The following is a 69,904-nucleotide window of genomic DNA, read 5'->3' on the forward strand; positions in this document are numbered from 1 at the left end:
GGCGGGCTTAACTTGGGTCATAGATGCACTGGGGGTACCTTCATGTTATGGTGCCGTTGGAGGTCACAGGATAAGGTCAAAGGTCATTTGAGGTCATACGTTAAAGTTTACTTGCAAGACTCTCTTATCACACGTTACTCAGCACATGTTACTACAATGGCAATCAAACTTGGGTGATGGTAGATGTCTCTTGGGAAGTTGAAGGTAACCACAAGGTCAAAGGTTACAGACAGGGGTCAACGAACTTTTAGGGCCCAATGTTCAGTTTTTAGGGCGCATTTCATTTATGGCTCATAACTTTTGATCCCTTTGTCCGTTTGTGACCAAACTTGGATGGAAGATGTCCCTTGGGGAGGTGAAGGTCGTTACAAGGTCAAAGGTCACAGACAGGGGTCAACAAACTTTTAGGGCCCAATGTTATGTTTTTAGGGCGCGTTTTGATTGTGGCTCATAACTTTTGATCCCTATGTCCGTTTGTGTCCAAACTTGGACGGTAGATGTCCTTTGGGGAGTTAAAGGTCATCAGAAGGTCAAAGGTCACAGAAAGGGGTCAACAAATTTTTAGGGCCCAATGTTAAGTTTTTATGGCGCGTTTCGATTATGGCTCATTACTTATGATCCCTTTGTCCGTTTGTGACCAAACTTGGATGGTAAATGTCCCTTAGGGTGTTGAAGGTCAACACAAGGTCAAAGGTCATAAGCAGGTCAATTAAATTCTGGGAGTTATAAAAAATATTAATTCCTCGTACGCGAATGGGCGAGACACAATTTGGCGATTGCCTTGTGTTATCAAGTAATCCATGGTGATGAGAAGGTTCTTTTGGTTTGTTTTATACGAGTAGAGTATCATCTGTAGGGATCAGTGGTTATGTTTTTATATCATTCTTTTAAATTTTGTCCCTTTTCCCCATGTGTGCATTGTAGATGTGATATGAGATCGCCAAATCAAGACATTTTACAGAATATTTGCTTCATATGAAAAAGAGGTATTACCATCGTAAGGTTTTGCAAACATTTGCCCTTACCAAAAAATCTTTGATTGGTCTCCTTCCCCACCCCATACCCTCTTGGAACTCCCCACCTCATGCAAACAGGAACATGATGTTTGGAAAGGTCAACCACTTGGGTCAGTTCGTGCCAGAGTACGAGCCCGACCCCGAGTCCCTGCAGAAGAGGAACTCATCCACAAAGTTTTCTCTCAAGAAGCTGGTTACCAAAGATGAAGACAAGGTGTGTAATCATAATGGTGCTATTAGAGGTGCATTACAAGTTGTAAAGATAAAGAGCCCTCTCCAATATCTTACTCTCTCTTCATGAATTATATGCATCTCTGTGTACCAAGTTGTCTATCTCTCAACTACCTTTCTATCTATCAATCTATTCATATGATTATGTAACTGCCAATCTGTCAGACAGTCTTTCTTTCATTCTTTCTCTTACCATACTTCTATCTTTCTATCATTCTTTCTCTCTCCATATTTCTATTCTTTTCTCTATCCTCTATCTCTCTCAAATACTCTCCTGTGTAGCTTTGTTGTAGATATGAATGATTTCCTTTTGTCTGAAGGAATGCATCATGCAAGTACTTTCATACACCAATTTATTTGTTCAGCAGTTGTAGTTTACACTGTAAAATAACATCATCATGGGGTCCCACATATAGACCAGGACCCCGTTTCATAAAAAGTTGATATGATAGCAACTCTTGCTAGAATGGCAATTGTCATGGTAACAATGAGAATCCAGCTTCCTGATTGGCTGTTGCTATTGGAAGTTGCCATTCCAGCGAGAGTTGCCATCCTAACATCTCTATATGAAACGGGGCCCAGATACTATGGCTGTATGCTTCTCTTCCCAGAAGAGCTGCACTGGGTTTGCAAAATGTATGAGATCTCATAACTTTGCCAATTATCAAACGATTCATGGGACATGGATGTCCCACCATATTGCAATGTCCCGCTGTATTGCACCATCTTTTTGCACACTCCTATCAAACATGTACGTAGATGGATCTCGTTGTCTTTGAAAAATATCTTCTCAAGGCAGCGGGTGTTTATTAATGTCACAGTATGATACACCAGATTTTTAAATGCAAGTATGCAACAATAAACTGTATCATAAATCATTATATCTGAATAACATTTTTATCTTGCATTGCACCATTCTTTTGCACACTCTTAATATGTTTGTTTATGGGGCTCTCTAGAAGAACATTTCCTCATCGCAGCGGTACTGATTAATGTCGCAGTGTGATATGCACAATGTTAAACTCTATCATAAATGATTGCATCTCTGATGAATGAACATTTTCATCTCACACTAATTTTATGGTAGAGCAAGGAAGAGATGGCTCTGAAGATAGCTCAGATGATCATCAACGATGTCAACATGCAGACCCAGGGTCTGGCCGGAAGCGACATCCCATCCCCAACCACAGCCCGGCCAGGAAAGCTCACAGGATCGTAGCACAGGTCAGGACTCGTGGCCGAGCGTAGCCCCATGCAGGTACCTGCCAGTCCTGATGCTAGACTCAAAACAAGCCCGCCTGTCGCATCTCAGGTTGCGGAGCAGTCACTATTAATTACCTGAATGAAGGCGGGCAAACCTGCAGATTGAGGTCATGATGTGGAGTTCTATGCTTTGTTGTAGCATGGATTGTGTGGAATGCGTTATTTTTGTCCATTTTCCACGTCTCAAGGAGAAGACGCCGTGACTGCCGATTGGAAGCGTAATCAAACCTCCTTTTTAGTGATCCATTGTTGCAATGTTATTCAGAGCATCTCCAATGCTTGCCTGCAATTTGTGATATGCTCACAACAATTAATTCATGTAGAGTGAATATCAGCGACAGAATACAATACATAAGAAGCGTAATGAAGATATAGCATTTTACAACAGATTTTTTTGTTGTTCCCAGAAACATTATCATTTATTGTGTTTTGTCATGTGCAGTGATGTATTAGAAGAAGAGATGATTTTATTTTAGCCTTCAGGGTTGTCTCTTAATTCTAGCAGTCATGTAGTTTCTACTTTGTAAAGTCATAAGTTGAAAGTCATCTCAGTATTGTGAAACCTATCCCTGTCCTTCCCCGCCCCACTTTACCCCCTGGCAAAAAAAAAAAAAAAAAAAAAAAAACAGACAGAGAAAAGCAAAATGCAAAACAAATGCAGACAACAAATGGAAATTGGGAATTAACGGACAATATTTCACTCATATGATGTATTCCTCATACAATAACCGATTCCCTTTCACTTGCTAACACTTTAGCTTGGAGAAGAATCGTATGAAACGCTTGTGAAGGCAATCAAAGTTCATTACTATACATATGTCACAGCATGGAACATGAAATGTGTGCTCAGGTGTATGATTCGTGTGATCGTAGCATTTTAGTATGTAACATACAAAAGTAGCAACCAACACATGTTTCTTATTGCGGAGGTACTCCAAGTCTGAGGACAGCTTGAAAAACTAGATGTTAAGTTGTTGAAAGAATATGAGGTGCATATCACTAGAAATGTGTGGTAATGTTTTCCCCTCTAATAGCTCATGTTTAAAATGTAGGAGTCTGTGATCTCCTTGTGATCTCTGATTGGCTTTGTGTCTTGATCCTGTTGTGCTTGCTGTTGCAAAGATATTCTGTAATATTGGAAATTTCCGCAGTGTTGAAATTTTCACGCATTTTGCGCAACCAGAAACTAGAGCGAAAAAAAAAAGGCATGCAAATATTTTTGCTTGCCATATGTTCCAGTAGTTGATATCTTGATTCCACGAAACTCTTCTTACCGGCCGAGCCCAAAAAATTAGTCACGGGAAAATATCTGCTTTTACAGTACAAGAAAAAAGAAACATAGAGTGGCCTATTGGTATACATATACATATAAAACACTAACTTTGCAGGGCTTGTCCAATTACGATGATTTATAATTACATTTTTTTTTTTTAGTAGGACTAACAAACAGTGAAATAGTAGCAAGCATATATATAAAAAATAAAAATGAATAAATAAATAAATGAAAAAAATAATGAAACTGCAGTGGTAGGTCAATGCATAGTGTCAATGTTCTTTCAACAAGGTTCCATTTTGATTGAAAAGCAATATCAGTGTCAGTGTGCCATGGATATGTGTAAAATACAGATGTTTATTTTGATATCATAGCACGCAGTGGCAATGCTGAATCGGCAGTTTCATTATTATAATCAGGCTTTTGCAAGTTGCTTGCCCTGCTTGACTGATAAATGAAGTGGTTCACTGTCTGTCAAATTGATATGTTTTTGTAGCATACATTAGCCCCTTGAAGAAGGGAGTTGATAAAGAAGTTGCAATATAGTATGTGTTGTGTTGTTCTGACTATTCCACGAAAATAAAATATATCTGGTGCTGTTTCCTAGGTGATTGTCGATAAAAAGATCCAAGTAAACACACTATCAATATGTTAACTTGCTAGTATTCAGCTATTGTCCTCCATTGCTAATGAAAAGCTCCTCATGTGTAACAGATTTCTTCTCATGTCGTGCATTAGAATTTGAGCATAGTACCTTTAAGAGCATAGACATTTGGGTACTTTTGGTGTGACTGAACACCCCAGCTTTGGTAAGTCTTAGAGCTGAATAGAGAATATCAGAGTGAGCAGCTGAGTTATTTATGGTAGTTCCATAGAGCCCCGAAAGTGATGCTGTCTGGACAATGTGCTACTTCTGCAGTTTAAGACTCGCAGATAGACTTTACAGACATTTTCGTAATTGCAAAGTTGTCTGGCTCTGGAGAGCTTTCAGTCTGTGATTATACCAGGCCATAAACACAGTGTGCCACATATGTGTGCTGTTTCAGTGCGTGGAATACACTCAGAGCTGCTGAATAGGAAAGAAGCTGGGCTGAAAAGTGCCACGTCTTTGAAAGCAACTCGATTGCCACCAACCCCATTCAGTCTTGCTGTTCTCTTCTGTGTATATATATATATGGTAATCATGAATCTGAACTGAAGAATAGAGGATTAAATGTCTCAACATTTGGAATTCACACAGAGTTTACATGCTGAGTCTAGAATTGTAGAGTAACTGGAGATTGTTTCAGTGTAAGCTTGGAGCTCATATCAGGAGATAGGGGTGACTTTAAGAATGTGGAATGAACATTTACAGGAAATGACTGACTTGAAGCAGGTATAACCAGCAAGCCATCCTTGATGTAAGGTGATCTTGAGGGCTTGGATTACAGTGCTTTTGCAGGCTTTCAATATATTGGGGGAAAACCCCCTCTGAGAAACAGGCCTCACATAAATGTTGATTGTTTAGTCATGAATGCATTGTATGAAAGGGATCTGCAATTTCCATGTTGATGACTCTCAGTCATTTCCATGCCTGCTGGCAATCAAGATGTCCGCAATGCATCTTGAGCCACTGATTGGGAGAAGAAAGACATTTTTTAAAATTCTTTTATGAGTAAAAATCTAAATTGCTTGAAGTGTTGCATAGTTATTTTCATATTTTACTTGTGAAAGTCAAAAATATAACTTATATAAACCAAAGAGGGACAGAGAAATGAATTTAGCCATCTTATATTTCTATGAATCTTCACATTATCTATTTTGTTTTTTGCATTGTATCAGCATTGGTTTTGATTTATTACCTCCTTTCAAACAGTATGATGTCTCATGTTTATGCTGCGTCATAACTGCAATAATTGCCTTAATGACACTTATAATATAAAAATTCTGCTCCCCCCCCCCCCCCCCCCCCTCAATCCACAACCCAAGTTCAAGGCATTGTTCTGTACGGGAGGAGTAGGAGTCACAAGTCGACTATGTGTAGTCGCATAATTCTTGCTCAGTTTGGAATGTTTAGAATTTATCTTGTGTTGCAGGCTTACTTCTTTTGAAGTGAGATTTGATATTTATTAATAATTTTTTCATTGTTTTTCTTGTAACAAAGATGATGTAAAATTGTAGTAGATGGCTGTTAGAGCTTTACAACCATAATTCTGCCCTGGGCAGTTTCATATTTTTGTTAGGTTTCTTTATCCATGAAAGGTTATACCCTGCTCTCAAGGGGAAAAAAATGGAATACAACAAAAAATATGAAGCTGTAGAACAATCATATCATTGCCCTAGAACCAGAAAGGCATTAGTGCAATTTTTTATTATTATTATTATTATTATTATTTATTTATTATTTTTTTTTGGGGGGGGGGGGATATTGAGTTACTGGTATCAAGTAGAGCTTGATCTCCTCTACATTATGGGGTATTTGACCTGATATTAGGAACTATGCCTATAAATTTACCCACTTTTTATAAAGTAAAGTTTTTATTTCATAAAAATTGATTGTTTCATTTTTATCTATGCTCAAATCTTAGAATGCTATAGTGCCCTTCTGCTTCTCAGCTGACGATATAGTGAAATCAGTGGTAGCACCTGCAATGGGGATGAATGGATGGAAGTAATATCATTGGAATGATAATAATAATAATAATAATTAAAAAAAACCCAGCCATCAACTATGCGCACAAAAATTTCCTTGTGACTACAGTATCATATGTAATCTACAGATAAGTATCTACATAATGATTCGGTATTCATTGTACTGTAGTAGTGTATCTCTACCTGTAAGTTTATTCTTCAAGATTTTATTATTTCTTTTTTAGACCTTCAATCAACACCATTTCTTATTCCCACATGCATTGTCTCTTCCAAGATTGGATGTCTTATGAGTACTTGTAGAAAAGGAAATTGAACAGCAGCAACCAATCTTAACAGCAAATAGTTGAAAGCAGTGAGGTTGCTTATCAATACACTGTAGAAACAGTTTAATGTTAGCACCATTTCTTTTATATTCACAAAAGAAAAGTTTATTAATCAAATTGGGAATTGATTGGTAGAATGCCCTGGATAATTGCCCTTTGCTTTCAATATCCTCTGTGTGTACATCTGAAATAGTCTGATTTCCAATATGTTAGTCTCGCTTTAATTGATACATTGTGTGTATCTGTGTAATGTACATCGTATGCAATTCAGGGATAGTTAAAATACAGTTGAATATTTTTTGGTGTTAGAATTATGATTGTGCTTCAAACTTTAGAGATATGCCATTTGCATATTCATTACATGATTAGCCATGATGATTATAAAGAGGTATATATTCAGCATGTGCATGTACAAGAGCTGTAGGTAATTTTTTATTTTATTTTATTTATTTTTTTGAGATGCTAGTTCATTTCATTGAATGCACATGCATGCAAACGTTGATGGGATCAGGTTGTATGCTGGATAATTGTGTTACAGTAAACCTTCTTTGAATTATCTGATGTATATATATCTGCTTGCTTGGTGTTGATGTTCCATCCACTAGGTGAAAGCTGTGTTACTTCAACCACTTTTAATATTGTGGATAAAATCCTTTATTTTTTACATGCTTGAGTCATGAAAAATTGCAAACTTCAAAAAACATCAGAATGCAGAGCATCCACTTCCAAGTGTTTCAGAGGTTTAATGTGAAGATGGCAAATAAGTTTGATTTCCTGATGAAAAAAGCAGGATACAAAGTTCAACAATGCATGTGTCAGAATTTTAAATTGATTTTTTTAATATAGATTTTAGTTGCAAATTGAAGGGTAAAACTTGAATGTATGTTGTGCTCTGCAAGGCGTAGTATGAAATGTTGTATTCCTCAATTGTTGAATGGTTCTCCGCTGCATAATAGACTGACATTGGACAAGAAGCTGGGGTGGAGCCGGTAGGGGAAGGGGGATGGGAGCAGGGAAAGGGTCTGTAATGGGGGTGGATTGGGGGCTTGGATGTGCCTCCCTCTAGATGTAGCTTCAATGAATGAATATTTAAAACATACAATGTTTTCAATAGCACACTTGTTCGATTTTTTTTTTCTACCCCTGCATAAGCAATAAGACTATCTGCATTATTTCTTATTTTTGCTTTGCCTTTTTTCCCTCTTAGATCGATATGCATGCTGATATACTTGCATGGCATTGTAAGTGTTGAGCAAATGTCATTGGCATGTTTACTTGTATACTGGTAGCAATGAACTTCTGTCTTTTCATCATTGATGTACATGCAAAGATGTGAAGTTGTGCATATGTTTTTTAAAACATCTGTCTATCAGTAATGGCATCTTGATGTCGTAACTTGCAGAACTATTTCTATTTCCTATGTTTAGTATGAATTCATTGTTTGTTGGCATCGAACTTGTTTAGGGGATGAGAATTTCCTTCCCAGCATCGCACAGGAATGAGACATTTATCATTCTCAAAGAGAAAATAGAATTTTATTTAGCTGTATTGATATGTCATATACGAGGTATCTCAAATCTAATGAATGTGTTATATTTTATATCAGTGCTACAGTGGAAATTGATGATATCGGTGGTGTGGTACAATTGCCAACTTTGTTTCCGATTCCATGCATTAGTATGTGATATGTATGTGAAATGTGATATCCAAATGTACACAATTTGTAAGGTTTTTCCACACGTCCAAAGCCGGTGTGATTTTTATGTCATGACTTTTTCTATGTAATGCTGATGAATGTGATTGTGACATTGATTACCTTACTAGCAGGTACATGTATTGCCAACTTACAGATCCAAGCTGTGTCAGAAAAATTTATGTGATATGTATTATGTATTAATTACAAGAGAAAAAAAATACATTTTGAGTATATTCAAGACATTGTCTCTGTGACTTTTTCGTGGGTAACAATGTGATAGATCTAGCTTTTTAACGACATTGACATATCACCTGTACCATAAACAGACTTGTAGGAGTCTTATCTTAATTGCGAAACCATGGCAACATTTCTCTACCCAATATGAGAACTTTAGGAGGATACACACTTTTTTAAACACTCAACCTTCCTTTTTAACGTCACGAAACAATCTTTAAGACTTTCAAAGCACCAGAAAAATACTGTATACGCCAAATATTTCGCGGTTTTTATTTTTGCGAATTTTGCGAGTCAGCTGCAATTCGCAAAATTAAAGACACGCGAAAACTTTGTGATCCCGATATGAATGGGATCTACGCGTACACATTTCTGCATTCAGTAAAGGACTCCACGGTCGCGAATTTAACCACTCACGAAATCGTCGGGAAGTCTCGAATCGCGAAAATTTAGACTCACGAAATATATGGCGTATACAGTAACTGATGGAAAATAGAAGCAAGTCTGTGGATTGCCTTCCTTGGTGCCTTTACCAGAGACTATAACAGGTAGTTTGAGTGAGAGTTTATATGACACATTTAGATTACTGTTGTGGGAAAGAACATACAGAATGATCCAGTCTGAAGGGTTTCAAATGCTATATAGAGGGAGGCTATAAATCTGAAGATGAGGTCAAGGGGCTTATATCCACTTGAAATAGCATATTGAACCCTGAGGTTAGAATATTCAGGATATTCCTTACAGCAACAGTCATCATTTGTTCAATTATGTTGGGTAGTCAAAGTACTTTGAGAGCAATGCAAACATTTAACTTGAATTTTCAATGAATATGAGATTGATAACCAACAAACCCTCAGCTGGCCAACTATGCACAAATTGAACAACACCAAACTTCAGTTTGTACCTCACAAATGCAATACATGTACCCAAACTGTATGTGCCAATTGCATTATGATTTACTTTCCTTCTTTGCCATTAGTTTACATAAAAATGTTCTGAGGGAAAACAGTACAAGTTCAATCCATTTTCATGACATGGTCAGCCAGTCACCTATTACTGATAATTAATATGTGATTTAACCGGGACGATACAATATTCAAATATAAACTTGTGTGGAACTCCGGGGAATACTTCTGAGTAGCTGGGCTGTCTGTTGCAAGTCATTTGCTGAAACTCTGGTGACACTGTTCCTGGCTATGGGTAAACATACTTCACACTCATTGCTAAGCCATCTTCAGAGATCCTCGTCACCGATGTCATCACCATTACATCACCACCACCAATTCATCATCACCAGCATTACCACCAACAACTCATCATCACCACCATTACCACCAGTGCATCATCACTACCATTACCACCACCAACTCATCACCAGCACTTATTCATCATCATCACCAGCACTTATTCATCATCATCACCACCACTGCTACCAATTCATCATCACCACCATTATCACCACAGACTAGTTCATCACCACCAAAGCCTCATTGGTTCATCATCATTATCATCATATCCATCTCTGTCTGCATACTTCACATCTCAATCATTACCATGCATACAAGCAAAGATACATCCATAAATCAACATGATAGACAAAACTGGATCAACATTTGTAGACACTGACAACAACCAAGCATTTTTCTGCACTTTTAGTACATTTATTGAGGACATTACATCAGGCTAAATGTCGTTGTTGCATTCAACAGAAGTACAGATTCAAGCAAAACACAAAAAAATATAAATCTATATTTCTATGTACAAAAAATATGTTCAAAGCTTTGCTTTGCACTTAAAATATTTGTAATTAACTTCAACTCATAGTCTAAACAATAAGGTATTGAAATTGTACCTTCTTGGTACACAAGGTTTCATTTTGTCAATTGTGTGCATAATATAAACAGCAGTAGCCATGAGATAATGATTACCAGTTATTAATACTAATGTATTATTATGCATGAGAAGCTATATTCCTTGTGGATAATTTACCCATGATTTATCAATGAACCGGTTGTAAGTAAGCATGTTTGGTGGGCAGTAAGAAGATCGAAAGGAGGCAGTTTGAAGAGAAATAGCGACACACTTTAGAAGAGGATACAAAAATTCAGTAAACAAAAAGAGAGAAACCATGTCAAGGGTAGCAAGAAGAAAAGCCTTGGCCTGTGCGATAATAGGTGTTTTCATGTCACTGACGAAGTCTGCTGGTTAAACTTTAGCTAATGGTTATAAAGAAAGCTTTATACCACTGAAACAAAGAGTTTGTAGTAGCTCAACATTTGTCTGCTAGTATGATAACGCATAAAGAGGATATGCAGTGCATTTTTGTTGTAGTTGTAATCAGTGTGATATGCAGTGTGCATATATACACTGCTGGAGGTTTTTTTTTTTTTTTTAACACACGCATACACAATTACAAGTGTACCTTTGGTACATGGCTTTTCATCATCTACTGTAGATGACTGCTTACTGTAAAACATGATATATTCGCGGTATGAAATTTTCGCGAATTGGAGCAGGCAGCCTTTTTCGTGACATAAAATTTTCGCGAATTGCTACTGGCATTCAATGCATGTAGTGTAGACAAAAGCTTTCGCGTGCATCTTAATTTCGCAAATTTTGGCGTTCGCGAAATTCGCGAAATTAGAATGCACGCGAAAATTCCTCGTTTTACAGTATTTGTGTGTATACATTGTACAGGCATTGCAAGCTAGACGTACGGTACCCTGGATGCCCAGGTCACTTTCTGTCTGCAATGTCATGTGATGTCTGGTTTTTATGCAAATGAGGTGATAATGAATAATTATTTTTATGACAACCAATCATTTTAAGTTATGTAATATATTCACTACCGTATTCTTTAGCCAATCAAAATAGTTTTTGCCTTTGTGGCCATTGAGAGCTTGCTGTGTTAGTTTGCAGGCCCCAAAATTTAGTCAGTCCTGCTGCAACTTTCAAAGAGTGATCACCAGTGTGTCTTTGTTCTGCTTAGATCTGGCACCTGCTTGTGTTTCAGGCACACGATACTGTCAGTGATAAGTTTTCGACTTTGAGATTATAGCTACTTCACTGCAGGTTTCCTACTCGGTCTACGTACACCCCAGTTGTGTTCTGCACAGTTGCCTATATACTGATTCTGATGTAGTGGGATTGGGTTCCTACTCTCAAGTGACTGACTGTACATGACCCGGACTGCCACTTTAACCGGACTGGGTGGTCACATGACAGACTCCCCCGACCTTGTCAGGTGACCATTGACCCCCCACGACCCAGACTCGACACTGAACGGACTAATGGTTTACGAAGGAACATACCCCACTGATGTTATCTGGGAAATCCGCCGAAATCTGGTCCATCTGTCAGCTGGCGTAGTCGGTAAGTGTTTATTATCTCAAAGTGGATATAACACTCGCACTTTATTGGCGCAGGTCGGCAGGATTTCTGGCCTTTTTGCGCGTTTTTTCGTAGAAAGTAATTTGTCAACAAACATGGTTGATGGGTCGTAGGGCGAAGGCCACGTATAGTGCGTGTATTGTATACACGCATTGTTCGCACATAAAATATGTATTGTATACATATTGCTGGCACAGACAATCGCTGCGGTAGTTTGCCTGTCGAGTCGCACACCGAGGGGCAACGCTGATCGCAGGGAGACGGGGCTGTCTTAGGGCGATAGCGTTGTGGGAGGTGAGTGACCGGCAGGGTGTTGAATGCTGAGCGACGGTTGGTTGTGAGCTACGTGCGGACTTATTGTCTAATGTAAACGTTTAAGATTATAAAATAGGGATAGCGGTAATTCGTTTTTACGTAGAGTTTTTAGTGTAAAGGCCACCGCACACTACACGATCAGACTGGTCTTAAAGTCTTAAGCCAAGCTGGGTCTTAAGACCAGTCGTACGACCGGACACCGCACACTATACGACCCGACTGTAAAGCGCGCGCAGTGCGCACTGCGTGCGCTTGCATTTTACTGCATTGTGAATGGCTGAAAGCTCACGACTGGTCATAGAAATTCAACATGTCAAATCTCTACGACTGGCGCTAAGACCCAGTCGTACGACTAGAAAATGGCTAGACTGTGACGTCACACTTCTAGTCTTAAGGTCTTAAGACCAGTGAATCGGGGCAAAATCGTGTAGTGTGCGGCGGGCTTAAGTTGAGGTGCAGTTTTTAGATTTCCTCTTGGACATCTGAACTGCGTATTTTTTATATGAAGTAAATCTAAAGTTTTGATAGGTTATAAAATACGGGAATTTAGTAGTTTTGAGTATTGCTGTGTATGCGTGGTGTTTTATTTTTGGTAGAACACTCGCTGCTTCAGTTTGATTGTAAACGGGGAGCAGGATTAATTAACGTTAAAGGACAAGTTCACCTTCATAAACATAAGGATTGAGGGAATGTAGCAATATTAGTAGAACACATCATTGAAAGTTTGAGGAAAATCAGACAATCCGTTCAAAAGTTATGAATTTTTGAAGTTTTTGTGCAGTACCCGCTGGATGAGAAGACTACTGCAGTGTATGAATAACTTAGATGTCACATGCGTACAACAATATAAGGAAAATATAAAGAGAATTTCACAAAATTTCATCTTTTGAAAAAAGTACACATTCCCCTGACTCGTTACCGACAAATGTTATGGGTAATATTATTCCCCCTGCCTTTAGAAAGAGGCAAGTCAAGTGCTCTTTTATCATGCGAAAAAAAGTGAAAATATGTTGAATTTTCTTTTATATTTTCTTTATACTGTTGTACGTATATGACTCACAAGCTGTAGTAGTCTCTTCATCCAGCGGTTCCAACACAAAAATTTAAAAAATTCATAACTTTTGCATCGATTGTCCAATTTTCCTCAAACTTTCACTGATGTGTTCTACTGATATTGTTGCATTTTCTCAATCCTTATGTTTATGAAGGTGAACTTGTCCTTTAAGAGTTTTATAATTTTGGTAATTTTATTACGGGAGGTTTAATGTGTTAGGGTGGAAGGTTTAATTCATTAGAAGTTCTGTTTTATCGGGAGCTATAAGGCTGTGTTGTTGCAGAGTGCGTGTGGCTCTATTGTGCTTGTGTCGTGTGACACGCCCACCCAGCTCACGTCTGGGGAGCCACTCAGGGACGAAGAAAAGAACGGAAATGAAAAGAAAAAATAATAATAGAAAATACTTTGCCCAAGTGAGTCAGGTTGTATTTGCGGCGTTCAGTGGTGTCGTGTTGTGCAGTGTGTTTGTGGGTGTCTTTGTTAATTATTAGATCAGATTAGGACGTAAGTTTATTATATTTGTACTTAAGTGCAGTAAGACCAGGACCTCCGCTAGGGTGGTCTCTGCACTGCACTTGCACTGTGTATGTAATTTAGTGCAGTGAACTGGTACGGTACGTGCATTAATTTGCAAGCTGTGCGGCACAGATTGGCCGTCTGCCGTTTCACCGCTGCACACTCTATTTACAGCGCTGCCTGCGCGCCGCATTTGGCCCTTACGCACAGTACGTGTGATATATTAGTTATAGCAGGACCACGCATTGATTTAACACCGCGTGTACACTGTGTTATTATAGTGTCGCGTTGCGAGGTGTTTCGTACATCATATACTAGTAACACAGTACATATCCATTTACATGCACGGTGTTTCGGGCTGCGCTACATGGTTGTAGACATCGAGCAGGGCCATTTACGACCACAGATCTGTGTGTTCTGTGTTTATGATACGCTGCGCCGTGTCGGTGGATCTGCGACATACCCAGCAGCGTATGGAACACCACTGTGGGTGGAAAGGGGCAGTGGTAAGTACGTGAGTAGTGTGTTTTTGTAATCACATTGTTTTTGTTTCAGAGGTTTACAAATAGCTTATTTTGTGGGGAAGTTGGGTAGAGGAATTCAATTTACATGTGCATTTGGTGCAGGTTGAATTTGTCAGTAGATGATTAGAATTGTTTCTGTTTTGGAGGGGTTAGTATAGTGAATTTTGTTGGTAAGTTTTTCTTCACAAGATAAGTGATTAGTGGTATTATTTTTCCTTTGTTTATAATAAGTGTTAGAGGGAACTAGGGAAGCATATTAGGGAGTGGAAGAGTGGGACAGTTGCATAGTAAGGTACCTGTGTGAGCATTCAGGCAGTTGTGCATAGGTAGGTTAACTGTTGGAGTAGATTATCTCATTTTTCCGGTTTGATCCTAGTGTATACTCCCCCAGTCCTCCTTTCCTCAATAGTAGGGGATTGTATTGTGCCTTGCAACCCGTACAGTAGAGGTCTGGGAATAGATATTTAGTTAGCATTAGTATTTATTTTAAAGGAGATGAACTTCACCTTGGGGAATGCGCTGGCACACATGCGGTGGTACAAGGGGTGGATGGGGAGCTTCAGTTGCTTTTCAACGAAGCCCCTACAAACTCCTTGGTCAGTCTGTTAGTTCCAAATGACCCTCCCAGTACCGATCAGTCAGAACAGGAGAGGTTCAAGGGAGAACAGGAGAATGACAAGGGATTTAAAGCTTTGCCCGAGTGGATGTCCACTGGCGCCGAGCCAAGTGATGCCACCAAGATGCTGTGGGACCCAGAGGAGAAGTACCTCTGGATAAATCGGGACCTTTCCAGCTTGATCGACGGCCTGATCCACTGGAAGGTGGGCGATCAAAAGGTCTTATTGGTCCCTAGAGCAATTAGGGAGGAGCTCATCAGCATGAATCATGACTTACCGTCTGTGGGACACCTAGGACGCGAGCGGTCCATTGCCAAGATCCATGGTAAGTACTTTTGGTATGGCATGAAGCGGGATATCAAAGAGTATATCCGCACTTGTTCTGTGTGTAATCGAAACAAGAAGACCACTAGGTACGGGAGAAGCCCCATGATCAATTATCGTGCGGGAACACCCATGGAACGAGTTCATTTGGACTTTATGGGCCCACTACCCAAAACCCCCCCGTGGCAATGTCCACATCTTAATGATGGTGGATCAGTTCACGAAGTGGGTGGAATGTGTACCCCTTCCCTCACAGACAGCTAAGGAGACTGCCCGTGCGGAAGTGGGGGAGTTTTTTAGCAGATTTGGGTACCCGTTCCAAGTCTTTACTGACCAAGGGCGGAACTTCGAGAGTCGCTTGTTCACCGGCTTATGTAAGCTGTTGGAGATCCATAAGGCTAAGACTACACCTTATAGGCCATCAGCTAACGGCCAGGTGGAGCGCTTTTATCGAACTCTTATGGATACAGTACGCTGCTTCATTGGGAAACACCAGAATGAGTGGGACCTTTACCTGCCGCAGATAGCAGGTGCTCTGCGGTCCACGGTCAATCGCAGTACGGGATTCACCCCTAATCGACTGATGCTAGGGCATGAGGTCAACCAACCTGCTGATTTATTGTACCCTCTCCCCACTTCGACTCGGGCAGTGGACGAAGAGGAGTACTGCTCCGATCTGCGGAAGACTCTCGAGCAAGCGCACCATGCAGCCCGGTCTACGCTACAGTCCACCCAAAAACGTCTCAGCTGAGACTATGACCTTAAGAACTACCAACGGGAGTTTAAGGAGGGTGACCTAGTGTATATGCTGGACCTTGCCAAGAAAAAGGGTAAGTGCAAGAAGCTCAGTCCTCCATGGAAGGGGCCTGCACTTATCCTCGAGAAGTTGTCTCCGTACCAATATAGGGTCCAGTGTCGTCACGCAGTCTTTACTGTGAGAATACTGCCATGGACAGATATTATTGCCCTCGCTGTAAAGCTAACCACTGATTTTGTCTTCCCTCTGTTCACTCCAGGTCGTAAGAAGGGGTCAAGACAGTTAACCCTTTCACTAGACGGACATGACCGACCCGGACAGACTGAGAGAATTTATCAGGGGGGCAATCTGGGACAGACAATTGTGTTTTCCCGGATTACTTTGCCAGGGACAGGAGGTCCTCCTGCGTAGGGAGTTTACCAATCTTGCGAGGGAGCAATATGCACTCACAATGAGAAGGGGGATGGAGAGTGGATTCGCTGCCTCCATAGCTATCTCTGGTTCCACACCGACTTGTCACAGGAGTGGTTGCATCTATATGTGCCACACCCGGAGTCAAACTGGGATGCATCCCTGGGGGGTGGGCTAGGGTGGGGACCTGGCAGTGGCGGGTCGGAGTCCCTTTTTTGGGACCCCTCTATGGGGGTGCGGACCCCTTTTCCGCCCCCTTGGAGGGGAATTCCTGAGCCCGCTACAGCCTCCGGATGGAGGTCTCCTCTGACAGGCCCAGGTAACCATGCCACTCTACTGGGCACCGCCAAAGAGGGGCATGAGCGGGTGAGGACCTCAAGGGATATTAGTGGGTGGGAGGAATTCCCACCTCGAGAAGCCTTGGGTGTGAGGCAAGACATGGGGGGAAGGGATGCTCGCGAAGCGTTGGAGACCCAGTACTTCACCCGGTCCCGGGGTGGCAACAATTGCCCCCAAGGGAAAAAGGCCGCTTCAACGAAATGAGCGTCCCGTGCCCGTAAGCGGCACTGATCACAGGGCGATGACGGCCATCCGCCAAAGACCAGGAAAAAGTTGTGTCCTGTGGCGGGCTGTACGCAGCGGAGCGGGAGGGTGAAGTGGCATGTTTATTCCCACATGCCCCTCTGTTTCCGCCGCTTCCCAGAAGAACAATATCGGCCAGAATGTACTCTCCCGAGGATGGCCTGCCTCAGGTTTCTGGCACAGACTTTGGTGGGCACTCCTGATTTAGACGCACTTGTGCAGTTTGTGAATCAGGAGTGGTAGGGCCCCATCAAAGGTAGTGTCCACGGATGGGTTGGAGGATATCTCCGCCCTAGACCGGGAGATGGGATGGCCTTGCCCCCAGCCCATACTGCTAAGGCCATTGGGATCATGGGCGGCATTAGCCCATTGGCGAGTACTGGCATTCCTGTACTCGTGACTCACATCCATGGAGTGCCAGGAATTTCACCACCTTGGTGATGCGAAGGTAGGACAGGAGGGTGAGCCTGCCACAGGTTCCGGGAGGAAAACAGTCCCTCCAGCCACCGTGTCCAGTCCTCCTTCGCTGAGCGTGGACCCAGCAGGGGTAGGGCATCCCTCAGTAGCTCCAGCTGAAGCCCCCTCAACAGCCCCTGTCCGCGAAGTGCCTGCACCTCAGGGAACACCACCTCCCCGTGCAGAGGCAAGCGCAGATGGGGTAGTTGAGATGCAAGGAGTGGTTGAGGGGATGGAAACCGCAACCAACCCCCAATCCACAGAAGCCTGGGGGAACTCGGGCGTTGAGTCCCACCCGGCTGGTCCCTCCACACCCCTGCCACCGGTGGGCCCTGAAGGGGGGTCCTGGGGAAGGAAGGGGTCCCCGATGCGGTTGGAGTTGCTGGGCTTCCAGCAAAGTCCCTGCCAGCATCCATTAGGACTCCCACCTACACCGCTACTCTGCAGGCTCCACCAGCGCCTCCGAAGGCCCCTGGAAATCCAGCAGTCCAGGGCGGGCCGGCTGTTCAGCCGCCGGGTCCAGGTGGAACAGTCAAACAGCTGCCTCAGGCTTTCAACAGCCATTTCCACCTGGACCAACTGGAATCGTGGTCTGGCCGCAAGGGCATCGGAGCGATCCTTGCGTCAATGGGTAGGCCTACCCGAGTGCCAGTGAAGGTTGTAGGGGGTGTCCTCAATTATTGTGACCCCCAGCAATTCAACAAGATCTTCTTCCCAGTAAAATCCATGTGGAATACACCCCAAGCAGGCCCCTAATGCTTCGGCATCGACTCTTGATCGTCTCCAGGCACTCATCTGCGACCCTCGGGTGAGTGCAATTTCGGAGCTGGGGTTGGATTTTTCATGTCCGCCCAAGACCTTCAAGAGTCAGGAAGGACTCCTGGATAGGATCCTTCGTATGGGGGTGTCTGGCCGGTACTACACGTGCGGGGGGATACGGATTTGGACCCGGCGGGAACTCAACCCAGCCAGCTGGTACGGGCAGCAATCAAGAAGCATTGCTTCTGTCACCAGCGGGTCCATATCCATTGCTGCCAGCTGACCGCGACTGAAGCAGTAGCGTGGAGGAAGGCTTTTCCCCATGCATACAGTACTTCAGTTACAATGCCTCGGTCTCCCGTTTGGGAACCGATCAACGTAAGGCTCTAGTGGGCGTCCCTTTGAATCGGCTCCTATTGGAGACTGATTCGCCCAACCTCAGCCCTGACCGTGAGGTGCCCATCAACACCCTGGCATTCATAGGGGAAGTTGCAGCACGGGTGGCGGAGGTGAGGCAGGAGGCGGTGGCACTGGTCATTTGTGCCACCAAGGACAATGCCCTCCGGCTGTATGGACACCGCTAGTCTGGCAGCAGGAGCCTGGTGGCATACGCTCTAGGGGAGAATAATTGTGGGTTCCAGAGGTGTTTATGTTTTACTCTTATTCTACTTCCTATTGGTGGTTAATTTGGGGAAATGTCTTTTATTGCAATTATTCAAAGGAGTAAACATGAGATTGGGAATCCAGTTCATGATACTAGGGACATTTGTCTTTAGGTACATTTGGTATAATGGGGTAATTTAACCACCTCTGGATGCCCAAGGGATTTGCACTACCCTATATACGCAGGGGGGTATACCGTTGGGAGGGGATTTAAGCACAGTCCAGGGCAACCATTTCAATCACTCGCGATGTTAATATTTTTTCGACTGTTTGGTGTTTGGGCCGCGCTTTGCCCTAGTTAGTTTCACATATTATTTGTGGATGTGTTGGTCCACATGTTTTAGAGTTGTTGGAATTTTGAAGTTTTATGGTTGTCCATTGTGGACGTGATTTTCCCCTATTGATAGGATAGTGTTCTAGGTATTTGTCGGTAAGGATGATTTAATTAGGATAATCAGGGTGGTCAATCGCAGGCTGGGGTCTCCTCCTTTAAATAAAATTGGGGGGGGGGGGGGAATGTAGTGGGATTGAGTTCCTACTCTCAAATGACTGACTGTACATGACCCGGACTGCCACTTTAACCGGACTGGGGGGTCACATGACAGACTCCCCCGACCTTGTCAGGTGGCTGTTGACCCCCACGACCCAGACTCGACGCTGAACGGACTAATGGTTTTCAAAGGAACATACCCCACTGAAGTTATCTGGGAAATCCGCCGAAATCTGGTGCATCTGTCAGCTGGCGTAGTCGGTAAGTGTTTATTATCTCAAAGTGGATAACACTCCCACTTTACTGATGATGAGTTCATATTTGGACTGAGTATTATTTTTGGATAATTCCAACCCCGGAGTAGCAGGCACTGCTGTGACGCTAGATTACTGCTAGAATCTACCAAGGTTTTTTCTTCATCGGTCATGCCATCGCCCTAGCCTAGGCGCTGCATAGTACTTCTGATTGGACATTGACAGCAGCTGTGTATCACATCAGGCTAGGCTATCTCCGTGGCGTGGGGAGCTACCTCGCATTGGTCCCTACAGTGACGTCTGAACCTGCCATCATTGCACTTCTGAACATAGGCCTACTCGATGATGGATCAGTCCACAAATGAAATCCTTGCATCTGCTCTGGTTCAGGTGACAGAAACCACCTGCTCTGTTGCCATAAAGAAGCTAGGTTTTGAGAGGTGCATGGAAATCCTCGATATAGCACACATGAAACCGACGCTCATTGCGACGGATCGGCATGTTGGCATTAGGGCCCTCATGAAAAAGAAGTATCCGGAAATCCAGCATCAATTCGATGTCTGGCAAGTGGTAAAGGCCGTGAAAAAAAAACTTGTAGAGGCAAGCAAGAAGAAGAACTGCAGGCCATAGGTGTATGAACACAGTCTATCTCCAACCATCTATGGTGGTGTGCAGATGCATGCCAAGGGGATGCAGATCCGATAATTGAGATGCGGACCTCCCTCTACCACACCATTGACCAGCATGCATGAGACTCTGGCAAAAAGGTTCCATCGTTGTGCACATGAAGAGATGTCACCCGAAGATCATGCAGCCAAGGCCTGACTGAACCAGAAAGTGCTGCACGTGAAGCCATCAACAATGTCATCTTTCAGAAGAGACTGTTGGATGACATAAGATACTTAACACAATCCTGCCACACAGGAGAGCCGGAGGTGTTCCATGGGGCACTACTGAAATATTGTCCCAAGCGACAGGCATTTGATTATGCACAAATGTGTGCCAGGACGGAACTGGCAATACTTTATCATAATATCAATCAGGAACAAAAACAACTCATCATCAACAAGAGACCCGGGGGTCTCGTGCTAACCTGAGTATCACAAATTCACCTTTCACGCAGTCACTAATCTAAATTACACACAGCTCTACTAAAATTTGACCAGGCATTCTCAAGCAGAAGATGGAAATGTACAATTAGGGCCCAAATTTGGACCCCCCCCCCATAGTATAAAGTTTAGCTCTCTCACTTCTGGTTCTAGAGAAGACATATTTACCTCTGCCAGAGATGCCATCATATACTACTAACAATAACATGTGGGGATATCATACAGGGAATGTCACAGTCCCATGGACCAAAATGTGTATCTAGAACTCTGCTTAGTGCTAAAATTTATTTATAGTAAATGGTAAGTGACAACATAATCATGAACTGGTCACACGTGAAACCAATGCATGTTGGCATTAGGGCCCTCATGAAAAAGAAGTATCCGGAAATCCAGCATCAATTCGATGTCCGGCACGTGGCAAAGGCCGTGAAAAAAAAACTTGTAGAGGCAAACAAGAAGAACTGCGAGGTCATAGGTGCGCGGATACAGTTTATCTCCAACCATCTATGGTGGTGTGCAGATGCCTGCCAAGGGGATGCAGATCTGATAATTGAGATGTGGACCTCCCTCTCATACCACATCACTAATCAGCATGCATGGGACTCTGGCAAAAAGGTTCCATCGTTGTGCACATGAAGAGATGTCACCCGAAGATCATGCAGCCACGGCCTGGACAGAACCAGAAAGTGCTGCACATGAAGCCATCAACGATGTCATTTTTCAGAAGAGACTGTTGGATGCACATAACATTGTGTGCAGAGGTGGCCGATGCAATTCACCGATTATAACGCAAAGTTCTGAACATACTCGATGATGGATCAGTCCACAAATGCCATCCTTGCATCTGCTCTGGTTCAGGTGACAGAAACCACCTGCTCTGTTGCCATAAAGAAGCTAGGTTTTGAGAGGTGCATGGAAATCCTCGATATAGCACATGTGAAACCGACGCTCATTGCGACGGATCGGCATGTTGGCATTAGGGCCCTCATGAAAAAGAAGCATCCGGAAATCCAGCATCAATTCGATGTCTGGCAAATGGTAAAGGCCGTGAAAAAAAAAAAACTTGTAGAGGCAAGCAAGAAGAAGAACTGCAGGCCATAGGTGTATGAACACAGTCTATCTCCAACCATCTATGGTGGTGTGCAGATGCATGCCAAGGGGATGCAGATCCGATAATTGAGATGTGGAGCTCCCTCTATCACACCATTGACCAGCATGCATGAGACTCTGGCAAAAAGGTTCCGTCGTTGTGCACATGAAGAGATGTCACCCGAAGATCATGCAGCCAAGGCCTGACTGAACCAGAAAGTGCTGCACGTGAAGCCATCAACAATGTCATCTTTCAGAAGAGACTGTTGGATGACATAAGATACTTAACACAATCCTGCCACACAGGAGAGCCGGAGGTGTTCCATGGGGCACTACTGAAATATTGTCCCAAGCGACAGGCATTTGATTATGCACAAATGTGTGCCAGGACGGAACTGGCAATACTTTATCATAACATCAATCAGGAACAAAAACAACCCATCATCAACAAGAGACCCAGGGGTCTCGTGCTATTAACCATGAGTATCACAAATTCACCTTTCACGCAGTCACTTATCTAAATTACACACAGCTCTACTAAAATGTGACCAGGCATTCTCAAGCAGAAGATGGAAATGTACAATTAGGGCCCAAATTTGGACCCCCCCCCCTAGTATCAAGTTTAGCTCGAGCTCTCACTTCTGGTTCTAGAGAAGACATATTCACCTCTGCCATAGATGCCATCATATACTAGTAACAATAACATGTGGGGATACCATACAGGGAATGTCACAGTCCCATGGACCAAAATGTGTGTCTAGAACTCTGCTTAGTGCTAAAATTTATTTATAGTAAATGGTAAGTGACAACATAATCATGAACTAGTCATCCCAGCCCACCATTAACCAAACAACACATCAGGGACTTTACCTCCTATCTTGGATTGCATATTATATTCAAAAGTCAACATTCTTATCTGATTTTCGGTCAAATTTTCTGGTCCCCCTCATGCACGACTTTTACTAGAATCAACAGGCAGAAATGCTGCAGAGAAAGCTAAACATGGATGCACATACCACTGTGTGCAGAGGTGGCCGATGCAATCACCTGATTACAAGGCAAAGTTCTGAATATAGGCCTACTCGATGATGGATCAGTCGACAAATGCCATCCTGCATCTGCTCAGGTCCAGGTGACAGAAACCACCTGCTCTGTTGCCATGGAGAAGCTAGGTTTTGAGAGGCGCACGGAAATCCTCCATACAGCACACGTGAAACCAACGCTCATTGCGACAGATCGGCATGTTGGCACTAGGGCCCTCATGAAAAAGAAGTATGCGGAAATCCAGCATCAATTCGATGTCTGGCACGGGGCAAAGGCCGTGAAAAAAAAAAAACTTGTAGAGGCAAGCAAGAAGAAGAACTGCGAGGCCATAGGTGCGTGGATACAGTCTATCTCCAACCATCTATGGTGGTGTGCAAATGCCTGCCAAGGGGATGCAGATCTGATCATTGAGATGTGGAGCTCCCTCTCATACCACATCACTTACCAGCATGCCTGGGACTCTGGCAAAAAGGTTCCATCGATGTGCACATGAAGAGATGTCACCCGAAGATCATGCAGCCACGGCCTGGACAGAACCAGAAAGTGCTGCACATGAAGCCATCAACGATGTCATTTTTCAGAAGAGACTGTTGGATGCACATAACATTGTGTGCAGAGGTGGCCGATGCAATTCACCGATTATAACGCAAAGTTCTGAACATACTCGATGATGGATCAGTCCACAAATGCCATCCTTGCATCTGCTCTGGTTCAGGTGACAGAAACCACCTGCTCTGTTGCCATGGAGAAGCTAGGTTTTGAGAGGTGCATGGAAATCCTTGATACAGCACACGTGAAACCAACGCTCATTGCAACAGATCGGCATGTTGGCATTAGGGCCCTCATGAAAAAGAAGTATCCGGAAATCCAGCATCAATTCGATGTCTGGCACGTGGCAAAGGCCGTGAAAAAAAAACAAAAAAAAAAACTTGTAGAGGCAAGCAAGAAGAACTGCGAGGCCATAGGTGCATGGATACAGTCTATCTCCAACCATCTATGGTGGTGTGCAGATGTATGCCAAGGGGTTGCAGATCTGATAATTGAGATGTGGACCTCCCTCTCATACCACATCACTGACCAGCATGCATGAGACTCTGGCAAAAAGGTTCCATCGTTGTGCACATGAAGAGATGTCACACGAAGATCATGCAGCCAAGGCCTGGACTGAACCAGAAAGCACTGCACATGAGGCGATCAATGTAGAGACTGGCAACCTAGGTTCTAGGTCTATGTGGAAATTCTTTTCTTTTTCTTCAGCAATTGTAATATTTTCAATCAATGTTTATGTCAACTCAAGAGACAAACTGATAATTCCAATTTCAGTTTTTCAGGTCGTAATTTTTTGTTACAATTAAAGTCTACTGTAATGATACTACATTTTAGTATCATCTAGTATCATCATTTCATTTTTACTTCATTTATACTCATTGATTTACATACATCTATTTCTTGTATGGGTATATTACTAGTGTATTATTATTGGTGGGGGGAGGGGGGAGGATTGCAAGTACTGGCCAAATGCATGATAATTTTGGCAAACTTGTCATATATTGCAAACCATGCCTCAAAGACATAATTTCTTGTGTACAGGTCACACAAGAGGGCTAGCTATACACACTTTCTTCAACCTTGCAAAAACAGCAGATGGGAACTCAGGAAAGAGGTCATATGTAATATAAGGAAAGTGTTCCTAAAAATGGTTATTTTGAATCCAAAAAGTTACTTTTGTCACACATTTTTTCAGGGAGTGATCAATAATCTTCATCTCCTCCCCCCTTTCTGTGTTTTATTCAGGTGCTCATGCAGTGGAGGATGTGTTGCCATGCCGACGGTCAAGAAGTCTGTGTGCTGCAAAGAAATAGCACGCATGGTGGAAAAGATGGACTCTTTTGCTGGCGATGACTTGGATTGCATTACCATGCACCCAGGGTTCAGGACTGTTTGCTTTGATGAATACGTATTAAATTAGAGACTGCGTACTATCAATACGTGCAAAAGTATGAAGAAGATGCCATAGATGATGCCACAGACAACGAGTAAGTGTTTTTTTGTTTTTGTTATTTTTTGTGTGTTTTATAAGAATTTTAGGTATAGCTTAGATTTGAAATATGCTTGCATATACCAAAGTTTGTTTGTTTTTTTCTGCCAAACTTTTAGCCCAAGAAAGTGAAAACCCATTCAAGAGAAATATGGTATACATGTTTGTGCAAGTACAAAGTGCAGCCCTCTGACTGACATTTTCATGGATATCACATCTTGCATTGGTGTCTTGCTTAACATGTGAACAATTGAAAAATTATAGAATTTTGTAATTCCGTGAAATTGGGGCACAAAGTGTTACATTTTAGCATAACTCAATACTAATTATGCTATACATATATTGTTTATAGGCTTTACATTTGTATTGAGACCATACATTTTCCTGGAAATTTTGTGCCATTCAGACTCAATTTTGATGAAGTTATTAAAACAATATGTAACGGTGTCCTGTAGCATCGTGACGTGTCCATGTCGCATCGTGATAATAGCATTGTGATACATGTTGTAATTTTCTTTTAAAATCAGAACTGTGTACAGGAAATTTGAGATATTTAGCTATCTCATTCATATCTTGTAAATGCATATTGCATCAAATTTTGGTCAAGCTAATTGCCATAATTTGTGTCTTAGGACCAAATTTTAAAATATCACGATGCTACATGGACACGTCACGATGCTACAGGACACTGTTACATATTGTTTAATAACTTCATCAAAATTGAGTCTGAATGGCACAAAATTTCCAGGAAAATGTGTGGCCTCAATGCAAATGTAAAGCCTACAAACAATAAATGTATAGCATAATTAATATTGAGTTATGCTGAAATGTATTTTTTAAATATCACGATGCTACATGGACACTGCCCCAACTTCATGGAATTACCCAATTACGGAGAAATTGTTGGCCATTATCTTTTCAGCGTACATTCACTACTGAGTATGTGGATTAAATGTAGAACATATGGGTATATAATGAGTAATTTGCACTGGCATAGTGATAATTACCCTTTTGGATCAGGTTTACGTTTGAAAATAACTAAATATTTTCCATTACAAAAAAGACAATGAGATGTGCAGACAGCCGCTTTACTGCTGACTGCTCTGGATTCGCCCATTTCTGGCTGTGACTGCATTTCCAGTGAGTCAGAGTCGGGTTTCGAGCGCGATGATGAAGGCGATTCCGAAGATCAAGCAGCGCCCTTCGTCAGCCCCAGCCCCAACCCTAATATTCGGTTCACTCCCATACCTATATGAACCCGACGCTTCAATCAATTCATCTGGACTTACTGTTTAGTGCCGAGGACGGTTTCACGTCCGATTCTGGACGCTTCATAATCTCGTCTGATTTGATGGCGGGAAGGCGTCATTGCCAATCGTCGCAGACGCACTACCGACGTTATTGTTCAAAGTCAGTTGCCAAGGAATTCTCCGGATCACAGAGCTGTACACCCGGGAGAGGTTGTGTCGCAGTCCCCTACCCTTGTTAAGGGAGGGGTTTTCGGAGTCAGTTTGTTTATAACATGCTTAAATTCTGCAAAGTTGTGCAGTATAGGTCAGATTGTTATGAGTAGCAGACAGTGTGCTACCATGGTAAGAGTACTGTATGGTGCAAAATCAACAAGGTCTTGCAACTTGATATTTGTCTCCAGCTAGTAGACAATTCCGACGAAATATGTTTCATGTGATTATTTTGAAAATAAGATGTGTAAGACTTATTTTGACAAGCCAAAAGCATGTAAACAGTAACATGATTTCAGTTACTGTTTTTTCCAATGTACTATGCAAAAGTATGAGAGCAAGAATGGTTTGTCAACATGGGCCACAAAACATTAAGAGTGGCACAAGTGCATCACCAGTCAAGAAGTAGGAAAAAACATGCAAATTGAAATTCTCCATATTTGACCAGTTGATGTCAAATTTGGTACTTTCAAGCAAAGTTGTGCACCAGGACTTCCAAAAGAAATATAAGAGTGCTGTCATGGTAGTTGATGATCATAATGGTTACTACAGTTCGAATATACCATTTAAAAACTTTCTTCAAAGTGTGGTTTCAGTATATTGTAAATGTTTGTATGTATCATGCTGATTTTGTACAAAGTTGTGCAGGTCAGCTTCGTATTATGGTGCAAAATCAACAAGGTCTTGCAACTTGATATTTGTCTCCAGTTAGTCTCGTGTGATTATTGTGAAATTAGGTTGTGTAAGACTTCTTTATGACGAGCCAAAGACATGTACCCACTAACATGATTTCATTCACTGTACTATGCAAAAGTATGAGAGCAAGAATGGTTTGTCAACATGGACTACAAAGCATTGACAGTGGCACAAGTGCATCACCAGCCAAAAAAATAGGGAAAAAACAAGCAAATTGAAATTCTTCTCCATTTTTAACCACCTAATGTCAAATTTGGTACTTTCATGCAAAGTGGTGCACCAGGATTTTCCAAAAGAAGCAAAAATGCATTGTCATGGTAGTTGGACATTTTGCTCACAACATCTAGAATGAGCCTGTTGTGTCAATGTGGCCCACAAAGCATTAAAGTAGTAGACAATTCAGAGGAATTTTGGTACTTTCATGCAAAGTGGTGCACCAGGATTTTTCAAAAGAAGGAAAAATGCATTGTCATGGTAGTTGGACATTTTGCTCACAACATCTAGAATGAGCCTGTTCTGTCAATGTGGCCCACAAAGCATTAAGGTAGTAGACAATAAAGAGGAAGTATGTTTCATGTGATTGTTGTGAAGTAAAGTTATGTGAGACATTTTTATTAGACAAGCCAAAGACATGTACCCAGTAACATAATCTCATACAGACCACAAATGCTATGAACAAGGGTGGGGGACTGCGACACAACCATTACCGGGTGTACAGCTCTGCGATCCGGAGAATTCCTCGGCGACTGACTTCGAAAAATAACGTCGGTAGTGCGTCTGCGTCGATTGGCAATGACGCCTTCCCGCCATCAAATCAGACGAGCTGATGAAGCGTCCAGGATCTGACGTGAAACCCTCCTTGGAACTATAAACAATAAGTCCAGATGAATTGATTGAATGTTGTACCTTTATTGATGACTCACAAACTTAAAAAGACCCGAGGGCCAACTAGCAAGATAGCTTGAGGTTGTATTGGGATAAGACTTGGAGATTGATCATAGGGCTGGTCGGAGCCATGCAAATGCGATATGCATTTTCAAGATGACCCTGCACACAATATGGCAGAGCTTCTGAGTGTGGACTTGATACTACCACAAACTCAACTCAGTCAAACTTAATATTCAGCTTTTGGATAATGATAATACAATTGAGATGAGGAAGGTTCAACTAGATGATCTGAGTCTAAGGCCAGCCATACAGGCTTTAGAATATGGAACTAAGTCAACAAAGGAGGAATTGTCTCCTCTCTCGTATAAAACTGATGTGTTGTTAGGTCACTGGGGACAGTTGCATCATGTGCAAAGGAGTTCTTTTCTGGAAATGGGAATCGGAAGATGGTACATGTAGGACTTCTGGGGATAGAATAATTGTGCAGAAATCTGAGGTATGTGAAGTTTGAGAGGAACTTCACTCCGGAACTTTTGATGGACATCTGGGGTCTACCAAAACGTGTAAAAGAAAGTTCACATTTCTTATTTATACTCGGTTGGGATGAAAGCTGATATTAGATAATTCATTTGATAGTGTACTGTGTGAAGTAGACAGAAAGCACACTGGAAGAAACGAAAAGCATCCTTGCAACTGAGAAAATCTAGCTGTCTAACGGAACAGATCGCCATAGATATTTTAGGTCACCTCCCGATGACTTATGGTGGCAATATGTATATGTTGGTGACGGAAGCAGATTACTACAATAAGTTTGTTGAGGCCTATGCCATTCCTGACGAGCAAGCGCATACGGTTGCAAAGAAGTTAGTTGAGGAGTTTGTCTGCCAGAATGGTGTACCGAGGGAAATACATACTGATCAAGGTCATATTTGAGCAGAACTTATTTGAAGAAGTCTGTAACCTGATAAGTGCAAAGAAAACTCAAACCACTCCTTACAATCCCAAGTCAGATGGGATGACAGAACGTTTCAATAGGACACTGTTAGGAATGTGCATGATCAACCCTCTTGAACACTATCAAGATTGGGATTGCTGCCTTTAGAGAAGCTGCACAAGGAACGATTCAAGAAACTCCAAGTATGAGGATGTTTGGCCGCGAGTTACCCACCATTTAGATCTGTTAGCACACCACTCTGTTCCAGAATTACATTCAGATTATGCTGCCAATCTTAGAAACCGAATGGAAGGCATCTATACTCCGGTAACCAAAGAGAATCAAACATGACAGAAGAGAAATTACTATCGACAAATTTAAATGAAACTTACAATGTCAGACACTTTGTTTGGCTTGGGACAACTTTCGTCAGAAAGGGTTAAGACCTAAACTTACTAATTGATGGGAAGGTTCATTCAGAGTTATCACTTAACTCTCTGATATTATGAACCGAATCCAACTCTTCTCCAGAAGCTAAATGAAGATCGCACACTTCAACTGACTCAAACCATACATAGGAACAAAACTAGCCCCATGACAGGAGAAGCTAGAGACACACTTGATTGAAGGGCTTAGGTCAGACAACTCAGGTAACGACGACGAAGTTATGAGTAGCCTACATTCTGAAGGAAAGGAAGCAATATCCTTTGACACATTGCAAATCAGGAACAATTACATGAGGGCTAGAAGACCACCTGACAATTTCTATTGAATTTTATGCCACGTTCTTTGATACGATTGTTCTTTTCAGTTTAACTTTGCATACATGTTTGGTTATTTATCTATCTATCAAGTACTATTCTGTGTTGTTCTCTCTCTATGTATATACTGTATTTGTAGATGCTTTGTCATTTATATGTAAAAATCATGCAAGTAATTTCCTCTAATGTTTTTTATTGGACGATCAAAATGAATTGAATTGAATTGAATCGTCAAAATCAAGATAATTCTACATTTTAATCAAGTTGTTATTTTCATTTCAATTATTTTGGAAAAGCCATGGAATTGGCTCGAATGATCGAGCAAAGTATGTACAGGTCGATCATTCTCCCTTTAATCAATGAGATGCCTCACATCCAAGCAAACATGGTTCGTTTGTGTATGTGTCTCTTTTTCTCTCTTACATGAGTACTAGGCCTATGTCTGTAATTTGAAACATTTCTTTTTTCGTTATCGTAATCATTATATTATTCCTTTTTCTTTCCTCAAGATGGGGGACTATAAAGACGTCGAACGTAATATGAATTTTACGAGCAGCACATCATGACGATGAGCTCTTACATTAAAGAGCATCGCCAAGAGATATTTGGCAAGGCAGGGCACTGCAGCCAAACAGTATATTGACAGTTTATATGGACTTTATGGACACAATATGGACTTTACAGAGCAGCACATCGTGACGATGAGTTTGTACATTAAAGAGCATCGCCAAGAGATATTTGGCAAGGCAGGGCACTGCAGCCAAAGAGCATATTGACAGTAGTGTTAAATCTCATGCAATTTCTGTTATGGCTACACAGATACTTAGAGCAACAATTAAGTGGAACATGCCTAGGTGATAAATGAATACAGACAATTGCTCTTTTTTTAGGGCTACAATACAATTAATTGTCATTCATTGGAAGTGATTTTGATACACCCCTATTATGTTTGAATCATTTTCATTAAAAGAAATACATGTGCCTCAATATAAAACTAGAAATGTCGCTACGGCGACTGATGCCTCCGCCATAATGCATGATTCTCCCAATAGGTGTATAGTACAATGTCTTCACAATGTGTGATGACAGTTTCACATAACTGGCAAAATATCGAAATAACAGGTTTATCAGAAATATCTTGAATGTTCACTTTCCACGAACTGGGTTTGCTATAATTGTCTATTTAAGAGTACAGGTACACATATTTGGGGAATTGAAAATTTTTACTTGACTTCTGACCGACCTTATTATAAGTTTATGCATTGAGTATAATTTTCAAGGTATGAAGAAAGAGTGTAATTACAGTACAAAATATATCTTTTTTTTCATTTAAACCTAACCTGTGACCCTTAACCTTTGACCTTTGACCTTCTGGCTGGAAACTTCCAAGAGAATCTCCATTAAGTAATACATGTACATATATTAAATTTTAAAACTAATAATGCAATTATTGCATATATGAGGGAAATAGTAACATTTTGAGGAGTTGACCTTGACCTTTGACCCCTGACTATTGACCCATGACCCCTAAATTCCCTAGATAATCCCTGCCAGTCAGTACATGCATATGTACCAAGTTCCATGAAGATACATTGAACCATTTGTGAGAAATGTGATATTGCAACATTTTCACCTAACCTTTGACCTTTTGACCTTTGACCTTATGACATGAAACTCTCTCTGGAGAATCTTTATGCAGTAGTACATGTCTACACTAAGTTTCAAGAAAATAACTGCGGGCATTGCATAGATATGGGGGAAATAGCAACATTTTTAGCATTTGACCTTGACCTTTTGACCTTTGACCTCTTGTCAATGTCACTAAAATCTACTCAACTAATTGTCCCATCATACATCATCCTTGGACCAAGTTTGGTGAAAGCTGCTTCATCCAGTTTTGAGTTATCACGTAAACAGATAAATTTTACGATTTGACCTTGATCTTTGACCTTTGACCTCTGTCCGATTTCACTGAAAAACTAACCAAGTAATTGTCCTATCATACATCATCCTCCAAGAAAGTTTGGTGAAATTTGCTCCATACAGTCTTGAGTTATCGCGTAAACGGATAAATTTCATGATTTGACCTTGACCTTTGACCTTTGACCTTTTGCCGATTTAACCTAAAATCTAATCAAATCATTGCCCCATCATACTTCATACTTGGACCAAGTTTGGTAAAATTCCAGTAAATATTACTCAAGTTATCGCGTAAACGAAAGCGGACGGACGTACGTACGGACGTACGTACGGACGTACGACGTACGTACGGACGTACGGACGTACAGACGTACGGACGTACGGACGGACGGACGGACAACCCGAAAACATAATGCCTCCGGCACCACTACGTGGCGGAGGCATAAAAAAAGGTGCAAAGGCCTACAGTGTAGCAACAGCAACTTAAAGCAGTCAAGAGGATTTAAACATTCTCGTAAAATCCCCTCCCTCCTTCACCCCCTATTGAACAGCATTAAATATGACACACGTGGGGGGGGGGGGGGTCTCAGCACACTATGATACCACATGATACCACCAACAATAGAGCTTCGCATCAACATCTCCGAATAATAACTCATGGTTTGCCTCTGCAAGCAACTTATATGTCTGAAATTTCCTTTATCTTCTGCTATGGAGAGTGAGAGGTGTAGCAATGAACGACAAACATTTACCAACATTTTACATAACACCAGACGAAGCAGAACAATGCCATACCTTCAAGTATAATATTTCCTTCAATAGTACTATAGATAGGGGTGCACTGCAGCGCTCGGTTTACTTCGCCAGAAGGCGGCCAGCAGATTTGCGGCCGAAACGTCGTTAATAATTCTTGTGTTTACCTCGCTTTGTGAGACAACAGATTAACCTTATCGTTTTATAGCACATCTCCTCGCTAAATATTCCTCTTAGAAAGAATCACTAAATTTTCCTCTTAGAACGAATCTACGTTCTGGTACCGACCCTTTTTTACTTTCCTGTCCTTAACCTGTAGTAAAGCTTGGGATAGTATTTTCACTGTACCAGCCAGCATTAAGGGAATGGAACAAACTTCTATTTTACATCAAATCTGCACATTTAGTAACCATATAAAATGTTGAAAACTTATCTTTTTCCTCAGCTGTAAAGATTTGATAAATTCCATTTGTAGGTATGTTTCTTCATACGAGAACATAATTTGACACAACGAATTATAAATCGTCAAGTACATGGGTTGTTAATGTTGGAATTCTACAAGGTTTTGTTTTAGGCCAACTGTTTTTTTTTTTTAATTGTACATTTATGTTAATGTTTTACAATTTGTACATTTAGCAATTCATATATATTTTTTTCATCAGTTTGTGAAACAACATATATCATATTTTTAAAAAGACATCGCAGTGTTATTGCCAACTTCTACTATCGCAAATACAAACTGAAATGCAACAAAAAACAAACAATTGTATTAGACAACGTGCAAAAGCTCCCTGAGTAATTACAATCAAATGGCCACTCAAAAAGATTTGAAATGTGTAAGAAAGATCTCATGTCTTTTCAACGTTAGCATCTCCCTCTCAAACACAAACACACACATATAAGCAAAAGGTCATATATGCTGATAGTTGCCGAGAACCTGCTCCAGACTAGCAAAGCAGTCAATAAACTTCTCTTCCGGCATTCCGTGCCTCACGTACCAGTGGACGTAGGCCCTCATGGCAAACATGTCCCAGGCCTTCCTGACGATGGCATCCAGATGCCCGACGGACGCCCTACCGTTGCTCACCAGACAGGCCGACTTCTCGTAGCTGGCAAACTGCCTTGGTTGGTGGGCAGAGGAGAAGGCAGACTCGGACGGCATCCAGCTCGAATAGATGGTCGGGTTGGTGAATGGGGATAATGAGTCGACGACCTCCGGACCCTCTTTACCCCTAAGGATCAAGTGGTTGTTGATGCACCTATTGGTGTGTGGGGAGTTAGGCTTGGCTCTCCAGTTCAGACCTGGCATGAAACAGGTTAAACAAAAGTCATGATATGGGGGCTTCAACTCAGTGATTGCCCAGTGGTAGGCGCAGGGCAGCCCAAAATGAGTGTTCGGCAACCTAACATTCGCATGTCAAACAGCACATATAACATTTGCAATTCAATCATTTTTTGCTTGTTTCCTCTCGACTAAATATTGGTTTTGGAATTGGATACTGTTTCAACTTACATTCTCATTTGTCCAAATGATTATCCAGGATAAGAGTTACTTTTTACTTCATGAGTATAGACAAGCACACAATTTTGAAAATTTAAATTCCTGAATGTATGATTGATGTCAAAGGAAGAGAGCTCATGGAAGCATGATAGCGCTTCCAGAGCTCTCTTAAATCAACATTTATTAACCTTATACAATTCAAGAAATATTATATAATCATCCCCTCCCCCCCCCCCCAAAAAAAAATAATAATAATAATAAAATTAAAAAAAAAATAAAGAAAATACAATATGTGGGTGATTTGCATGCTGGAAAACAGTATGATGAAAAGGCAGTCAATGACAACAGTCATATTCTTCACAAAGTTTTGGCTGGCACAGTAAAGATACAGTGCACTCCCGTTATAACGAACACGGTTATAACGAAATTCCGGTTACAACGAAATAAAATTTAGGGCCGCAACATTATCAACTGTATGTATTTTTATTGTTTATTCATTCTGTTATAACGAAATTTCGTTATAACGAAAGAAAACTGCCGGTCCCGAGGACTTCGTTATAACGGGAGTCCACTGTACAAATGGAATTACCTAATATAAAAGAACAATTCTTTGATATGAAAGCAAACTGTACTTCAGTGTAATTCTTGGAGAAGAAGAGTACAATTTTATTCTTCAAAAACAAACAAAAAAAAAACCAAACACAACAACAATTAAACAGTGACTAGATAAAACAAATACATGTTCACACACCTTCTTCAACAACTGATGAAGTTATCAGCATCTGATGCAGACGTTTCAAAAGCCCTGGCCATGCAAAAGTGCTGAAAGGCAGAGAGGCTTCCGATGTTTGGGGAACGCAGTACATAGTCAGGAGTTTGTAGTCTGGATGTGACACCATGTTCTCGAGAAGATCCCCTAGAGTTGGGAGTCTGCCGGAAGTCCTCTGGCAAGGCTGCAAAAGCATTGCCATGTGCTCCGCTATGAGTTTGTTCATGTCCTTGAAGGACACGCCTCCCGGAGCGCTGCCACTGCTGCTGCCGAGGAAGTTGGAGCAGATGGTTCTCATGTCATCGTTGTGGATGATGTTGATGGCATCAGTGCACTCATAGAGGTGTGCCAGCGAGAGGATGGCATTGTAGTTCTGCAGGATGACTTCCCCGCTGCTGTGTGGCCAGACCAGTTGGTTGAGGAGCAGCGCCTGCGGGTAGCGATCCTTCAGACACTGGGTGATGTGGGTGCCAACGCCCGACCCGGTGCCTCCGGCGACACTCATGAGGCTCAAGAAGCCACCGAACCTCTCGCACTTCTCAACTTCCCGCTGCACCATCTCCATCACTTTCTCCTCTGCCTCCGCCCCATGACCGTAAAAGCCATCTGCCCAGTTGTTACCCGCACCCCGCTTCCTACAGAACTGTTGCCTGGTGGGATATCGCCATTTACCCGATTGCTTGGCTGTAGTGACAGTATTCTGAATGACCTTTGACTCCATGTCTACCATGACTGCTCTGGCTGTTGGTGTAGCCAAGTCTGGTTTCAGCTCAGACTGGACAAAAAATCTTTCGAGGCTCTCACTCTGGTATTCATTGTTGTCTTTCTTCCTACTAGCCGAGCCATCACGACTGATGTCTGACATAAGAGTTTGAAAGAATGAGAGCCCAATCTGGTTGCCACATTGTCCAAGCTGAACAGTAACGATCGACATGGCAGGACTCAAACGCTTCTCTGTCAACACACATTAGAGGATACCTCCGCTGAAACAAGACATAACAGTAAGTAGATTTAGTAAATCCTTAGAATCAAAATGAGAAAATGCAATTGTAGTGGAGCTGGGAAGCCTAATCAAAAGTCTTAAAAGATGGATATCAAACAAGTCAGTAGTCAGTATTTTACATTCATATAGTTTCCATGGTCCATGTTTGATGAGCACTATTAATCTCTTCAATGCTGTTGAGTCTCTCAGTCTGTTATGTGTTGTGTTTAAGCCTAAGGAATATTTACTTTACTTACAATGTAAGTGATACACTGCATATATTATTAATATTGTTAGATGGCTAACTTCAGTTTCACTTTAGTTTCAGATTGTGCAGGCAGCATACATCACATTTCTCATGAAGAGTGAGTTGTTTTGAGTAACAAATAACCCCAAGCACTGTTGTTACCGTATCAAGTGCGCTCATACACGGTGCCCATTGTTCACTACTTATTAGTATTAACATTTGGTTTGCTTTACAGAGCTACCAAGTCTCACGCATTGTGAGTGAGACTCAAGCATTCAGGGTCTGTCTCACGATCTCACGCATGACACCCATTTTTCTCACGCATTGGGAGTATAGCTTAAAGGATTAAAGTGAGAGTTGTGCAATTGAAGGCATGTTTCCCTTTTGTCTTTCAAAATAAGTAAAAAATAGTCACTTAAGTATGCACCAGCTTGCACCATTAAGAGCTAAAAATTGAAAAAGCTCCCTACCGTGGGAGGGCGAACACCCCCCTCCCACACCCTCCCCTCGCTCAGTCGCTTCGCTCCCTCGCTCATGCACATGCCAGTGCGCGGAGATGCCGAGTCGTGAAAATCTCACTCATAAAAATCTTTTGAACTTGGCATCTATATGGCTTTATCATAACAGATAATTATGCATGAGCGTACACACTAACCCTCCAATGGCAATGCGTAAACCGTAATACGCTGGGCAATGTCCAGACTCTCTCATATACAGCACTGCTGTTGTTACTGCCATGATTATGATACACTGTCACTGGTTACAACTTACCCAGGCCGGGCGCGGGGCGGAGTTACCTACAGTGTAACTACACGCAGCCGCTGTCGCGAAGCGACGCGGCTGCACCTCTATTCCCTCGCAGACGTTGTCATTTTTCAGTGTGGTTGAGCGACTCCTTCATGAATATCTTTATTAATCGTGGAAAACTAAAATACAAGGAATTATCGTAATCTATGATAATCATTCAATAATCGGTACGCGATTTTTTGTTTAATTATGTCAAAAACTCACCGAAATCTGTGGCTGAAATCAGGTCTGTAAACGTCCTTATTGCTTCACTCCTCATCTGCGTGTTATTTGAATGGCATTCACTCTCGTATACTACAACGTACAACGTAGGTAGTCGGAGAGCTAGAGGGCGCCTCTCCGACTACCTACGTTGTACGTTGTAGTATACGAGAGTGAATGCCATTCAAATAACACGCAGATGAGGAGTGAAGCAATAAGGACGTTTACAGACCTGATTTCAGCCACAGATTTCGGTGAGTTTTTGACGTAATTAAACAAAAAATCGCATACCGATTATTGAATGATTATCATAGATTACGATAATTCCTTGTATTTTAGTTTTCCACGATTAATAAAGATATTCATGAAGGAGTCGCACAACCACACTGAAAAATGACAACGTCTGCGAAGGAATGGAGGTGCAGCCGCTGTCCCTACAGCGGCTGCGTGTAGCTACCTACAGTGGTACTGACTACTGTAAACACGGCTTACCTTACAATACCATCCAGCCACACGCATGTAAATTCATGTAGTAAACACACACACACCAACATTACCATCCATCATCATCACCATCCGCAACCACGCCCAGCAACCACACATCACTACCACCACCGAGTGCACCACCACAAACCAAACGTGATTTTACGGTACCGTGGCCGTACTCCAACCATGCCAACCGCTGACCTTCCCCCGGCCGGCCCCCCGATATCATATTAGTAATCTTTGAATACATACTCAACAACTGAGTTGACAATTTGACATTTTCGAAGATTGGCTGGGCCTGAGTAGTTATCACTCGTCATTTCGTCGTGTCCAGCCGTAGTGGTGGCGCACATTATGACCGTATAAATGCATTGTTGATGATGCACGGAATTTAGAGCGGCGAAACTATTCGATGCATAAACATGGTCAAACATCAATGCATACAGCTAGCTACAGGCATCATGGCAGGGCATCGAATTCACATTTGGCGCGCCAGCTATTGGCCAGTGTTTGTGCAATGGGCCAGGGCACTGGGCCAGGGGTGGCAGGCAGCGTGGCGGGCATAGGATCAGAAGCGGATCTAGAGGGGGCCGGGTTGGGGGGGGGGGGTTGCAACCCCCCAACCCCCCCCCCCCCCCAACCCCCCCCCCCCCCCCCAAAAAAAAAAAAAAAAAATCCGGGGACCACTTTTTAAAATCTTACCTTTTTTTTAAAACTTGTAATTTTAGTGGTGTTTTAGATGCAAGAAAACGCCATTTTCACACACAGATTTTCAAAAATTCTCCCTACTGTGGGAGGGGGGACACCCCCTCCCACACCCTCCCCCTTTATAAAAAGCTAGATCCGCCCCTGAGGATGGGGGGGGGGGGCGGTGGGGGGGGGGGGGCGGTGGGGGGGGGGGGGAGATGGCGGAGGGATCGTGACGCGTCTGAAAGTTGGTCAGCAACCCATGATATTTATAAATCGAACTTAAACAAACAAAATTCCAACTGATATTACCAAATAGGCAATCACACATTAACCATGGGGGGGGGGGGGGGGAATAAAGAATGAAATACACATTGTAGTAGTAGACCTATTGGTGAAGAGAAAAAAACACAGAAAATATACAGAAATCAATATATAAAATATGGAGAAAAAAAGAAGGAAATATGACGAGAGAGAGAGAGAGTAAAAATGGAGGGGAAGAATGAGAGGGACGGACAAAACTGGTTCCAAAGAACTTATACTAATTAACAATAATAAAAGAAATAATGAATGACACATAATTGAGAAAAAGAAAAAAAGAAAGCAACATAGAGTTAGCTTAATAGATTGTATACAAATCAGTTTCATTATGTGAAATCTGAGGTGATTGCCAATGTGTGAGATTGGGATATTCATTTTGAGAACTGTGCATAGAACGTGGTCTGCAATTTTGCAAATCTCTATCATTACAGGTCACGAAGAGGAGATGGTAGCTAGATCTAACAGTATAGGATTATTCCTCTCCCCTTTAATTGAACTGTGTATAATGTCACTTTTTTCTGAAAAGTCAATGGCACATCAACCATTACTTGTAAAGATGTAACATAAACACAGGCTTACACATTGTGATTTTTTTTCTTCAAGTTTCCTTCTATCTCTTGTCACAATCTCAACAATGAATGGGTGAACCCAATGCATAAATAACATTATTTGGTTTTGATGCTCGGCCCTCTCAACTCCTCTTAACTTTGCCTGTTTTTTATGTACTTTTCAGTCTCTTCACTTTTACAAGATTCTGAAACGATGGTGCAGGACAGGGCCTCTTCATATATATCAGAGTTGAGTTAGTGTTTTAATTATTTTTTCCCCGCAAGGGAGTTGCCTAGCGTGTGTGTGTGTGTGTGTGTGTTTTTTGTCTTTGTTTCTTTTTTAAATAAAAAAAAAATGCAATTTGCCTGGTTTTGTTAGTTCAGCAATTTCTTGAATTATTGTTTATGAGGAGACTGCATATATTATTACAATTGCTTTTTAATAGTCCTCCGATCCATTTCCAACAATTTTGTTTCGGTATAGGCGCCCATTTGTCATAAATGTTTCAACATATACTGTATTTCAGTTCAGGGTATTTTCCTTGATAAAGCAATGATGTATTGATTTTGTGTAATCATTGTATTCATATCATTTTGCAATTTTGTATTTTTGTTGGATAAATGAAATAAATGATATATGACCGAATGAATGAATTGTTCTCGCTATACAGGCAATGGTTCACTCTTTTAGGTGGCGTTATTATTGATATTATTATCATTATTGCTATCATTGTTATTATTGGGAGGTAATAGAACAGCACATTGTAGCCGGAGATGGAACTGGGATTTTTGTATCTGGTGCAAGGGGAGGAAATTAGAGGGGGGCGCAGGGGTCGCACTTAACTTTTTTTTTTTTTTTCAACTAGCCAGGCGGACTATTTAGAATCAATTTTGACACTGAAGCAATATTTTGGTTAGCCAGACGGACTAGTAACTTCAGAATTTTTCGATTTTTAGCTAGTCCGACGTGATTTTGTGTGGCCAATGGCCAGCGGACCACCATCGCCAATTTCGAACCCGGGGGGGGGGGGGGGGGGGGGGGGGTACGTTGGGGGACCAACTCATTGCATTACACGTCATGCAATGGTGACATCTGTCGCAGCTGTACGTACATGTCCTCAAAGTTTCCCACGAGCTTCTACGATTACGATGAATGAACTTTCGGACTCAGACGAGCAGTTCAACGAAAACAATGATATGTAAGTTTTCATTGAAGCAAATTCATAGACTATAGAAGTCTGCTCTCTTCTAATAACTTGATAACGTAAACTCATCGGAGTGACGACGATATTTCGGATTTCTTCCACTAATTTGGCAGAGTCGATGGGCAAGTCCCACATGTGAAAATTCGTGTTGGAATCTAGATCCTATAACGTTAGGTGAAAGGGCAGAACTGCTGCCAGAGTAAATTTAACTATACACAGCCCAGTCGCTGTACGTAGGTACGTAACGAGCTGTAACCAACTATGCACAGCCCAGTCGCTGTAAGTAGTATTCGCACAGCGTAGTGACAGCGTCTGGTCGGGCTAGCTGCCAGAGGTATACGGTCTACTATACTACTAGCCCACCCAGACGCTGTTAGTACGCTGTGCGAATACTACTAAATTACTTTACTACAGTGACTGGGCTGTGCTGTGTATAGTTGGTTACAGCTCGTTGACGTTATTCCGAAGGTTCATTATTCCCAAGGCTCTTCAGTCCGAAGATTCGTTATTCCGAAGGTTCGTTTTTCCGAATGTCATTTTCTGATTAACGAACCTTCGGAATTAAACGTCACAAATGTTCGGATTAACGAACCCTTTTTCATTTTCGGATTAACAAACCTCGAGGTATAGGGAATTTGTGTGTTTCGGATTAACGAACCTTCGGAATAATGAACCTTTGGAATAACGAACTTTCGGAATATCGAACCTTCGGAATAACGAACAGCACCTGTATAGTTAATGGTCTACTAACAATAGCAACGTTAGAACCACCACGGCACTGACAGTATGGTTGGGTGTCCAACACATCGACACCCCAATGTTTTTTCTATCAAAAGATGCTTAAGATATCCCACAAAAATTGGAATAGTTTAGTTTACCAAGAAACTTAATATGCACCCAGTGCAGTGTCTTCAGTTTTGAAGTTGGTTTGGATAAATTCTGCATTTCTGGGACAATGAACCCATCAAATTTAAGTTTGCTGCCACTCCACCTACCCATGACCCAACTCATTTCAATGATCAAACCTGCATCTGAATATAAAAGCTCAGCCTGCATTCAGAATCATATAGAAATTTACTCACATAGGTATCCGTGATAGGTAATTTGCCTGAAATTTTATCAACATGTCAAGAAAATACTCTGATGAGTCTGAAATCATAAGGGCGCATTAAAAATGCAATTTGTGGTACACGCTCCAAGAAAACTGCTTCGAACGGGTGGGTTGTCATTTTGACGCACTCACTTGTGCCGTAATTCTGAAACTAACACCCCTACCCTCTATTGACAATATGAATTTTAATGTGTGAAATGCATTTAATGCATTTCCAATGTGCATTTAAAATCTAAGGTATCATTGTTTTGCTGTTGATCTTGTTTGTTATAGTTTTTCAGTAATATTTGGACATCATCATTTCCCCAGCAAAGAAAGCAAATCTAGTCTGCATAGTCTCATGCGTGAAAGTTCGTTCTTTACGCGCAGTGCTATAAATAGAGGGATGTCGGTTTCAATGTGCAGTGTTGATGTGTTGGACACCTACTATGCTACTCCTACATGTAGAGTCGTAGTCTCAACTGGCTTTGTTTTGGCTAAGGGGATTCACTTGATCACTGCTTCGACTTTGCAAATTTGCGAGTCCAGCAACATCCAGAGACAGAAACAAAAATTAATCTAATCACTGCCTACAGGAGAAAAACGTTGACAGAAATTAGTGCATAGAGTACTAAATTAAAAACTAGAAATTTTTGTGTGCATAGAGACTTTTGCAAATTTTTTGAGGAGCCAAGATTTGTGAAAGTAAAAATAAATGCATGCTAATAAGGTGCTTGTCATCTACACAATGCACAGAATGCTACCTGCAATGTATCAGTTTGTTCATGCTATGAAAAAGGCCATTACCGTTGGCTCCAATTTGCGAAAGTTTCTTGCTGCAATTATTTATTTTTTATTTTATTTTTTTAACAGTAGCTCTATGCTTTTTCAGTATAATAGTATCTTCTTAGATCTGGTCAGAAATATGCCTTCTTCCCTGTGATTAGGGAGCATAATTTATAAGAAATTGTGATTCATTTGTGAGTGTTTAAACTGGTCTGGCTGGGGGTCAACCAATCACTCTTTTTCACATATTTGTCATTTTTTTAATTTTGTCATGAACCAGACTTGCTACTGAAGTGGAAGTACTTCAAGCAATATATGAGGAGCCTATAGAACTTCACAAGGAAGATGGGTAAGCTCTCTCCTCTCTCTCTCTCTCTCTCTCTTTGTTTTTGTTTGTGTTTTTCAGTCAGATGTTGAATGAGTTGATGGCACATTTCTCCTCACTCAATGTTGTATAAAGTGGAGTGCTTGAGATGTGAATTGTATCAATGTTGATTAGTGGTTCACCAAAAAAAAAAAAAAGAAATCAAACTGCATTTATGCAGGGTCATCTTGAATACATGTCTTAATTCCCTTTACTCAGAGGCAAATGTCCACTGTGTGTGGAACACTTCTCATGCTCTGAATATGGAATATTGTGTGATGTGGAAATTCCCACACATTATGTAATGCACATTGAGAATCAACTACTAGGGCAAAAGTAAGGAAAAAGTGCAAATATCTATTTTACTACCCTCTATTCTTATGTACTTAAAGGACAAGTTCACCTTCATAAACATAAGGATTGAGAAAAAGCAACAATATTAGTAGAACACATCAGTGAAAGTTTGAGGAAAATTGGACAATCGATGCAGAAGTTATGAATTTTTTAAATTTTTGTGTTGGAACCGCTGGATGAGGAGACTACTACAGCTTGTGAGTCATATGCGTACAACAGTATAAAGAAAATGTAAAAGAAAATTCAACATATTTTCACTTTTTTCGCATAATAAAAGAGCACTTGACTTGCCTCTTTCTAAAGGCAGGGGGAATAATATTACCCATAACATTTGTCGGTAACGAGTCAGGGGAATGTGTACTTTTTTCAAAAGATGGAATTTTGTGAAATTCTCTTTATATTTTCCTTATATTGTTGTACGCATGAGACATCTAAGTTATTCATACACTGCAGTAGTCTTCTCATCCAGCGGGTACTGCACAAAAACTTCAAAAATTCATAACTTTTGAACGGATTGTCTGATTTTCCTTAAACTTTCAATGATGTGTTCTACTAATATTGCTACATTCTCTCAATCCTTATGTTTATGAAGGTGAACTTGTCCTTTAACCTGTAATATTGCTTTTAACATGTTGAAAATCAATGGAGATTAGAATACTCATGCGTAACATTTATTTCACTTGACTAACTGCATAGCATGATTCACAGTAATCATATTTAAATTCTTACCCTGGCAGTATTAACGGAAAATCATTCCGTCTTTTGAGCTTTACTCTTACTTACAGATTTCTTATGGATCCATTTACAGTTTGCAGTTTCTATCAACACTATTTCAGATCCAGCCAATCAGAGCTATCCATTCTTCTGCATCCTGCGACAGCAGGGAACAAAGATGCTCAATATGTATGTCTCACATTAATCATCCAAGTGCCAAACCGGGTGAGTTAAAACCCTGACTTTAATATCCTTTTCTCCATCAACTTTATCTCTTTCATTGAAATTTTTGGGCTTATCATTTTGACAAATTGTGTGAATGTGTTTACATTTTCAGCAATTATATTTTTATCCCGCAAATATCTTTTTTTTTTTTGGATTCCCTTTGCAGTTTATGAAAAGTTAGTGTTTTCAGCAAGTGCCTTTATTTGCAGGGAATACCAATCTCATAAATTGTATGGGGTCTTTAATATTATTTTGAGTATGGAGAGTTAATGATTGATTTGAAAGTACCACAGAGCAAGTGTCACTGTTTTGAAGTGAATGTATGTATTCCTCACTTCATTCTTGGAACTGATTTGTCCTCAGAACATTTACATGTACCAGTATACATGTATCAAAGGTAAAGAAGCATGCAGTATTCAATGATACATAATGACTTTATACGTTACATCTATCTGTTAGATGGATGTGAGGTTACAGATATGCCTGGCTGTGTCTCTTAAAGGTAGGGGATACCTTTTACAGACCTCCCAAAATGCAGCAAAACATTAAATATGAACCTCAGGGGACTTGCTTAGGCCACTGCTTAGAAATTTGGAAGTCAACAGTTATCTAAAATTTGAATAATGCACAAAACTCAACTACTCAGTAGTTCTGTGTGTCAGCCACACTTCAGCCTTTTTGTTGCATTCTTCTGTATTTGTGATCTATAAACACAAATCTAAAAGTACAAGAGCTGATGTAATAACATATAGAGTGTGTGGTAAGAATGTATATAGAAATGTTTGTAAGTGTTGATGAACTTTCTTCACAAAATATACATGATGGACACACATGCAGTACATGGGTCTGCGAAGGTAGCCTAGTAATGTACTGGAATTTACGGTGAGCCCCGAAAACAATTCAATTCAAAATCTAACCGTCAAAAAAATGTACTAATTGTTACCTTCCACTTTCAATACTTTATGGGAGTTTCTAAAATGATATTCTCTTCAACATACCACTGTATTTATACAACTCTTCATTTAAGGCGTGCAAATGGGATTCCCTACCTTTAATGTGATATGTGAAGAGAAAAAAAAAATGTATATACACGTACATGTAAATCATTATGATCCCATTTGTGCATCTGTGCATTGTTTGAAAAAGTCATTATGCACACCAAGAAAGACTGGGCTTCTTCAATCTTTTTGTCTCTTCAGGTTGCCTAGGATTATATTGATACTTATATGTCACACTGAAATATCAGGCATTATATGGGTCATTCCATGGGGTTGGGTCTTCTCTAGGTTTTCATGTTGTGTAGGGAATAAAAGTCATATTCTGAAAAATTTATCAAATAAATGTCTGTGGTTTGCAGTTATTCTTGGAGAGAAATGTGTGAAGAATTATTTGATGAAAAAAAAAACAAGCCTGTGTACAAATGTATTTTGTCTATGACTGTTTCACTAATGATGTCCCATGGTTTTTTGTGGTTTATGTTGTGACATAAATATATGCCATTTTCATGGCAATGTAAAACAGGAATATACAACCTTTCAGCATTATGCCTATCATAATTAAGAGAGGCAAGGTGACTTCTACAAAGACTATAAGGCACATAAACATTTGTAACAAAATAAGAACACCAGAGCATCTTCAAGCAACCTCATACCTATGTTACAAACGATGTCCATGGCAATTTTTGTTGTAACATAGGTATAGCATGGTTTTACATACACTTCCAATCATAATATGATTAGAAACTTTATTTCTATAATGAGATTTATATTTCAGGAGTATTCTTATTCAAAAATTAGCATCAAAATCCTCCAAATAAACGAGAAAATACGGAACATATCACTGTACTTCAGTGCGATGTCCGGCCTCTTCGTGTAACGTAGGTAAGGAAAGACGCGTCTCGCGATAAAAAGAAGAGCTACTAACTTCAGCAATCATATTCATGTCACTGGCAGTCCTCCCCCAATGGCAGAAAAACTACTCACAGCCAATATACACCTACCTGGACAGCGCAAGATCTGTTTTTCTGCCGTTGTCCATGTAACGTAGGTACAGGAGTTTTAATGTTTCTGATGTCAATTGGTAAGCTTTTACGCTATTTTACGAAAATAATAACATTTGTCATATTCTGTAATTCTATTAGAGGAAAAAAACGACATCTAAACCTCTGAACTGGCCAAAAATACGGTGGACGATGATACTGTAGTCCCACATACTGAGATATTTGTTACAGGTTCATGTTCATAATTTTGATTGCCAAATTTTCTGTCCATGCTGGTCTCTGCAAAAGGAGCATATATTCCTCTCTTAGAAAACCATACAAAAGTATATCAGTGTATCTTCACTGCAATATAAAATTGTTTTACCTCCCGATTATTGTGAATTTTTGGACCCTTTTGCAGAGACTCCAACTCTCCCGTTTTCGACGGGAGATCTCCCGCCGAAAGCCCATTTTTGCAAAATCTCCCGTTCTCCCGCTTGAGATTTGATTTCTCCCGCCCTGGCTCTGTGTCTCCCGGTGGAAAGGATTTCTTACTTCTTGCTATTGTATGTTGAAAAAATAAGCCTTAGATAGCACCAGAGAACATCTAGAACCCTAGGAACTTCGCGCTTCGCACACATCAACTTTGGAGTGTCCCGTTTGCTAGGGGTTTCGGGCGGGAGAATCTCCAGATCAGCAGGTGCTTGGGGTTGGAATCTCTGCTTTTGTCATTAGGTATCTACCAAGGTAGACGTGCTAAAGTTAGTATTAATCACTATATACTAGTTGGAAAACGTAGATGTCCAGACTGCATCTGAACTAGAGAAATAGAGTTTGCCTTATTTTGCTGGTGATATTGAGGGAACTAGGAGCTGTGAAATTCTTTCTCTTTAACAGATTTACTTCGAAAATGTCAATGTTTTCCTTCCAAGATTTCACTGACCTGTTAGATGCTCTGATGAAGTTGTTAACATTTCACAAGGATTCACCATTTCCATTCCATGTTCACCCACTGTGAAGTCTCAAAGCTAAAATGCCAGTGTCCTTTTCAGTTTGGGTGGGTAGTGGGTAGGAAAGGCTTCAATAAAATTATGAACCCCAATCAAAATTGGACTATTATTGCTCTACACTATCATTCAAAAAGAGGGCGACAATTTCGATGGGGGATGAATATAAAATAGGGCCTAGTGTTATTTTGGGAGTCTATTAAGGACCATAACCGTAAGCGTAACCCTGACCCTAGCCCTAACCTTAGCTAGGACACTGGGGGCAGCGACCTGCCCTTCCTAGCTTACATCTGAAAACAAGTTTTTAGCATAGAGTATGAAAATGATATTTTCCTATGTTTTACATGCTATATTATTATTATTGATATTTACATCATTTTAAGCATAACCCATTTTTTTTTCAATTTTGGTGGGAGGTACACATGGAACTCTAGCTAATGGGTATGCCAAGAGGTAGAAATGTAAGCAAAATTGTTAAAATTATTTAATTCCATTCATAAACACACAGATACATCCACAGGAATATATAGTCAACCCCGACAAAAATTTTCTTTTAATTTTTTTATTCTATTTCTCTTTACACCTTTTGTTAAGTTTGTTGATGAATCTGCCATGGCTCCTTCTCTGCCACCGCTACGTGTTAAACTACATGAAAGAGTGAAAAGGACACATCCACAGCACTCCCCAAACAGAGAGGAAGCCAACAAAGCAACACCCAAGAAGAGCATATGTAACAAACTAGACGAAAAGAAAACTGCACAGAGGGAAAATGGACAGAAGAAAAACAAAAATCGAGGGCTAAATGGACATTGGACAAAAGAGCAGAAATTAATTTCAAACAAAGAACATGGAGAAGACAAGAAGACTTGTCTGATTTCTCTTTATTAGTTTTCTTAATTAGTTGACAACTAGTTGATGATGTTGTTAGTGTATATTAGGTCAAATTGTGTAAAGCTTCACTTTCTTCTTCTTCTTCTGATTAAGTCTGCCTTCTTTCATACCAGAGTTACAAAGAATTGAAGTCTGTGTAACATAGGTATTGTTCCACAGGTGTGCAGTAGATATAATTCCAAAGAACTGTTACAATAGTGTTATTTGTGGGAACATACATAAAGTCTATATGTGTAGGTTTTAACATCTCACACCACAATAAAGGAAATCAGTTGATATGTCGTAGTGTACCTATGTTACAAAGACATACTGTCTGTGTAACATAGGTAGTACACCGTGGGCGAGGTTGTTGTCTGAAAACCCCTGATTATAACAATAAAATCATGTTTTCACTTGAATACCCATGCAAATCACTTGCTTTAATTGTGGTGCTTTTAAGAATATTGTCATTGTGTCACTCTTGATGAAAAAGTTAAACCTTTGATTGAAATTGTTAATGGTTTGTTGAAAAAAACATGTTAATAAAAGTTGCTTGCAGTTGACATCAGAACATACAATCTTACTAATAATGATCTCATGCGCCTGTTAAATAACATGTTGATGTGCTATGGATGAAAAAAACGTGGATGTGTTCATTGTTATCATTTCAGAACACAAAATTATGAAGGATGTCAACAAATGAAGTCCGTGTAACATAGGTATTTTGCCATACCTGTTTACCCATGCTGACTGAAAGTGTGCGAAGTAATAAACAGATTTCTAGTGGAATAAGTTGAAGAATGGGAGTAACAAATCAGGGGGAAAAAGGAAATTTCAATTTACCCAACTTGAATTTTCAACTTGTATGTCACAATTTCAGTCCCAACCCCATGGAATTACCCATATGCATAGATGACATCCCATGTACTTGGTTCTCTACTTTTAACTTACCGTAACTTGTCTCCCTGATATAACTATGAGACATCTTTCTCAGAAAAAAAAAAAAAAAAAAAAATTATGGTTGATCATCATATTTTCCACAGTACCCAAATGAGTGTCCAGTTTTCAAGTTCAAGAATGCCAGAGGAATGTCGGAGGAAGAATTAGAAAGGTACATATTTCTCTTCTCCAGCTTTGCTCTCTATTTCTGTAATGTCATTATATATGAGAATCTTAAAACACTGGCAATTGTGAGTAGTAGGTTTTTTGTGATTATGTCCAGAAATCTGTTAGATATCCTAGTTTCTTTTTTTTCTGTTCTCATCCTTCAAAGGAGAGAAGAAATGTAGAAAGTAGCTGATGAGAGCTTTGGAGTGTAATAATCATCAATTTTCTTGGACTAAATGGCCCAAATTCACAAAGGCAGTTAAGATTTAAACCATGGTTTATGCAATTTTTTTTCTTCTGCATAATATAAGTACGATTTACAGATTTTGTACGCCAACAGATGTCCACTTACAATTATGTGTTGATATGTGCATGTCAAAGGTACCTCTATTTCACGCTTATTTCAGTCCATGGTCTCACCTTCATGAATTCAGGCCAATGTGTACCTTTGAATACCAGAGAGCTCTTCGTCCAAACAAACAAATTTTACTGAAACAGTATTCTGGTATTACTATGCTGATATTGTATCACATTTGGCAAATGTAGAGATAGTCAGACACACATAATACTACGCTGCAGAACACACCGCCTTTACTCACCAATGAATCATAGACTTGTCTCACCCAAGAGATATGTTGATATTAAAAACGTACATCTGTGAGTCATAAAATGATATTAAATGGCTCGTTGTGATATGTGCCTACTTGGATCCACAGAATTCTGAATGACCTTAAGGAGCTTTGTGAAGCTCGGAGAGGCTCTGAGATGCTCTATGATATCATTCAGGTAAATGATTTGCAGTTGAACCTGTTTCTTTAAAATGGCCACTAATGGAAACCAGTGAAAGCAACTCACTCAACCCAGGGAGTTATGCTCATGATCCTTTTTCTCCACTCGTAAGCAATATTTTAGCCACAGTGCACTTTCTCAAGTCAAAGAAAAATTTCATTGTTGTAACAAATTGAACAAAACAAATCTAAATATTTTGCTTTGACAAAAGATTGATACACATGAATGTGAATTTGATCAAGTGTTTGAATCAGCAGAATGTGTAGTTGACATTTTAAAGAAAAGTTGTATGCAAGTTTCAACTACTTTGGGAGTCAGGGAGCCTTAAGTTACACTTGGTGTATAAATCATCATACAAATAAATCATCATACTCTACATAATAATACATAAATCATCATGTACTCTCATTATAACGAAGTCCCCGGGACTGGCAGTTTTCTTTCATTATGTTGTTATTTTGTTATATCCGAACAAGAAATATGTAAAGATATGTAGATGATGATTTTGTGACCTGAATTCTTACTTTGTTATACCAAGAATTTCATTATAACCATGTTCGTTATAACAGGATTGCACTGTGCTAATATTTCCCACCCCTTCTCTCCACACGTGTTCCTCCTATACAAGGCTGCCAAAGATTCACTCACTGAAAACAACTCGCCAAGTTTGCCATGTGCCATATGCCAATGTCCATTTGAGGTAAGAATTTATCATGCACACACACATACACACGCACACACACACACACAAACAAACAGAAAAGCAAGAGCAGAGTACTTTACCTCATTCGTGCAGAGGCAATTATTGCTATTTTAGAAAATTTATCAAAGTATAAGATGCCAGTGCTGACTCTCATTCTTACTAATCATTCCCGGATATTGTGTTGATTCAGTTCATTACACAGCCAATGTCTAGTACAAGCAGGTTATACAACATGTCTTGCTCGATGCATGCTTTTTTTCAGTGCCTTAATTTTTTTCTTGAACTGGAACCATAACAAATTGCACAACTCTGTAGTTTAGACTTGAGTAGAAGATATTAGAAATATTTTTCCCCCTATGATTCTGATTCTGACTTTAGCAGTTTGTGTGCATCCTTTACTACTTGGAGCCAAACAGTCTCAGACTTTAATGAGGGAACATTTTCTGCTAAATCAGCCATCCACATGTGAATATTTTCATGTGAATTCTTTCCACTTTATGTACGTTTGCAGGCTGATGATGCCTTCACCAAGACAGAATGTTACCACTACTTCCACAGTTACTGCCTAGGAAGGTGCCTCCAGTTTAGCCAAGAAAATGAGCAACAGGTATGATCGATTGAGTGACTTCAATGATGCTGTCAGTGTTTGGCACATTGGTGAATGAGGCATGATATTTTAAAAAAAAAAAAAATTGAGTAGGAGGTAAATCTTTCTTGTGCTTGTGTAGCATGTGACTTGATGATTTTCAGAATTTCACACTTGAACGACCATAAATTAGTTATGCGGAGTACAGAGTTTCAGAATTTATAGTGATTGGGAGAAGGAATAAGAATGTTTTTCAAAATTTATAACAAATTGCAAAGAACAAGGATGATGACATGGCAGCCTCACCATAAGATTGCATGAGTGGAGGCTCAAGGATGCAGGACAAAAGAAAAAGCATGTATTGATTCCCCACAGGCATTGACAGGTTTGTTTGTTTATTCATTTTCCATCTGAGAAGATGGCTGGATAGCCCATATTCAGCTACGTTAAGCTGGTCTTCCATGTGGTCCAGTTGGATGTGAGGGGGGAACACTTCATCGGGTTAAACACCCTGCTCTTTGCGATGAATGAATGAAGTGGGATCTTTTACGTGCATGAGTTGTTACTCTCTCATACACGGGACCTCCATTTTATGTCCTATCCAAGGGACAGAGTGTTTTGCCTCTTGCTACAGGGAATGGTATGCTTACACACAACATTGCTCAGTCCAGCCTCGGGTTCGAACCTGGCCGCGTGATCGTAAGGCAGACGCGCTACCTACTGAGCCAACTCACCACCCAGGTTAACTTGTTAAGCATGTGGTATCGAAATTGAATTACACTGCTACATTTCTGAAATATGTGAGGCAGCTATGTCATCAACACTGTTCATTGTAATTTGTTTAAGATTTTCAGAGTATTGGTTTCTCTGCTCAAGGACCACTAGAAATTCCACAAATCTATACATGGAGCTGTTGATTTATGTACTACATGATATGAAATTATGAAAATCGTCTGGAATGCCTCTTTAATGTGTTGCCTATTCCCTTTTCTTTGGCCTCACTGTATTACAAGTTGCTCATATGCTGTGTTTGCATTATTTATATTTCTTGTTCTGTAATGGATCGTAGGATATCTGCCCCATATGTCGCAAACCCCTCCAAGGTTTTGATCATGCCCAGCTACTGCAGGCTCCTGAGCCTAATGGAGAGGGCGCCCCAACAGATGCAATCACCGTGGAGACGCGACGATGGCAGGAGGAGATGAAGGTGTTGTTTGAGAGACAAAGGGTCAAGGGAGGACACATTGATCCTGAAGAGGAGAGCAACAGGAATCTCATTAGCATCAGAAATGTGAGCTACGTGTGTTAGCTAGGTGGTGCTCTTTAAAGGGATGGTATAGTATTGGTTGAGGTGAGGATTCAGCTTTGAACATTTTGTGAGATACTTAGAAACCACTTTATGAAATGTTAAAGAGTGTACAATTCTTAGAGGAATTCAAAGTTTAGTTGATGAAAATCGATTTTGAAATGGCTGACATCTCCAAAACAAAGTAAAACAAAGTGATCCTATTTGAAAAGGTAGGTCCCACCTTTAATTAGGATTGCTTTGTTTTTGACAGCTCTGCCCTTTCAAAATTGATTTTCATCAAATAAAATTTGAATTCCTTTTAGAATTATTTGCTGTTTCATATTTTTTAAGAGGTTTCTCATTATTTCCAAAAATCATCATCTAAAAATGTTGGAAACCTGAAGCCCCATCTCAACTGAAACTGTACCATCCTCACTCATATATGAACAAGTCTTAAATACCAGTACTCTTCTACTGGGTAACAATCTGTAGAACATTGCAATAAGAACCTGGAAACATTTGGGTTAGCCTGCACTCCAGTGACTTTGGACAAGTAATCCTTCGCTCTTTTACCTTATTTCTCTAGCTACCTGTCTCTCCATCTATTTTGCTGAACAGGTACACACATACAAATGGGTAGAGGATTTTATGCCAAGTTTATGTTGTTTCTTAATCCTTGCATTATATTTTACAATGTCTATGGTTGATGTCTCGAGGCATGATGACTTTTCATTGTCACCACAGATACCCACAACATCCATGGAAGAGATGCTGTCCCAGCAGCTCAGAAATTCCAGCCTGAACTCTTCTGATAAGGAGAAAGGAAAAACAGGACTTCCTCAGGAAGAACAGAGAAACTCAGGGAGATCTGGCTCTGGAGGTTATTACAGAGAAAAGCAGACTGGCAGCCATGCATCAGACAGGAGAGATGATCGCAGCAGGCGTGGCGGTGACAGACGTGGTGAATATGGAGAGAGATATCATGGTTCGGGGGGTCGGGGGCGAGGGAGAGGGAGAGGGCGGAGCCACACCGGGTCAAGAGACTCTAACCATAGGGAGGACCGGCCAAAATCTGGTCCACAGTGTCATCGACAGAGACCTGAGAGGTGGGAAAGGAGAGCAGACAAGAGATATGAAAAGAAAGAAGACAATGTCCAGCAGAATGAGGAGGGAGAAAAAAAAGTTTCTGAAGTGAGAGCAGGAGAAGAGGGTGATGAATTGAGACAGAGGGTCAGGGAGGGTAAACCGTCTTCTGGTAGTGACAACGTTGATAGGAATGCCCGGCGTGACAAAGCCTGTTCGGAGAGAGCAGAGGAGGTAAGAGAACAGGATGACGCAGCGGGAAGGTATGGGGAGAGTGAGAGGAAGCGGTTTCTTGATGATGAGAAAGACCGATCCTCGGATGGCATCAAGGCTGAAGATTCAGATGTCAGGAAGAGTGATGGTAGGAGGGACAATTACAGGAAGGATACTATCAGAGGAGGAAGTTCAAGAGGTAGAGGTAGGGATGGTAGTGGTAGGGCCCACCAAAGACGAGATGGCATGATGGAAGAGAACAGAAGAGGGGAAGGTGATGAAGATATGCACTCTGAGGGTGTAACCAGTAGGACCAAAAGGTGCCCTGGTAATACACAATCAGTTTCTGGTAATGATCTAGGAGAGAGGAATACGATTGACTCAAGAAAGCAAGGGAGACGAGGTGAAACATTAAGCAAAGGAGAGAGTGAAAGGCAGAGTAGACAAGAGGGACAAGAAAAAGAGCATGATCGGCCAGAGTTTAGGGGTGGTAGAAATTCAAGTAGAGAGGACCGAGGAAGTAGAGGAAGAGGAGGGAAAGCAGATAGAGGAAGAGGAAATTCCAGAGGAAGAGAAGGAGGAGGAGGAGGAGGTGGTAGAGGAGGAAGTCGAAGAGGTAGATCAGATGGGGCACAGAAACGGGATGCTTTCCCACGACAGCATAGGGAGGGAAGAGGGTCCACTCAAAGTGGTGGAAGGGACTCCCGCGACAGCCAGGGCTCAGTGCAAGATTCGTCTTACAAACAGAAGCCAGATAAGAATGATAACAAATCACAAAGAAGTGATAGCTCCAAGACCAGAGGTGAAGATGGGGGTGCAGAGGGCGCTAAGGAGGTTACTGCAAAACTTCACAACCAGAATCAAGATAGCCATAAAATGGGATTGGTGCCCAAGGAAAAGGGAGTTGAAGAATCTCTAAATACAAAGTTAAAAGGCACTTCTGAAGTAAATCCCCCACCAGGTTTCAGTGCAAAAACAGACATCCCTACAGACAATCGGCCAAGAATGGTGAAGCCCCCACCAGGCTTTGAAGACTTTAGATGACATTGGCTTTTTGTCCATTATCTTGGCCATAGATTAAGTTTACTCATATATGATAAGAGAAAGGCACTTGTAAAATATGCTAGGTTTATATCATACTTCTCTTATGGTTTTAAAAATTGTGTTAGAAGGTAATGTTAATCCTTCAGTCATATGCTACAAACACATCTTTCGTAATGTAAGCACAGTTGAAAAGAGCAATCAAGATTACTGTAGAACAAGTTTTCACTGCATTACTGCCACTAATATGTAACCACCTTTTCCCCATGCATGCTGTAAGTCATCTGCTGAGATTGGATGTATACTTAAACTTACTATTCATCCGTAAGATGCAAGTGACTACATGTTAGCTAGATCTTTGGTACAAAACTGAATATAGCCAGATATTTCTCAGTAACCATGGTTGCCAACAATTGGTACAATTTTACAGGACAAATTGTTTCGTTATAAGTTTTTGACAGTGATATTGTGTACACTCAGGTTTTTTAGCAATGGGGATGGAAGATTTAATCATTCTTGCATTGCTAGCTCTATTGTTTTCTTCCTTTCCATCAGGTGTATCAGAAAATGGTATTTATCAGGTTATTAAACATGCTTCAAATTTTAGCTCAAACAAGAACTCTGCACAGTATTTGTTTTATTGGTAGATACAAGTGCATATAGGTACAGCTTGTCAGTACACTGGTAGCAAGTTACCATCTCACTGAGAGGAAATGGAAAATGTCTGTTAATATTCATTATATTTTTGGATGTAACTTAAATGTTTTGATTTACTCTTTGCAAGAGTTATATAATTTGCTTGCAAGACTAGAGCCTTCCCACCACCGTCATGGTGCATTTCTTTTTAATGAAAACTCCAATTTTATGACATCATATAAGCATTGAAGACAGTAATTTTCATTTACTATCTCTGCATTCTCTTCATGGACAGCAGTCTAACTGTAGTATGGATGTCTGGCCTGGATTGAACAATTGTTGCCAACCTCATAAGTCTTAAATACATGGTCTTGGCTTTTTTTTTTTTTTTTTTGAAGTCACAAAAGATATATGAAAGTCCACACAATGGCTATTGGAGTAATTATATCTCATGTATTTTTTTAAAATATTCTAACAATGTTTCTCACCTCCATAAAGCTAGCAAAGTTAGAATTATTGCCTAATTATTCACTATTTGTAGGTGTGTATGAAATTCAAACATAGGTACCATTTTTTCTATCCCATGGAAAAGTTGTTGGAGGAAAATATGCACATTTGGCAGAAGTTAGGAATAATGTCCCACAATGATGCAAGATATTGTTCTTGGTAAAAGAACATCCAAGATAATAAAGCAAAAATTGAAGAAGTGGCAAGTGTCATCTTATATCTGTAGGTGATAATTATATGGAGAGAGAGAAAGAAAATATCATGCATGTATGTAATTTTTCAAACTCAGGCTAGCAGATGGTAGATGACTTTTATAGAAGCCATTCAAGCCGATTCAATGTGTATTATGCATGATATGTGTGCTCCCTCCCATGTAACAACATTTTGTTACAATGAAGTAAAACGTCATGTCCCAAAATTATAATCTCTATAATTATCTTTATATACTGGATTTCTATGGCTGTAATGAAAACATTATCTCCTCCCTTGGCAGAGGTAATAAAAAGAAAAAATAGGAGGAGGGGTGCCTGCACCCCCCCCCCCTCCTTTTAATTTTGTAAAGGCACCCTCTTTACGGAATTCCTGGATCCGTCCCTGATACAAAATATCAAATAGTATGTAACCTTTGTCATTTGCTATTTGTGCATTTGCAAACTTTGTCAGAAAGAGCAATTTTGTGTTTGTGAGACGTGTGCCAAACCGGTTACAAAAGAATAAGGAACAGATGAGAGGAAAATAGATAATGTTTAGGAAAAAACAGTAAAAAGGGGGGGGGGGATTATGATCTTTGCTCCTGCACTACCATTTCTTGTCGTGATATATGTGATTTTATTCTCACTTAGTTTGAGATGAAGATACTCAGATGACTAGCTATTTACTGATTATTTCTTCTCCCTCTCTCTTTGATAAATTGGAGCTAAAGAAGAATGTAAAGGTGATTTGTTTACTTTATGAAGTATGTGAAGTAAGACAGCGAGCAAGAATCTTAGCAAAGATTAAACTTGTTTACTATCAGAAGCAAGCTCAACAGGATCACTGTATGCACAGAAGTTATATTTGAAATCAAAGTTACCGTATGTGTACAAGGAGACATGGGTTATGTGCTTCATTGCATACCTTCCATTTGCACCACTATGTACATTGTACTTTCATTCTTTCTCATCCTCATAACAACTTTTACATCTGACTGTGCTTGGCGGCAGCCTATGAAGAGATTTATAGAGAATTTATTTTGTTTGAGAAATAATAGATTTTGTGTAGCTTCTTAAAATGTTTATCTTATATATGTAAGATAAAAGATATGTACATGAAATGAAGCTCTGCAATAAAGACACACTGACATTGAGTTGTGTATGATTGTTGCTCTTGTTACTCCTTCAGTGGGTGTGACATTTATGAATAGGGTGGAATGCAAAACGCTTTGATATGCAAGCTGAAATATATACTATACCAGATAAAACATAATAGATGCTTGACTTTGTCCCAAAACAGTTTACCAAGATCATTGCAATCATTTGAGGTAATTAGGTTTTTGTAAAGAAAGTAAAAGAGTTTTCTTGTGAGGATGTGTGCAGTACGTTGATGATGCGGAAGCTGTGTACTGTCCAGTGAATGAGGCAAAGTCCTATAAACCACCACAACACCCTCCCCCCCCCCCCAATAAAAAAGTGTTTGTTTTTTTCTGTAGCCATATAATGTAACGGTAAATTGGCCGTCTTTCTCATTCTCCTTTTTTTCATTTCTTTTTTTTTTATTTTAGTGTTGTTGTTTTGTTTTGTTTTGTTTTGTTTATATATCTATTTTATTTATTTATTTATTTATTTTATTTATTTATTTATTTTTTTTTGGGGGGGGGGGAGGAAGGATTCTTATCCAAACTAGTCTATCAGCACATAATTAGCATTTATATGTAGGCATACATCATACACACACATATATTTACAACAGTTGTTGAGTCAAATATTCATGATGAGAGCAACATCTGTCTATTTTATCCAATTTATATATATATATATATATATATATATATATATATATATATATATGAGATATGAGATATGAGATATGAGAAAGGAAGGAGAAATCGGTGCGTAGCTTTGACATCAGTATTCCTCTTACTGTTCCTCCTTTTTGGAAAAGCGCAAGAGTTGAAAAATTGGTCTCCGCCGGGGATCGAACCCGGGTCTTTGGCATGGAACGCCAACGCCTTAACCGCTCGGCCACGGAGACGTCATAGCGATTCAGGCAGACCCAAGCTCGAATACCCGACGGACCAACCTTTCAACTCTTTATGCGCACGTTCCTTTTTGGGGCAGAGAGTTATGAATAACAACCAGCAGCCGCGTGCCTCAGCTGGATCTGCAATGAGATTCACGTAGCGGTGAATTGGGATAATGTTTTTGCGAAAGAAGTCACCGCTACAACAGCTTTTTTTGGCTTCTGAATAATTTGCATATGTAAGATATGAGAAAGGAAGGAGAAATCGGTGCGTAGCTTTGACATCATTATTCCTCTTACTGTTCCTCCTTTTTGGAAAAGCGCAAGAGTTGAAAAATTGGTCTCCGCCGGGGATCGAACCCGGGTCTTTATATATATATATATATATATATATATATATATATATATATATATATATACATATGGCTGCCATTGGGGTGGGCGGGAGAAGGTACTGATGCATTAAATGTGATTTAAAAGAATGATACATGGTCCTCTAGTTTTGGGTGAGAAGGGGCTTCTGGTTTTCATAACTTTTTTTTTTGTGAGATAATGAAAAACTACTTATGAAATATGAAAGATATAGCTTACAATTCTCAGAGGAATTCAGAGTTTATTGATATATGCAATATTAAAAAGGCTTTGATATACCAAAACCAAAAGAGGTCGGTGGGACCCACCTCTTACTACAACCGCTTTAAATGTTTTACTTTTATTTTTTTTTAGTTATCTCTGCTCTGCCATTTCAAAACTGATTTTCATTTATAAAACAAACATACTTTGAATTTCTCTTAGAATTATATGCTCTTTAGTATTTCATCAGTGCATAAGTTCATCTAGCAAAAAGTTATAATTCTGAATTCCCCATCCCAACCAAATAGACCGTATTCTTAGCTTGTAGGTGATGAATGGGCGATATAGAAAAATTTAGAATTTACTTTTGCAATCCTTGGCTCATACTCACCTACATTGTACATAACTAGCTTAGTCTTGCTATCTTAAAAAAGTCTACAAGTATTTATGTAGGCCTACTACATCGAGTTCTACTCCACAATTAATTGTCTGGTTTCATAAAGTTTCTAATGATGATGATAGACGTACTATAGGGAGATCTACTGCAAAAAAAAATAATATATATATATATATATCACAATTATACTGTACCAGGTATAAAGAGGAAATGAAGACATTATCCACATCTCATGTTTATCTAGCTGAAAATGAAAACAAACATGAAATCACTGTCTCGGCACTTATGTATTTTGATTGTTTATCTTTTGGTGTGTGGTGTGGGGTTCGTTGTACTACTACTAGCATGTTCATGTCATTCAATTGTTTCGCTCCTCATTGAGAGCCCCCTCGTTGAAGAGTACTAACCTGACCACTGTTTTATGAAGAGTTCATATTCATTGTATAAGTTGATTTCAACTTTAAGTCTATGGCAGCCTGTGTGGTAAGGACATTTAAAATCGATTTTATCTTTTGATAAAATGGGGCCCAGGGAGGTGCAATAGATGGTGACCTCCCTAACCAAAAAGTTAGACTCACATCAATAACAATCAGCGCATGTGTGTGTAAAAATTGCATTTCAACATTTCGATGCATTTGACACAGGGCTTCACTACACAGTCTTGGCGCTGCAGCCAGCGCGCGCCGCCGCGGCGGCGCGCGCCGATCCCCGAGTACATACATCTTGCCGGCCGAGCGAGTACTACTGCTACTTTAGTACACGTCTATAAACACTTTATACAGCTGAAAATCATGACCCGGTTGGCCTTTGTCATGTGAGCTATTTTATATTTTTGTGCGTTTACCCCTACCCACGGATCGCGGAGCGTTCAAAGATCAGGCAAATAAATCTCGAGGGTACAACTGAGCGCGTACCCAACTCGTTTCCAAGACTTTGTCGAGTTATCAGGCAAAATTCAGCCCCAAGCGCAAGAAAGCAGTTACTCGGATTGGGTTTACCAATCCTACGTCAGGGAGATGTCGAATCAACACTCCGCTCAAGCGCTGAACTGGCGCAAATTGTACCTGAGCAGAGCAAAGCTGAAAGCAGCAAGCAGAACATCTGCCTTACTAGCAGGATTTGCCATGGTAAGTTTTTCCTTCATGTCAGTTTGAACACGTTGGAGCTGAAATGGAAGATCGAAGGACGTAAATGCATGCATGTGTATGCCTATCCCCGATGCCATGGGCATGGCTATACTAATACACTGTCACTGATCCCCATTCGCATTCAGGCCGACAGGATCGCTGGAGCCATCCAGTGGCAGCGCGTTGAATGAATGCCGGTGTCGTTGAAACCAGCCCACCTATAGTATACAGTGTATGGCCATGCCTAGCCATGATAACGTGGATATTGCTGTAATATGGTAAACGCTAATAAAGTGTAACGTTAAGTAGAGCTAACATGGTTAGACTTTGAATATCAAATACCAGTATGGTAGGTGTTCAACCCACCGACCGGGTCCATAACGACCGACCGCGCATTATAATGGCATTGCGCGTACAGAAAGAAAATGTACGCATGGGACTACGCGCAACGGTGTTCGATTCTTCACTGGGCTACGCTACCGAGTAAAATGTGGCGAAAACAACTAAGTATTCCCTCTAAATTACTGAAATTTAGCAAAATCGAATAAGGTTTATCGTGTAACTACATATAACTAGGCCTACCTTTGCTGACTCGTTGTTAGATGTAGAGTATCCTTCCGCAATAAATTTGACGATTTTGACCGCAAAATTGTCACCGCCGCTTGTACGATCATGCACACACGTACGTTACACATACACATGACATAAACATTTTGTCGCCCGCTACGACCGTACGAGTTGATGCAGAAACGAGAAATGAATGTGAAAAAACAAACCGACTCATCTAACGATCTAATTTATTTCAATTAGTTCTAATGGTTACGATGAAAAGTTTCCTAATGAAAATCAAGTCAAATTCATCAAACAGTCCTTCAAAAGTAATATCGAAGGATTCAAAATATATTCAAATATTATTGGGGGAAAAAATGACGGCTAAAAAAAAACAGCGGCCTGTCGAAAAAACGCATTGAAAGTGCCCTTTATACGTATTATCAGGGTGGTCGGCTGAAATGAGCAGGGCAACTGAGTGCGGAAAAAATGACACCCCACGCGTTCGAAGCCGCCATCTAAGAGCGCGTACCTCAGATCGCATTTTCAGTGCGCGCTTGTGAATCCGGAGTATTTTCTCCACACGTGAGTAAAATTTCAGGCAAATTGTGAGATTTTTCACGTTTCTACTGATAGAAAAACGTTAGGTGTCCGGTATTATGAACACCCAACCATACCTAGAATCTGAAGTGAATAAAATGTTGACACAGTAAGGTAGATTCTAACGTTAGATTGTTTTTTCTTACTGTACCGTGTCCATGCCTTGCCCTTGGCTTTCTGAAATTAAATCTTGCATTGCCATTGCTTTAAAAAGGTTAAATTGTCAATTGTTGAATTGATGAATCTGTAGTAACGGTCTAAGAACTTCCAAACAAAACTTTAGAAAACGAAGGCGAAGGAGATCGAAAGAGTCACAAGTTATTTATTTTTTTTTATTATTTCTTAAATTGTTAAAATATTAAGTTATAGAGCGGTTCCAGAGCCTATAAAACCTTTGTTTTGTTTTGTTTGTTTGTTTAAATGTGTGTTTGCAGTTGCTGTTTTCTAAAGGGAATTTAGTTATAAAATTTGTTTTTATGTATTCACGGTGATGGATAACCCCTGGGTGCTCCTTGTAATACATACATGTAGTTTGCGTTCGGGCTGGCTGCAGTAGGAAATTTACTATGTCCAATCATTATCTACTCTTTGTCGCTGAAAAAGGTGGCCATGGTCGAAGTGGATCTTCAAGTCGGTGGCACAAATGGACAAAACAATGGCAGGGAATATGATCCGCTGATGATAGCTTTTAGCATCAACACCACCTTACTGGTGGTCATACACATGGCAGCCCTCCTCATCAGCACATGCATTCTGCCCAATATTGAGGCGGTCAGCAACGTGCACAACGTCAACGCGGTCAAGGAGTCCCCACACAACAGCTTGGCCTTCTACATCGAGATGTCCTGGGCCTTCTCCACCATCCTGGGCATCTTCCTCTTCCTCGTCGAGATCATCCTCCTGGCCTGGGTGAAGTTTGGCATGGCCAACTTTGAGAAGGCGGCGTGGGCCGCCACTGCCATCACCGTCCCTGTGCTCGTAGTCCTGGTGGTGTTCGCCTTTCACTTTTACCGAAAGCTGGTCTCCCACAAAACGGAAAGCCAGACCAGGGGACTGGAGGAACTGGAGAGCATAAACAATCAGCTGGACAATGGCCATCAAATACAGATTGTGTAGAGAGCATCACTGGCATTCAGGAACATTTAGCCCCCAAGTTGGAATATTGTTCTGCATGAAAGCAGTGCAGAAACTGCCTGCATTTCAGTGAGGATTGTGAGTGGTGTGATGGAAATGTTGATTCTGAAGATGAGGGTTGACTGTATGATATAGCGTAAGTAAATTTATCCAATATAGCTTTATATCCAGTCATTTCAGATGTACATGTACAATGTACACCACTATGGTCATGTGATGCTTAATACAATTAGTACTTGCATCCATAGATAACTTTTTGTGAGAGCTTTTTATGCCTCCGCCACGAAGTGGTGCCGGAGGCATTATGTTTTCGGGTTGTCTGTCCATCCGTACGTACGTCCGTACGTCCGCTTTCGTTTACGCGATAACTTGAGTAATATGTACTGGAATTTTACCAAACTTGGTCCAAGTATTGTAGTATGATGGGGCAATGATTTGATTAGATTTTGGGTGAAATCGGCTAAAGGTCAAAGGTCAAGGTCAAATCATGAAATTGTATCCGTTTACGCGATAACTCAAGACTGGATGGAGCAAATTTCACCAAGCTTTGTTGGAGGATGATGTATGATGGGACAATTACTTGATTAGTTTTTAGATTTTTGATTAGTTTTTAGTCAAAGATCAAGGTCAAATCCTAAAATTTATCTGTTTACGTGATAACTCAAAACTGGATGAAGCAGCTTTCACCAAACTTGGTCCAAGGATGATGTATGATGGGACAATTAGTTGAGTAGATTTTAGTGACATTGACAAGAGGTCAAAGGTCAAAAGGTCAAGGTCAAATGCTAAAAATGTTGCTATTTCCCCCATATCTATGCAATGCCCGCAGTTATTTTCTTGAAACTTAGTGTAGACATGTACTACTGCGTAGGAGGCATGCCTCCCTAGTAATGAGTGTGGTGGTCAATCTCCTGCATGTTTGTTAGGTCTATGGTATGTGCAGGGAGGTGCCTGGTATGTGTAAGTGCAGGGAGGTGAGACATCACCTTCTAAAAATACGTAACGCAAGACAATGGAATCTACCCCAGCCGTCCCGGTCCGAGCAGTAAATCAGTCGGTTAGTGGTGGGGTTGCCGGTCATCCTGGGGGAGGCCCGAATACTGGTAGTTCGCGATACATCACAGTGGATACCCGCTGGTCAGCATATTTTGATTTAACTGTGACTGTGTTATTTTGTTGTTTTTCTTTTTCTTCTTTTTTCTGTCTTTTATTTCTTTCTTATGTCTTATTTTTCAGTGCTTTGTTTTGTTGCGTCAAGTGTGTTTATACCTATCTTTGTACATATGTTATTATTGTTCAATAAAAACATTAAAAAAAAGAAAAAAAAGGATTCTCCAGAGAGAGTTTCATGTCATAAGGTCAAAGGTCAAAAGGTCAAAGGTTAGGTGAAAATGTTGCAATATCACTTTTCTCGCAAATGGTTCAATGTATCTTCATGGAACTTGGTACATATGCATGTACTGACTGGCAGGGATTATCTAGGGAATTTAGGGGTCATGGGTCAATAGTCAGGGGGTCAAAGGTCAAGGTCAACTCCTCAAAATGTTACTATTTCCCTCATATACTAGTATATGCAATGATTGCATTATTAGTTTTAAAATTTAATATATGTACATGTATTACTTAATGGAGATTCTCTTGGAAATTTCCAGCCAGAAGGTCAAAGGTCAAAGGTTAAGGGTCAAAGGTCAGGTTTAAATGAAAAAAAAAAATATTTTGTACTGTAATTACACTCTTTCGTCATACCTTGAAAATTATACTCAATGCATAAACTTATAATAAGGTCGGTCAGAAGTCAAGTAAAAATTTTCAATTCCCCAAATATGTGTACCTGCACTCTTTAATAGACAATTATAGCAAACCCAGTTCGTGGAAAGTGAACATTCAAGATATTTCTGACAAACCTGTTATTTTGATATTTTGCCAGTTATGTGAAACTGTCATCACACATTGTGAAGACATTGTACTATACACCTATTGGGAGAATCATGCATTATGGCGGAGGCATCAGTCGCCATAGCGACATTTCTAGTCTTCAGGATGTCACATTTTTGTAGTCACACAGAATACAATCGTATGCTTTTGCTTGATAACCCTCCAAGCTATATATCGAAGGGGATTACATTCTCACCCATCCTTCAAAACAGAGAAAGTTTAGGTCTTCAAACAGGGCTCTGACATTAGTGGCGGCCCTGTGGCCCGGAGCCACAAAAGTTGACATGTTGCGCCACCAATTTCCAAAAGTGTTATCCTGTAGTGGCCAGATCAGGCAGCTTGGATTCAAAATGCATTGTTATGTTTTCTCTTATTTCTGACCATTACACATTTTTCAGGCTACGAAAATATATTTAAAGATATTAGTGGCCCAAATTGGCCATGAAAGAAAAAAGTTAGTATTGAGCCCTGTTCTCAAATCTACAGGTACATAAATTTTTGTCCGTACAAAACATTCGGAAATGATAGAGGTTTGAGTGGCATTAAGATTGGTAAGATGTTTTGGTGCCCACGGAATGCTGTGCTGGTCATTGCCCTTTTATATGCATATTGGTATGTTATGAATATCTGCATTTTGGCATTGCAGGTTTTCTGCCTTTGTTTTGAATGATATGACTGCTTGTATTCAAAACAATATCCTGTAAGGGGTTAATTTGCTTTTGGCATTTTTTGTTCATTTGTTTGTGGTTTTATTAAAGATCTCTCAACCTTCACTGCTTAGTGATCAGGACATAGACTCTGTTTAAAGGTTCTACAGCTGTATTTTGCAACTTTTCTCTTCCTATTCCTGATGTAGGTCATCATTTGACCAATTGCTGGTAAATTGGTCAAAAATTAAGGTGTCTATGACCTGTGAATCATCTTGCAAAGCTGGCCAGATTAAAAAAGATGGAAACGCTTGTCCCTTTTATACTCAATGAGAGATACATGTAGAAACTTTTTGTTGTTGTTTTACTCTGCTTGTGTGTTTGTATATCAGGCACATAAGTGCTTGAGTGGATATATTTTTTTAGGTTCGTTTTATCTTCAGTTTGTCTCAGTTTAAGAAGCAAAATGCTGCAGACAGAAGAAAAAAATAAAAGCAGGGAAAGAAAAACAAAGTAGCAAGGGACAAGGAACGGTAAGGAGCTTTCTAGTCTCACTTGTACCCAAACTGACTTGCTGAAGGTTCATGAAATGCTTTGACATGTAAAGGATCTTTTTCAATGTTATGTTCTCCCAGGTTTCTTGTGTCATACCTTCTTACAGTAACTTGAGGTTTTGGTGCTTCTTATCACTGGTATGTACAACTTGTATGTGCAGTGTAGGTAATACAACAGTGCATTTAAGGTAAACAGATAAGTGATCTTCTTTCCTTATTGGCTTTATTTACTTCTCGACAAGGAAATACTATCTTCTAAGAATTATAACAGGATGGTTCATCACTTGAAATTTGAGCATCTTGCAAACTGAGTGTGGGAATATTACAGAAATTGTACATGTACATTGTATGTACGTGGAGCGCATACACTATATATTACAATCTAAAGAAACTGATGTTGCTCTCTAGCAGATGTCAAAGTGTCACATGTAGGTGATCTTTGTGTTGTTACCATCCACTCCAATTTTGATTGTATCAAATGACTATCTTTCAAGGAGCTGGTAGGGCTAAATAGTTCAGTTGGAATTTTAACTTGCAGTTTTTGTGTTAATGTCATGATGTAAAATGTGTTTATCTTATTGAGTGTGACAGACAAAATTTGACTTCCATTGAATGTCTTTATCTTTTCTGCAGCTGGTTCTGTTATTATGTTGGATTGTCAGGAGCTTCATCGTAGCTTTTTAGGAAGTTTGTAGGACCCAACTTTGCTTATTTTAAACTTCATTGGAATGCTCACTATGTAGAAAGTAGACTATTATGCTGGCATGATGACACACTTTGCACAAATTGTTTATACTCCAGCATCAGTAGGTTTAGTAATCATGTGCAAGGATATGAGAGCTCAAATTTGGATCAGTTTACTTTTTTAAAAGAGAAATTTCAGAAGTTCTAGCCTTGACCACAATCACACCTCATATATCGTACCAGCTTGGAAGAGATGGCTTGTTTTCGTTCACCTGTCTGTAACAAATGCACTGGGTATTGTATTACTGACACAACAGTGTCACATATTGTCACATGATATTTGACACATCACAGATAGTCCCCTCTTTAATAATTACCAGGGTATTTGCTTCGAAGTTCCTTGTAAAGTCAATCTCCTCTAATTGAAGGAAGCAGTAAAAGTCAGACAAATTAATTGATTATGTGTGTAGTAATTGGAACCAATCAAAGAAATGCACAAGAAAATCATCATGAGGGAGGACAAATTTGTATAAAATCAAGACAGACCAGTTCTTGCAGCGCAGTGCAGATCGCGATAATTAGCTTCTTCTCTTTTTTTTTAATGCATCCACTCACAGGATTGTAAATTTTGTGTCATGTTGCAAAGATAAAATTTTCTAAATTGTCCCCTACCCGGAGGGAGGTGGGGGGGGGGGGGGTGTGAATGGGCCTATTGACTATGGCATACTACAAATTGTGTGTAGGTATACATGTAGGGCCTACAGTTTGTAAAACATTGAATTGAGATTGGTAGGATAATTTCTGTGGTAAGAAATATGTCTGATTTGTATTTCTCTGATTCACTGTCACTAGAAAACAACTGAACATACTGTATGTACAATGTATTTCTTTGCATACTGTCCTTGTATGATTTAGTACTGCAAAGGTACAAACTGTATTCCCTGCCTTGCATTTTATAAATTGGTAATACAACTGTACTACTGTAAATACTTTGATACACATTGGTTTTATCCTTTGACATTTTTTTTTTTAATTATTTTTTGTTGTGGTTAAGAGGTTGAGTAGTTCATTTGGTGTCTATGATTTAGTGCAATTATTTTTTAGGAGAGCAGGTGATACAATGTAAGTAGTTAAGAAAATGTGTTTCCTTTCATTATACTCTTTCTATGTACTGTACACTTGTATATTGGGTTAAATCTTTCATAGTGCATTCTTCACCAAAAGACAACAGTTTGGATGACTAAAGACTTTGTTAAAAGCGAGAGAATGAAAGATTTCATATTAATTTCACTTGGAAAGCATTTGAATTCAAATAACATGCTTACAATGTATTTCCCTGTGTGGTTTCTGACTCATTTTTTCCCCTCTCTTTCTTTTTTTTTTTTCGGGGGGGGGGGGGGGGGGGGGGGGGGAGGGAGCAGCGAGCAGGGAGAAACAGTATGGAGAGATACTTTTCATACTTATTTTTTTCTGTATACTTAATCTTCTCCTTATTACAGATTCAGATAATGAAAAGAGAGATTTAGGTAAACCTGTTTTGTTTTAAGTAACCTGTTATAAAGTGGTTTTTATTTTAGTTGCTACAGTATGCAGTGTTACAATGTAGGCCAAATTTTCTGAACTCTAGTTTTGCCAGTGTGATGCTTTCCTTAACAGGAATACATTTTGTATATATCACATTACACTTAAATTGCAGCTGGCTGCATATTTTTTAATTTCTAGAGCTGCATTATCTCATTTACAACTCACGTATTATTAACATTCATGCAAGCTTACAGTTTCTTTCTTTTCTTATCATGTGTCATACAATGTACCATAAGTGTATGGTAATTGCTGGTACAAACCATGTACTGTACATCTATTGTTAATTGTACCAGTTATCCACATTTAAAGCTCCAGGTACCATGTATATGTACATGTACTGTATGCACTGCATTTATACAAACTTTTATGCACGTAACCTGACATGAAAAATCTTTCCAGATAATATGGAAGGTTGTAAAGTGGACATTCATTCTAATGCTCGCTTGGGAATCGCTATATCTCTCTGCTTACATTATATCTTTTGTTGTTTATTGTTGCTATACAGCTGAATGAGGTTTTGAAAAAACAACAATACTGTATATAAGCTGTTAATTTTCTCGAGGGTTTAATTTTCGCGAATTTCACAAATAGCTGTTGGACCACGAATTTGACAACAAGCAAAAATATATTGAACTGACAGGCACTAGTGAACTTATGATAGTGTCGGTTTCAAAATCACGAAAACAACATCTTGTGAAAATGTCCGTGACCTCATTTGTAAAAATATCTGTATGCAAAAACAACAGCTTAAATACAGTTTATGGAATCTTTGAATTTTCAGAAAAGAATCCTATTTGGGACCACTCCTGAATGACTTGAGGATTGCTTACGCTTCCATTGTTAAAATCACCTAGCTTTTAGGAATTCATATTATGCATGTTGCCATGGGGATTTTTATCATCTTTTAATCATTGGTATGTATGATGAATCTTTATTCATATACATGTTTCGTGGAATATTTGAAACTCATATTTGACCCTTTATTTATGTTGCTGACAAAAATATTACCCATGAAACTGTAAGAAATACTAGTATTTAAGCAGGAGTATGGATATGGTGGAGTGTGGAGAACTGACTAGTGCTCTGTAAATTGTATTACTGCAGTGGAGTTATTGATGTCTTGTGGGATAAAGATCATTCTAACGTGTGACTACATAGTCCCATGTACAATAATTCATGTGTACTCCTTTGTTCATATACTGGCCTGTGTGGTCAGTGATGACAGAAATATGTCGCCTGCAACAGTAGATTCGGATGGTTCAGTTGTTACACTTTGATGCCTTGTGTGGTATAAGAAAATGATGTTTGTTAACTGGAAGCACTCCTGAGGACATTGGCATTGTATTTGCCTGTATCTTGCTCATAATACTTATTTGACAAGAGACCAAACCAGAGATGCCTTCATTTCTTCTTGTACGAAACATTCAATACAGATGGATACGGATGTGTAAATTACTTTTTTTTTAAATGGAAATTATGGATAAGGTAGATAAACTTCAATCATGCACTGAACTTTTTCGACCCTGTGACAAGGTACTTGATGATGTACAATATTGTAGCAGCAGGATGAGTAGCATGTGGCTCTTGAAGGTTGTTGTCAAAACATTATTGGTGTTTTGTTTTGTTTTGTTTTTTCTCCAGAGTCCCCGGTATATTATCAAACCTGTGAATTATGAATGCCTTTCATTGAGTGTAATGATTAGTATAGTCTGAGCTTCAGACTGGGAAAATATATAGCTGTGTGTGGTGGGTAAAAGATACTTTGTATTTTGGTGTGCTTGAGACCTGTCATCGAGCTGTGTCTACTGTGGAATTGTGCTATCATGGCACTGGATGCAAGGTTACAAAAGAAGAAGCTGTATGAACAACTATGACATTGTCATGCATTCAGAGAAAGTCTAACAAGCACATCATATTTATGTGAAAGGGGTACAGAGTTGTACATTTAGTAGGCATGAATGTCTTCACCAGTTGAGTGTACAACAAGTGCAACAATGCATCAATACGATTTGAATTTCATGTTAACTTGTCCCTTATAAAGTAGATCCTTCCTTTCCGTGATTTAAGTAGGGCCCATAAATGGTGGGTGACATATTCCAGCATTGTCAGGCTGAGCAGATTCACAAGTGAAGTAGACCAGGCTATTTTTTGAAGCCGTGAGTAATACAGGGTTCTCCATAGAAAGTGATTATGTTGCGTACAGTAATGTACGTCACAGCAGAGTATTCATTGAAGTGTTCAGTGTTTGATTAAACTGTGAAGTGTTGCATGAATTGTTCAGGCAGAGTCTGTAAAGTGTTTCGTTAGCTTGTGATTGTAATAGCATCTTTCAACCAG

General features: G+C 40.2%; 3 protein-coding genes across 3 annotated transcripts in view; 2 read left to right on the forward strand and 1 right to left on the reverse strand.

The window, feature by feature from the left end:
• Positions 1-2,466, forward strand: part of LOC139709052 (A-kinase anchor protein 10, mitochondrial-like) — a 12,885-nt gene extending 10,419 nt beyond the window's left edge. The window contains exons 10-11 of the mRNA XM_071621018.1: positions 1,095-1,230; positions 2,335-2,466. Coding sequence (XP_071477119.1) covers positions 1,095-1,230; positions 2,335-2,466 — 268 coding nt within the window. The remainder of the gene's footprint in view (positions 1-1,094; positions 1,231-2,334) is intronic.
• A 30,804-nt stretch (positions 2,467-33,270) lies between these two features.
• Positions 33,271-37,817, reverse strand: LOC139709058 (tubulin delta chain-like). Its single transcript, XM_071621024.1, has 3 exons — positions 37,717-37,817; positions 34,724-35,724; positions 33,271-33,773 (listed from the first exon to the last, which is right to left on the reverse strand). The coding sequence occupies exons 2-3, from the start codon at positions 35,673-35,675 to the stop codon at positions 33,382-33,384; spliced, it is 1,344 nt and encodes a 447-aa protein (XP_071477125.1). The 5' UTR covers positions 35,676-35,724; positions 37,717-37,817; the 3' UTR covers positions 33,271-33,381.
• A 21,802-nt stretch (positions 37,818-59,619) lies between these two features.
• On the forward strand, positions 59,620-62,455 carry LOC139709059 (calcium release-activated calcium channel protein 1-like). Its single transcript, XM_071621025.1, has 2 exons — positions 59,620-59,880; positions 61,633-62,455. Exons 1-2 carry the CDS (start codon positions 59,770-59,772, stop codon positions 62,143-62,145), a joined length of 624 nt encoding a protein of 207 aa, XP_071477126.1. The 5' UTR covers positions 59,620-59,769; the 3' UTR covers positions 62,146-62,455.
• The last annotated feature ends 7,449 nt before the right edge of the window (positions 62,456-69,904 follow it).

The sequence above is a fragment of the Diadema antillarum genome, unplaced genomic scaffold, assembly GCF_040938485.1.
Source record: "Diadema antillarum isolate AM-2024a unplaced genomic scaffold, OU_Dant_1.0 seq00001401_RagTag, whole genome shotgun sequence".
Lineage (NCBI taxonomy): Eukaryota > Metazoa > Echinodermata > Echinoidea > Diadematoida > Diadematidae > Diadema > Diadema antillarum.

What these genes read in the sequence shown, in the direction of transcription:
- LOC139709058 (XM_071621024.1), bottom strand. Translation starts at nt 35,675, where the DNA reads ATGTCGATCGTTACTGTTCAGCTTGGACAATGTGGCAACCAGATTGGG. An exon ending in TTCATCAGTTGTTGAAGAAG is followed by an intron (nt 33,774 to 34,723) that starts GTGTGTGAACAT and finishes GTTTCATGCCAG; the next exon opens with GTCTGAACTGGAGAGCCAAG.
- LOC139709059 (XM_071621025.1), top strand. Translation starts at nt 59,770, where the DNA reads ATGTCGAATCAACACTCCGCTCAAGCGCTGAACTGGCGCAAATTGTAC. An exon ending in TACTAGCAGGATTTGCCATG is followed by an intron (nt 59,881 to 61,632) that starts GTAAGTTTTTCC and finishes TCGCTGAAAAAG; the next exon opens with GTGGCCATGGTCGAAGTGGA.